Source organism: Alnus glutinosa, chromosome 5 (assembly GCF_958979055.1).
Source record: "Alnus glutinosa chromosome 5, dhAlnGlut1.1, whole genome shotgun sequence".
Classification (NCBI taxonomy): Eukaryota; Viridiplantae; Streptophyta; class Magnoliopsida; order Fagales; family Betulaceae; genus Alnus; species Alnus glutinosa.
This window is the reverse complement of record NC_084890.1, coordinates 27,564,123-27,623,993: the sequence shown is the minus strand read 5'-3', so window position 1 is coordinate 27,623,993 and position 59,871 is coordinate 27,564,123. Positions and strand designations below refer to the sequence as shown.

Sequence of the window (59,871 nt, the reverse complement as noted above, 5' to 3'; positions counted from 1 at the left end):
AAAAAAAACAAAACAAAATATATATATATTTGCACAGATTTCTATATATTTATTATTTTCAAATCGTCTTACACAAACATCTAGGTAGATATGCAATAGATATTTTATTTTCAAGAAAAAGTTAATCTCATTTTAATTAGATATTTTATGTGTTGAGTCTTACTTATTAACAAAAAATTAAAAAAAAAAAAACTAAAATATTAATTAAATAATTAAATTTATCATTTCTTATTAATATACATTCAAAACAATATTACATAAATATGCATAATTACAAACTTCATAACATTCTCATACAAAGCATTACATAATCATCAATCTATTAATCCATATGCAGAAAACACCCAATTCCCTAATCTCCCATATCACATCAAAGATATACCTGTACGTCATATGAAAAAGAAAATCCTTCACATAGTTGGATACACAGTCCCTACTCTGCTTTTTGATGCATGCACTCCATTAGTATTATCTTTTTACGTGGAAAATATACTTTAGCTCCTTAAATTATTACTATACTTTTATTTACGTTTTTAAATTTTAAAAAGTGACATTCGGCCCATACCACTACTGCAGGTCAAAAATACCCTTAAACTTTTTTAAAAAATGCCATTGAAAAATAATTAAACAAAAAAGGAAAAAAAACTAAAAATACCGAAAATGGGTGGCCCTTTCCATATTAGCCTCCCTTAATTTTTTTTTTTTTTTTTTAAAAAAAAGTTATAAAAAAAAAATGAAATTTGACCTAGTTAAGGGGCCTCGATGTTACTTTTTAAAATTTAAAGGCGTAAATGAAAATATGGTGATAGTTCAAGGGGTTAAAGAATATTTTTTTCCTCTTTTTATGAAATTGCTTTCTACTAGCATAAAGTGCAGACATCAAAAAACAAAGGGCAAATGAGCAACCTGAAAGAAAATAAATGGAGAAAAAAGGTAATAAAGAATCCCATATCAGTCAAACAAATTCCCAAGTGCATTGAGCTTCCCACATGGCTGAGGGAACAACACCTTTTGGATGGGCCTTTCAGGAATCTCTTGATTAGAAAGTACTGTGATAGGTAAATTGCCTAAAGTCACACCTTGCTTTTGCATATACTCCCATTTGTCTTGCAAGAGGTATAAGAAAGCAATGAAAGAGACCTCAGCTGTGAAAAGTATAGTCCAAAGGGTTGCACTTCTTGATGTTTTCTTGATGTAGGCATTTAAGCCTGTGTAGATGTTTATGATCCCACCAAGGGAAATCACTGTCCCAAGCATCCAATGCACAAAGTACCACAAGCTCCTTTCTTTCCTTTCCCTGCAAAAGAAGGGGAATATTGTAGTTTTACATAAATAAAACAGTGTCAACAAAATGCTTTTGTGGTTGAGAATCAACTATTGTTTTTGCTTTTTTGGCTTTGTTGTGTTGTACTGTGGGTATAATCTCCATGTATCTCAGTGTCTTTTTCTTGAAGTTGAGGCTTTTTCTATCAAAGTTCATCTTCTCATCAACGGCTTCTCAGTGTTTCTCCTCTTTCAGCGGCTGTCTGTTGGTGGCCAGTGCAGAAGACCTTAAGCAGGCCAACTTTTCGGCCTGCTTCAAGGCTCATTTCTTGGCTTTTAGCCCAAAATAAAAAAGCCTTGGCCATTTTTTTTTGGGTCATTTCCTAGTTCTTATTTGTACATATTTCAAGCACTTTATTTCTATTTGGGTCTGTTATAGGGGAGTCTACTTCCTCTTGGTTTTTGTTTCCCTGTAACCCGTTTCCCATATTGATTAAAAAAATATAAAAATTGAGAAGCAACTAGTTCAAGTACTGTGAGAAATTTGAATGGATTACCTTTTAGGCCTGAAAAATCCGACCAAGGCTTGCACCCATATGGCACCATAAAGTGCTAGACCTAGTCTTTGGTGGCTGTTATTGAATGCATTATCAAATTTTTTGATCGACATGATAGCTCCAGCTGTGACAAGAAGCACTGAAAACATCTGTCAGATGGAGAACTGGTTAGAATTTATCATGTAGTGGAAGAACTTGAAAGGTTTTCCCCTTCTTTAATTCATCTGAATCTTCAAAAACTAGTGCCTTTTTCATAATTCATAGCCCCATGAAAGATGCCTAAATCATAGTGATGCAGTAGATATGGTGGAATCCTATATTTGACAGTAGCAGTTTGCTTAATTATAGTTCTTACAGAAATGATGATAACTTTTGCAAACTGAATAATAGAGAAAATAAGTAAATTAAGAGAAGAAATACATAATCACTCACTCTCTTTCTGATATTCAAGTTATGATAATTAAATTTGATTAAACCAGTTTAACTTAACTGTTTTCAAACTGTGGGCTACAAAAAGGATAGTCTTTTAAAAAAATTGTGAGCACATCATTAAAGTTAAAGTAACTTATGATGATGTTGTAAACAAAGATCAAAGCTTGAATGATTACTTATTGTTATCTCTGAATTGACATTCTTTGTTCATGTTAAACAAATAAGAGGATATACATTGATATATATATATATATATACACACACACATAATGGTTCACATACACTACATTTCTTTCATTTCAATTTTTCGATCATGAACATTTATGAATAGTATGCAGAAGAAGAAGAAAAAGCTTTAAGCTTATATACCTGCAAAATAGCATGGAGATAGAAAAAGACTTTGACCCGCATGGATCCAGCTTCTTCTCTGCTAGACATTCTGATAATAAGTATCCCAATAGGCATTAAGAACCCCAGTGAAGCCCATAGCAGAACCCCATGAACTGTAACATCAGATATCATCTGAGGACTAAGCTGCAGAAGGTGACTAAATTAACAGTTAATCCTGATGCTTTCTAGATACTAAAAGCTGATTATCATAAAACTAATACATAAATAGCATGAAAAACTTGGCTTGCTGTTGGTTAATGGAATCTTTCTCAAGACTTTCCAGGAGATTAAGAGGAAGAAGAAGAAAAGGAACTTGAAGAAAAACTGATTTACCTTCTGAAAGCTGTGGTGTCTAATGCTGGATTGATTGGATTCTTCATGGAATGAACAGCCGACTAATGGTAGCAGAACAACATAGTATGCAGGGATGGCCAAAGGTGCTAGCTTGTGAAAAAATTTCATGATTCTTCAATCTCCAAGCCAAACAAGAATATAATCTTAATATTCTCTCTCTCTCTCTCTCTCTCTCTCTCTCTCTCTCTCTCTCTTTCTCTCCCTCCCCTTCTCTCTCCTTATCTAAGCTTCACCTTTTCTTCATTCTTTATGAAAGGTAGATGCTTTATGATATAGTTTATTTCAGAGGAAATGAGAGCTTATAAATGGAGTTAACACAAAGCTAGTTGTGTTAGCTCTTCCAGAAACTGCAATTTTTTTACTCTACAAATGTGGTACCTGGTATGATTAGTAAACAGAAAGTAGATAATACCATGCAGTTTAGCTGTGAGCCTGTGACTTTTATAAGCATCGACAATATATGGTGGGTGGTGTGAATGAGAAGATCGACTGGAATTTATAAATTTAACCTATAAACAAAAAACAAAAATATAATGAGAGGGTATGAAAAATTTCAACGATGTGGGGTTAACATGGAGAAGCTTTTGTCTACATAAAGGACAAGGTGGGATTGAAAACAGAAAAGGGTCAAAATTCTAATGGATGAGGACTTGAGAGAGGAGACTCCCACGACATATTTTAAAATATTTTCTTCGTAATTTTATTGTCAAAGGGAAGAAATAATTGTTCCATCCTGAGACCATTGTCTTCCATTTCGCTAAAAGGTGGTTCGACTATTTCCTCAATTATTATTTTAAAAAAATTAAAAATTAAAATTTTTTATATATTTTTTATTTTATTATGGTTAATATGTGTCATAATATGATTGGCGTTGACGTAACATTAGACAGTTTCTATTGGACGGAAGTTGGGTGCGCACTAGGACTTTTTTTTTTTGTGCTTAATTACCACAATGAGTTGTTAACCAATTTTTATACCCCAATAAGCTAATTGTAAATGAGTACAATTACATCATTTACATGGACTAATTTTGAATTTTTCTTAAAAAAAAAAGTTTGAGAAAACTTTACTTAATCCTTATCAACTTCCGTTACATTTGTAATTACTCCTTTAAACTTAAAAAAGTCTCAATTAATTGTATCAATATTTCAATTGTTTTCAGTTTCACCTCTCCTTGAGTCCGTTATGATTTTCCGTTAAATCTTAACGAATGGGTGTCAAAATTATCAAAATACTAATTTTTTTTTTAGGGAAAAAAATTGCAAGAATTTAGGCGTTGGTTAGGATTTAACGGAATTTACAAAAACACTTACACCTGAATCTTTGAAATTTTTTTAATTATTATTTAAAAAAAAAAAACTGGGGTATTTTGGAAGGAGGTCTGAATTTTATTTTTTATTTTTTTTTAAAAAAAAAAAAAAAAGAAAGATGAATACACAAAATTTAAATTTTTTAAAGTTTAGGAAAGTAATTATAAAAGCGGCAACAACTAAAGAGAGTTAAGTAAAATTTCATAATTATTATCTTCCTCTGAGAGTATAAGCCTGACTTTTGGCTCAGCTGCTATCTGTGAACAAGGGTGGTTTATAAATATATATATATATATATATATATATATATATATATATATATATATGAGTGAGCCCCTGTATGGATTAAGTTTTGTTATCCTTTTAGCTGCCATGGAATTTTTCAATTCCTTGAACAATAACCACCGACACCCATGAACCCTGGCCTAACATAATGATCAGTTCCATGACTAATTAACCTCCATGGCCTAACATGATGAGATCTGTGACTAATTCATCTTTTGTTTCGGCTAATGATATGACCAAATTCCTGCATGTGGATGCATTGAAGCACCCCATGACAAATATTGGGCACAAATGCTCTAATTTCTTCAGCCACGTGTTAATTCACCTCAGTTTTTTCAGCCTAAACTGATGTTCAGAAAGAGAGAGAGAGAGAGAGAGAGAGAGAGAGTTAATTCATACTACTAAGTAATTTTTTCTAAAAAAAAAAATTGGGTCATTACAGTTTTTATTATTAGTTTTTATAAATTCATATAATAGTTTAATTTGTATATATGCATGTCACATGGTGTCACATAGATGAAAAAAAAAAAACCAATAAAATTGAACAGATACATTTAATTGTTCCATAACTTAGTAAGTGACACGTAGATTATCACGTTAGTTTATAAAAAAATTATAGTAAAAGCTATAATACTTATGACAACACTCTTAAAGCCGATTTGAAATTACACTGAGAAATATAGATTTTAAAGTCAGAAATAGCTTTTTCTAAAAAGTTTAATTTTTTAAGCTTTTTCTTAAAAGTATGTTTTGGCCATTTTTAGAGCAAGTTAAAAAAGTATTTTTTAAAGCTTCTTAACACAATTCCAAAGAGACTCTGAGCATATATATATATATATATATATATATTTTGAAGTGTTGAAAATTATTTTTTTGAATCTTTCATTGGAAAATAAAGAAAATAAAGAGGTATAATAGTTGTTATATAATAATAGATGGTTCAATATCTCCCAAATGTGGGTAGCCGAGGGGATCATCCCATCATTGTGCCCACCTACTGAATTTTATGCTTGAGGATCCTAGAATTTGCTTCATTATTTTACTGCTTAAAGAAATTAAAGTTATAATCATATCCAAAGGCCCCAACCAGGATTTAGTTAATCAGGGGTTAATTTTTTTTTTTTTTGTTAATTCCTCTACTATAACAATATGTTGGTCATGATAATTTATTTCCCTTCTTGGAGCAAAAAAGAAAAGAAAAGGACTAATCCTCCTCAAATTACTCAAATACATTCCTTGAAAAGAAACTCCCATATGATTAATCTCAAATAAAGGCCAACTGCCCCCAATCATTAGGAAGTGCCAAATAAATAAAAAAATAAAAAAAATAATTGCAGATGATATGATTTTTACCCATCACCAAATTACTTGGTGATATTGTTTGTTGTGGTTAAGTTGTAATATGGGGCAAAACTAGGATTTCAGATATAGAGTGAAGCTTTAAAAAAAAAAATAAGGGGGTAAAAAGTTGATTTTAAAATAATTTTGAGAAACATTTTGGGGTTGTGATAATAAAAATAACTTCTTTTATTTTTTTTTCGAGTAAATAATAAAAAGAACTTGAAACCGAATAGAGACCCCTTCTCTTGATTTTGAATTTGTGCATAGTTTGAGAAGGATGTATAGGCAAGAGGACATTGAGAATCCCGATTCCCTCTCTGTTCCAATTCCTTTCGAATAATAATTGGATTTAACTTATCTTTAAAACAATAAACCCCATTATTTGTTTGCTTATATATTCACCCATTTAAGTATGGAGAGGTATCGGTTAAATTGGTGACGGTACGGATATTTTTGCCTATGAAACCAAAAAGGTCGGTTAATTAACCAACTTCACACCAACAAGAATAAATTTCAACTATTTTGGTTTATTCGGTAAATTCAGTTAATTGTAGAATTTTTATGGGCCAACATAGGTTATTTATTGGCCTAAATGGTTTTTTTTTTTTGCTAAACAAGTGTTTATTGGACATTTTTGGGACTAGACAAGTTAAGTCGGTTCAATTAATTGAGGAAATGAAAAAAATTTACTACCTACTGAATCGATGTCGAAATACTTTTTTTTTTTTTACTACCGACCGTCAAAAGTCGGGAGGCTGTTCGGTGGTGGTCGATAGGTGGCAATTGAATATTCAGTCCACCCCTACGTGGATAAGGAAACATCGAGGGTTTGTCAAAATTGACACTTATGAATATATTGAAGTGGGAAAAAAAGAGACTCAAATGATTAAAAAGGTTAAGATTCTCAACCCATATCTTGGTTTTAAAATTAGGTCGATCCAAAATTGAAAAGGAGGTTATACCTTGATGTGGAGGTCAGAAAAGCTCAATGCTAAAACATCTTTTTGAAAATAATGCAGTAGGAGGGATCCACTTGCATGGCCATCATGGGCATAGTAATGATTACCATGCCATCATGTTGAAGGAGCAATTTCTAAAGCCAACAAGAGATATCATCGGCCGGTAGCCGGTCGATGTCAGCTTTGTTTGGTTCATCACTCAAATGTTACAAAATTTATCTCTAGATGCATGCCTGTGTATTGCGTGAGTACATAGTTACCCAACTGTGAAATTTAAAGCTAACTTTGTTTTTGAAAGTTACCATTAAATTGAAATTTAACGGTAATTTATTTAAAATTTAATGACTTTTAAAATCACCTTTAAACTAGATATGAAATCAAGGGGGTTAGGAAAATTAAACCCTAGTTTTGAATTTTCCTATTAGATAGATAAAGAGATAGAGAAATAGATAAATGTTATATAGTAGACAAGTATTCACATTCTATCCGTCGAAGTTGATGTTGGGCTCCATAGCATGTGATGGAAGAAAACAATTTTTTTTTTTTGACCAAACCACATCGGTTTTGATAGATAGAATGGAGTAATGCTAGAAATCTATTATGTATCACTCTTGTATTCCTTTAAAAATGATATGACTTTTAAAATCTCCATTGGACTTGTGATTGATCACTATTGAATTTTGATCAAATGATGATTTTAAAAGTCATTTCATTTTTTGAGGGATACAAAAGTGACATATGAGAGACTTCTAAAATTACTCTTAGAATGTGGATACTTGTCCAAGTATTTAACATTTCTCAAATATCTTAGGCCTCGTTTGGTTTGCGGAATAGACCTTTGGAATGGAATGGCCATTCTTATGAAGTAGTCATTCTTATGTTTGGTAGGGATTTATTTCTTAGAATATTTATTCTCATTGGAATACCTATTCCCTTACGAAGAGGAATACATATTCCTCTAGAAAATTAGAGGAATAGATATTCCAATGGGAATAGATTAGAAAAAACCACTATTATTTTTTATTTTCTTTTAATTTTTTTTTTCAAAAAAAAAAAAAAAAAAAAAGAAGAAGAAGAAGGGAAAAACGAAACCCTCGGCCACCCCTGAATGGGCTTCGGGGGTGGTTGCGGCCACCCTTGGCTGTTTCGTGGGTGGCCATATTTGTATCTTAAATAGTTAACCAAAATATACTTTATCTATTTTAGCTAATGACTTTTAAAGTACACCCTATATTCGATTATAAATTCTTTTTGTGTACCATTTAAATAATATTTATTTATCTTTTTTTATTCTTTTTTTATTTCTTTTTGAAGGATCGTATTTTTTCGACCGTCATTTTTTCAACGGTTATTTTCTTTTTCATATGGTCATATTTTTCAAAATGTGTGTTCTTCTTTGGAGAGAAATAAATGAAAAAAGAGGAAGGAGAAAAATCATATAGAAAGGGAGGGAGAGAGAAAAACTAAAAAAAAAAAAATTATGCGCCCGTAAATAATGTCAACCCACGCGTAAAGTGACACTGTTCACTAATGCATAAAAAATGCATTTTGCATTTTGTTTGCATAATCCAATGGAGTCGATTTTTGGTAGTTCGGTAAGTCATTTTAATTAAAAAGATAAAATAGCTAACCCATTGTCAAGAATTTGAGAATTTTATTTGTAAACCTTGAAGATAAAACCACTGTGTTAATTTGAATTTAGCATGTGTAATTCTCTTTCTTGAGAAAGGCTAGAAACTATAAGAACTCATACCTTTGTTGTTACAAGGATAAAGACTATATTTGAAATACTACACTGATGTGGTTTTTGGCTGATCTCTTTACAATTGAATTCAAACTAAGATCATGGCTTTGAATGTTTGAATTAAGAGGTGAGTTATTTTGTGCTTCAACAGAAACCATACTACTATCCCACAACTATTTTATTATGTTGATGTGGCAGGATTTAATAACCCTTAAATTTTTTTTTTTTTTTTTTTTTAATAGGAACTTATCAAAATGCTACTAAATCCTGTCATTTCAACAGGGTGGGATAGTGACGTCGTTTCTGGCACTTTCTTTTATGAGTAATGTTACTCTCTACATTCATTTATCCATTATTTTCACACTAGATGTAGCTTATTTTAAGTAACGTTCATCTTTCTTTTTTTTCTTTTTTGAGTGGCCGACCTACTTAAAACGTGCCATGTCAATTGTTATAAGACAAATGTGAGTAATAGCATTACTCTTCTTTTATCCTTTACATTTCCATTTTTTAGGCCCATGAAGAACATATATGAGTCATGACAACGAGCAATGCTATAAGGAAGACTCATGTTCTCTTTGAGTCCTCCCAAAATGGATGTGGCTTTAAAATCATAATTGGATCAAAATTCAATAATAATCTATCATACATGATTTTAAAAGCACATCAATTTTTGAATGACTCAAAGAGCACATGAGTCATCCTTATAGTATTATTCCATAACAACATGCTTGCTCGAAGATGAAAGCACTCATTTTATTGGATGTTCTCATTCAGGGCTAAAATTCCAAAGAAATCTTAGAAATATTTTTTCGAAACAACGAAAGCTACATGTCATCTCCAATGCTAAGGGCTCATTTGGTACATAAAATGATTATTCAATTAGGAAAATTAGTAGTATTATTGAAAGTAAAAGATGGGAATGAAATAGATATTCTTGTTTAATTTCTTAGTTTGGTGACAATACATATGCTTTTATTAGAATTGTAACAAAATTACTAAAATACGCAAAATATACATGAAGAATAAAATAATACTAATAAATTTTTATTAATTTTTTTAGAAAGAAAACAGAAAACCTAAACAAAATTCTTTAGTTGCAAATCACCATGGCAGAACCACAGAGTGGTCTTCACCCACATTCGAAAGAACTGGTTGAGGAAGGATGGAACATAACAAGAGAGGGTAGGACTGTAAACAAGCTAAGTTTGAGCGAGTAGTGTTTGTGCAAACTTGACTCATTTAAATTTATCACGATTCCGAGCTGAGCTCGAACTTATGTATCATGAGCCCGAGCCGAGTTCGAGCTCCTGACGAGTTTTAAAAATTAAGCTCCGCTCGACCAATTTTGTTGTAAGTTATATAGTTTATTTAACATACAAAAAAGAGGAGTGGGCTCATTTAAAAATTAATATTACATTATAGAACATATAAACAATATATATTTTTATTGTATATTAAATAAACTATATAACTTACAAAAAAAAAAATGATGTAATGATTATTAAATATCTAATGATAATACTTATAACATATAATAAAGTGATTACATGTCATATGTCACAATGTTATATTATTATATGATTATATAGTCCTATAATCTTATTATATTACATGAATAATATGATCAAGTATATGGATTGTCATTATATCATATGAAAAATGCTACATGTACTCAAATTTTTATAAATGGAGCCTTACTAACTAATGTAGAACTTATTCATTGGAAATGATTAAAACAATTAATAAAAAGAAATGTTAAGTACCAATGAATAAACTCCGCATCACCCTAATAAGACTCCATTTGTAAAAGTTTAAGTATATGTAGCATTTTTCATATCATATGACTAACAATTAAGTATTGATATTATTCTATTTTACTATTTTATATACAGATAACTAATTAATATATACTAACCAATGACCATTTATTTGTTACTTAATTTATGCTTACATATAATATATATTGTTTGTTAATATACTATATTATAAAAATAAGTTTTATATATATATATATATATATATAAACGAGTCGATCCTTATACAAGCAGGCTTATGGGCTTTAATCGAGTCAAACCGAATTTATACAAATTTGCATCGTTTAATAATCAAGCCTAATTTCGTGTTCACAAGTAGCTTATTTAATAATCAATTCAAGTCCGAGTCGAATTTATTCGAGTCGATTTCGAATAAACTCACGAGTAGCTTAACTAGTCCCTTAAGAGAGGGTGAGTTCTCTTCTGGTTCTTGCTCTTCACTTACCTCAGATTTGGATTGAGGAATGAAAGATGCTGCTTCATCTTTCTCATCCGTAGATATTGAACCCAGTAACCAAAAAAACCAAAAAGAAAGAACATAGAGGAGGAGACAAAAACTTAAATAAAAAAGGATTTCCACCATTTTGCATGGCATGAAAAATAACACGGGAAAGAGAGACTCATTTTATGGTTTTGTGATTTCCAGTTTTATTTAATGCATATTTAGGTTTACATACAACCAAATAATAATAATAATAATAATAATAATAAGTTTCTCAAAATTTAATTTTCAAATTATGTATTATGAATAGCAATTTCATATTATGTGCCATCACGTTGGAATAATAAAAGACATTATTTGAAAATCACTTTTAAGGATAAAAAATTAAAAAGTAAAACATTTCCATGAACACTAAACAGCATTCTCATAAAGACATGGCAGTCTTCTCGTCCAAACCAATCAATTGCACGCGAAAACATTGACATCGAATAGGTAGTAAACAAAAACATAATGAACCAAAACCAAGAATACTGAGTGTTCAGCTCAACTATCATATCTCAACAAAATTATAAAGAAAAACATAAGAAATTCAAAACCTTGAATATAAACTCCAACTCTTAAACAATCACTGACAGGAAGGTCAAATAAAATGATTCAAAAATAGACCAGTCTTAAGACTTCAGAGTTCATTCCTCAAACGGCAAAGTTACATGAACAAGTTGGGTCTCGTTGCTTTGTAAGTGGTCTTCAGCTTCCTGGTTGGTGGCCTAACCTTCTTGAACACCAACGGGAACTTGATTTTGGAGTTATGGAACTGTTTGGTGCTCTCTCTCTTGCAAAGCTTTGCGGGGATGGTGGCAGTCTTGATAATTTGGATGCAAGGAAACCTGACTCTGTGTCGAGATGCCATCTCATTGTACATCTGCTCCACACCCCCATTTAAAGTGGTGTCACGGTACTCCTTGTACATGTTGTGGTAACCAGTTCGGCTTTGATACCTCAACCAAATACCATAGTTCTTGATCTTGGTTGGGTTCTTCTCGAAAATCTACAAAATCCCAGTAATATAGAGAATTACCGTTAGAAAGTAAAGGATTGACAAAAATCTGCAATACAAGAAATTATAAACTTCAACTGACAAATAGATATTTGCGGACTTCTGATTAGGTTGCTTTTTCATATATAATTTCGAAACATCAAGAAATGTTCATGCATACACTCCAAATAATTATAATTTGTAATGCAAAAGAGATAGGAGTAACAATAAAGACTTAAGAAATTATCACCTGAATAAACAAATAACAAGGCAAGTGTTAAATCCAGATTAAAATATGTAAACAACCAAGCAATTTCAAGCTTGAGAATCTTGTTAATGCAGTGACATACCACACAAACAAACTACCTACTCTTGATTCAACAAACTTACGGAACTAGAATCCCTGGTTGGAGATTTAAGTGTAAGGATGTGGAAATTATATGAAAAACAATATATCAAACACAAAGAAGCTGCTATATGGACCTAAGCTCGAGGACTACAAATACTACACAGCATAAAGATCACAAAAATACTGGCAAAGCCTAAAATTTCATGAGAACTAAAACTTACGGGAATTGTCCATCTACGAAAGTAACAGAAAATACAAAGTTGCTTTTTAACTTAAAATTCTAATCACAGATGCACGAGGCACATAGTAGTCAAGTTGAAAGCATAGGCTTCAGAGTGGTAGTTTCACAGACTAGTCTTATTACATTACATTCAAATAGTACACTGAAAGCTCAATTGATGGTGCTAGAATGACAGTGGAACAGGGTACGAAGACAACCTACAAAGCTGCAGTACCAGGCTAAAATTATTTGAAAGGTTTTTCACAAGATATTAGAAAACATATCGTGTAAGTAGTTAATGGTGGACTATAAATTTTTGCTGCTTTTTCATCAAATTAAACTATTATTTTCTTCCACAATCCATTAAAAAAATTCAAGCATACAAGTCTTATGGTTGTAGCCACTGCCAGTTCTAATATGTAGGAATACAATAAATTCAAAGAACTGTTATAATTGTCATTGAAAGAATTACAGCTAGTTTACAATGCACTAATTTTTAATTCAATAGCCCAGACCTCAATGTAATAGCAAACGGAAAAAATAAACCTCAAATACCAACATTAACAAACAACAGATAGCAACGACCCCCGCCACCAGAGGAAACCTCTAACATTAGTAAAGATTAACCCAGAAAATAATGTATTCTCATTCACAGAGAATTTTCATCATAACAAGAACCAAACAAACATTAAGAACACTGTTCCTTCATTAAAATGAAGGAAGCAAGGTCTATACAAGCTACAATTACCTACAAATTATCCGACAAACCATCTTAGACAAAATCGAAAATATACTAAGAGAAATGAGACACTATACCTCGTTAATAGCCAGCACTTGACCATTACTCTTCTTAACCTTCTTCAGCTTCCTCAGAAAATACCTAATCCACACCAACCACACAAAATTAAATCAAATAACCACAAACCCAGATCTCAGTTCCTCCAAAAAAACCCAAAGATCTCAGCCTAATCCCTCACCAAAACTTGGACTTGGCGCGAACCTCGTTCGTAGCCCAGAGTTTCATCCGATAAATCTTCGGGTGCTCATCAGATTCAGTTGGCAGAGCCCTCCCAACGACTTGGTACTGGTGAAACTGCACCTCCAAACCAAAACACCATTAGCAAAAGCCCAAACCCTAATCATCTCTCATGTTTCGAAGAAAATGATAAAAATTACAAATTAGGGGGAGAGGTTCTCAGTTTCGTTTCTTGGATTTTCCCATAAACCAAAATGCAAACATAATATAAACACTAAAATTAGAGACTAAGAGTAGAGATTTCAGTTGATCTGAGAGATGGATCGTAGACTTACCCTGAAAGAAACCATCTCCGAAGCTCGGCCTCTCTTCCTCTCTCTCTCTCGCTCTGCGTCTCTCTCTGTAAGAGAAGCGGAGGGTAGGGTTTTCTTTTGCTTATATAGGAGCTCTGAGGTCAAAACCCTAATATGTAGAGAACTGTTAAAACAACACGTGGGTAGCAGAGGACACGCGTGGGCTTTTTCTTTGGGCCATGCAGGGGACCGGGCCCATTGATATTAAAAAAAATCATTGATATTAAAAAAAAAATACAAAGAGAGGGAAAATCAACATAATATTTAAAGAGAAATGCTTGAGGTACTTGGTACGTGTCTCAACGACACGATACGTGAATTTTAAATTTATATTTTTTATCACTTCGTAATAGTATGAATCAATTGTATTATAATAAGGGTTATCGAACCACAGAGATTATGGGTTGTTTTGCGTAACGAGATATCTAAAGGAACGTATTTAACTTAACTTAAGAGTAAAAATAAAGGAAAGGTTGTAGAATTGAAGCTACAACAATAAGGTGAAGAAATGAAAGCGGAAAATGAAAACAAACTTAAAAGAAACTTAAGGTATTAATCTTGTCCAATCCTCAACCAATGAAATGCTTAAAGTCTATATGGATCTTCCTAATATGCATGATATGAACGCGTAATGGGCGTCAACCATTACAACGATCTCGACACGAAAACACTTTTGTTAAGACGTAATCATAAAGCACCTAGTTTTACATTAAACAACTCCACGTAAAGATTTAAACTACAATTAAAAAACGTTTACTCTACCAAAGGTGTGGAGTGATTAATGCTCCCTAGCTTACTACTCTATAACACATCCTAATAAGCATACACAATATATGAAAACCCTAACTAGGTTACAATGATAAGGTATCTAGTTTCACACCGATCGCATCACGTAAAAGTTACACTATAATTGAAAAACGGTTTAAACTACCAAAGGTGTGAAATGACCGATACTCCCTAGTATACCCTATAAAGTAACTCTAATAGGTAAACATAAATCATGTCAAACTAGAACCATTGTAAAAGACATCGTTCTTGTTTCCAAGAACGTTGATTTTACTCAAGAAATCTAAGAAAACTCATAGACAAGTTTAACTCTTTTTCATGAATAATTAGATTGGAATCTTGAAAACAAAACCTTTTAGCATGGGTTTTGAGATCCTCTAGCCTTACACAATCATCAAACATATCAAGAAAAACTTAAGAACATTAAGAACACTTCATGGTTTTTGGAGAGGATTTAGATCAAACCCTAAGAACTAGGTTAGCTAGACATGAAGTAAACTAATTTAAGCATGAAATTAAAGGAAAACAGTAAAAGAATAAGCTAAAATTGAACTAAACAGTAGATTAAAACTTAAGAAATTCGGATTACAAGCAAAGAAAATAAACCTAAGCTAAAACATGAAGAACAAAGGAAGAAAAAGCAAAGGAAATAATCTCTCTGGATTTCGGTCCAGAGAGTATCAAAGTAAACTAAAACACAAGAAATTAAAGTTGATACACATGAGCAAATCAAAAATCCCCAAAAGATGCATGTTTTAACCTAAAACCCTAATCTCATATATATAGAGATTTAATTTACAAGGGACTCATCAAGGATCAATTCTAGCCCCACAAACAGAGTTGGTCGCCGTCCATTTCTGTCCATTAAACTCAACTTTTGATTTGGATTGCACAAAGATTTGAAAATATCTTGACCTTCTAGAAGATGCAAAGTCAATCGATCGATCGATCGCATCTGGATCGATCGAAGTTGAGTCGACTAAAAGTCGATAGATCGAATTATTGACTGTACAAATAATCGATCGATCGAAATGCCTTGGATGATTTTTTCATCTTCTCAGGATCAGCCTCGAACTCTGGAAATGACCAAAATGTCATTGATGTATTTCCAGGTCTAATTCAAGTGTTTTGAATTAGATTTCCACGAAGACCTGAAAATAAGACAAAACACAAAACTACAACAAAACATTATATATACAACACGAACTAGGTCTAACAAATGCGAATTAAGGGGTCTTAAATCGAATAATTCAAGACTTATCAGTACTTAAACTTTTACAAATAAAACTTTACAAACTGATGTGGCATATGTTTAAAGACGAAAATGCCCTTTTAGCAAAAACCTTATTTCAAGACCACCTATCCGTCAAAGGATGTCTCGCCGGACTTCTCGTCGTCTGTCCGGACGTGAAAGGGCCGGATCTACATCGCCATTCCAAGACCACCAGAACTCCGTGGCCGGACGTCTGCTGTCTGTCTGGGATCCAGCGGCTAGTGGCGTTATCTAGCCACGAACGACCAGATCTAGTCGTTTGTGATTTCTCCAATCACGGCCAGGATATGTTCCCCCCGACCAGAAAGTCCGGATCCCGGCCATCTGTACGGGATCTGGCCCTTCCCCGGCCAGAACGGTCGGATCCCTGCCGTCTGGCCGGGATCCGGCTCTTCCCCGACTAGAAGCTTGATCGGGGTCGAAGTCGAGTTCGAGATTGTCTGGGGTGCTGGGGTTCCGGTGGTCGGGGTCGGAATCGTGGTCGGTTGGCGTGCTGAGTTTCCGGCGATACGATGGTTCCAGCGAGTTGGGTTCAATAGGAGATAAAATGGTATTTTTGTTTATGTACTAAAATTTGTTTTAACGTATTTTAATGTTAAGCTGATATGGAGCCTCTCATGAGCCTCCATGTCACTTTGTAAACTTTTTTTTGTAAAAGTTTAAGTACTCATAGCATTCTTCATATTTAAAAGAGTAATGCTAGAAGGAAAATTCAAAGAAAAACTTCAATTACTACTAATATTTCATCAATTTTGTAATCATACTCTTAAACTATAAAAAGTTTTAATTTAATGTATCCATCTTTCAATTTTTTTTTAATTTCATCGCTCCCTTATAATTTTTCATTAAATCCTAACGGATAAGTGTTAAAATTCCTAAAATACGAGGAGGAGGTAGCCCTTGGCAGGTTGTACCCGCCTTTTAGGAAAACAATTTGCAAGGATTTAGGCATTAGTCAGGATTTAACAGAATTTACAAAAATACCCATACTTGAATCTTTGATTTTTTTTATTTATTTTTTTTAAAAAAAAATTGTATTTTCAAAATTTTGACATGATTTAACAAAAAATTCTAATGGACGGTTGAAATTGAAAAAAAAAATTGAAATATGGATATACTAAATGATGAAAGATCATGGGTAGTAATTGAAATTTTTCCAAGATTCAATGATCCATGTCTTCCATGTGTCCTCACAAAATTGATGTGATTTTTAAAATTACAATTGAATTTATAATATACCACTATTGCATTTTGATCCAATAATAATTTTAAAAGTCATGTCAATTTTGAGATGACACAGAGAGACATGAATTTTCTTTCTAACATTACTCTATTTTAAAAATCTGAATGATAAGAAGCACAGCAGGAAAGGTAGTTTAGGGTAGGGTTGGCAATTTTGACACGACTCGACAACTTGACACGAAATTAGTGGGTTTGAGTTTACTTTAAACAAGTTTGGGTCATAAACGAGCGACCCGTCTATCTCGGTCTGTCGGGTCGGGTCGCGGCCCGCTAGACACGATTGACTCCATTATTTTTTTTTTTTTATTAAAAAAGAAAAAGAAAAGAAAGGGGAATGGGAAATGGGGATTCAACCTTTTCGGGAATGATCTATTGATTTGTTTACTGTTTAGAACTTTTAGCCAAAAAAAAAAAAAAACACACAAAACCGGAAAAACTAAAAAGTGAAAGCTCAAAACCCTAAGTCAGTAAGTCCTAACTTCTTTCTTTTTTGGTTTTTCCTTCAGCCTCGCCAGTCGCCGCGCCGCCGCCCTTCTCTTCCTCTTTAGCTCTGCGCCGCCGCCCCTTCTTCTTCCTCCCGCGAGGCCCAATCGGAAACTGGACCCGCTCGACGCTCGGCCGACTGCCTGATTGCCGACATCTCTGCTCTCCGACTCTCCGCTCGGCCAACTGCTGACATCTTTTGATTCTCTGCTCTCCGACTCTCCCCGTCTCTCTGCTGCTCTTTCTCTCTCTCACTTCTGCCGATGCTGCATCGGGTACCGTCGGATCCGCCAGTATGTTAATAGACTAAAAGTTTATTTCCATTTTTTATTTTTTTATAGCATCATGTGTTTACAAATAAAAATAAAAAATAAAAACCTCTTGCCAGAAGGGCATGAAAACATGTTTACAAATATGTAATACACACAATTAACTTAAATCTAAATGGAGAAAATAAAAAATATGTCTGGTCCAACTAGCACAAATAGGGTCAAAGATCAAACTGACCTATTATTTGAAACCCCCACCCAAAATAATAATAATAATAATAATAATAATAATAAAAATTTAAAAAAAAGAAAAGAAAAGAAGAAGAAGCACTTTAAACGGGTTGTATCGACCCGATTCGACACATTATGTTAAACGGGTTTCACGGGTCGTGTCGAGTGACTCGTGAAATTATCGTGTTTGAGTCGTGTCTGGAGCCCCGACCCGTTAACATAAACGGATCGTGTTTTGGTCTAGGTTAAACGAGTCGTTGGTCTTAACGGGTCGTGTCGGGTACCCGTTTTGCCAACCACTTTGGGGGGACAAAAAATGGTTTTCAGAAACTTTAAAATGTTATTTTTCTCTATTCTTAAATTTTCAACTTATTCATTATCAAAAGACAGAAACAACCCAAAAAAGATGAGTTCTTTAAACTCAAGATTATTTATAAAAACAAATTCTATCTTTTATTATTTGAGTTTCATACCCTTTTTTTTTTTTTTTTACTACACGATTTTCACTCATGTACATACATAAGAATTATCATATATATATATATATATATATATATATATTTGTTTTTGGGGGGAATTATCATATATATTGGATGTTATTCACATGTTTGTTGAAACCATAAAGAGTGTATATATATATATATATTCTATTTACAAAGGTATTTGGGTTAAGTATTACTTCTACAAAAATGTGAATAAGCTTTTTTTTTAATAGTATTCATATTTTCTATCTTCTTGTCGATGCATTTTCCTGAATGGGAGTTGGTCTAGAAATCAAATCACTATCGATCTAAGATCTACAACCCGGGTTCTTACATTGTCTTTTCTTTTCTCTTTTTTTTTTTTTTGGTGGGGGGGGGGGGGGGGGGGGGGGGGGGGGGTGGGGACAACCTATATAGAGAATAATTTTATTTTTATTTAAAAAAAAAGGAAAAAAAAAAGCCAAAAGAAACAATTACTGATAGGAAGGTCACTACTAAAATGATTCAAAAATAGAGCACAGTCTAACAATTCAGAGTTCATTCCTCAAACGGCAAAGTTACATGAACAAATTGGGTCTCGTTGCTTTGTAAGTGGTCTTCAGCTTCCTGGTTGGTGGCCTAACCTTCTTGAACACCAACGGGAACTTGATTTTGGAGTTGTGGAACTGCTTCGTGCTCTCCCTCTTGCAAAGCTTTGCGGGGATGGTGGCAGTCTTGATAATTTGGATGCAAGGAAACCTGACTCTGTGTCGAGATGCCATCTCATTGTACATCTGCTCCACACCCCCATTTAAAGTGGTGTCACGGTACTCCTTGTACATGTTGTGGTAACCAGTCCGGCTTTGATACCTCAACCAAATACCATAGTTCTTGATCTTGGTAGGGTTCTTCTCGAAAATCTACAAAATCCCGGAAATACAGAGAATTACCATTAGAAAGGAAAGGATTGTTAAAAATCTGCAACAGAGTCAACTTCAACCGACAAATAGATATTTGCAGAGTTCTGATTATGTTTTTTTTCATATATAATTTCAAAACATCAATAAAGCAATCGTGTTACTGCAGTAACATGCCACAGAAACAAACTACCTACGTACTCTTGGTTCAACAAACTTGCGTAACTAGAATCCCTGGTTGGAGATTGAAGTTTATGGTTGTGGAAATTATATGAAAAACCATATATCAAACACAAAGAAGCTGCTATATGGACCTAAGCTAGAGGACTACGAATACTACACAGCATAAAGATCATCACAAATACTGGCAAAGCCTAAAAATTCATGAGAACTAAAACTTACGGTAATTGTCCATCTAGGAAAGTAACAGAAAATAGATAGTTGCCTTTTAAATTGTAATTCTAATCACAGATGCACGAGGCTCCTAGTAGTCAAGTTGAAAAAGCATAGGATTCAGAGTGGTAGTTTCACTGACTACTCTTATTACATTAAATTCACATAGTCAGCTGGAAGCTCGATGGTGCTAGAATGAATGTGGAACAGTTTACGAAGACAACCTACAAAGCTGCAGTACCAGGCTAATATCATTTGAAAGGGTTTCTCACAAGAAATTGGTAAATTATCAGACAACAGAAGAATATCGTGTTAGTTAATGATGGATTATAATTTTTGCTTTTTCATCAAACTATCATTTTCTTCCACAATCCATAAAAAATAAAAATAAAGCATACAAGTCTTATGGTTTTAGCCACTGCCACACAGTCCTAACATGTTGGAATACAATGAATTCAAAGAACTGTTATAATTGTCGGTGAATGATTCTACAGCTAGTTTACAATGTACTAATTTTAATTCAGTAGCCCAGCCCTCAATGTAATAGCAGAAGAAAAAAATAAACCCCAAATACCAACATTAACAAACAACAGATAGCAACTACCCCCGCCACCAGAGGAAACCTCCAACATTAGTAAAGATTAACCCAGAAAATAATGTATTCTCATTCACATAGAATTTTCATCATAACAAGAACCAAACAAACATTAAGAACACTGTTCCTTCATTAAAACGAAGGAAGCAAGGCCTATACAAACTACAATTACCTACAAATTATCCCCTACAAACCATCTTAGACAAAATCGAAAATACACTAAGAGAAATGAGATACCTCGTTTATAGCAAGGACTTGTCCATTACTCTTCTTAACCTTCTTCAGCTTCCTCAGAAAATACCTAATCAACACCAACCAAACAACATTAAATCAAATAACCACAAACCCGGATCTCAGTTCCTCCAAAAAAAAAAAACCAAAGATCTCAACCAAATCACTCACCAAAACTTGGACTTGGCCCGAACCTCGTTCGTAGCCCAGAGTTTCATCCGATAAATCTTCGGGTGCTCATCAGATTCAGTTGGCAGAGCCCTCCCAACGACTTGGTACTGGTGAAACTGCACCCCCAAACCAAAACACCATTAGCAAAAGCTCAAACCCTAATTCTCTCTTATGTTTCAGAGAAAATGATAAAAATTACAAATTAAGGGAAGAGGTTCTCAGTTTCGTTTCTTGGATTTTCCCATAAACCAAAATGCAAACATAATGTAAACACTAAAATTAGAGACTAAGAGTAGAGATTTCGGTGGATCTGAGAGATGTATCGTAGACTTACCCTGAAAGAAACCATCTCCGAAGCTCTGCCTCCCTCTCTCTCTCTCTCTCTCGCTCTGAGTCTCTCTCGCTAAGAGAAGCGGAGGGTAGGGTTTTCTTTTGCTTACACGCGTGGGCGTTTTCTTTGGGCTAGGCAGAGGACCGGGCCCATTGATATTAAAAATAATAATAATAATAATAAATAAATAAATAAATTGAGAGAGAGAAAGAATGACATATAATATTTTAAAGGAAAATTTGCACATTTGATACCTGTGGTTGGCCTAAATTATAATTTGCTTTCTAAAGTTAAATTTAGTTAAAAATTTTGACAAATTTCATAAGGTGTCACTTTAATACAAATAAGATGACAGAACATGTCACTCTTAATAAAAAATATAAATATATAAAACTTTAAAAAAATATTTTTTTTAAAATAAAATAAAATAGGAGCTAGCCACCCCAAAAGAGATCTAAGGGTGGCCTGCGGGCACCCCCGGTCCATGGGGCTGGGCCGGCTGGCTGTGAGCCACCCCCTGCCATTCCTTTCATTTTCTCAATTTATTTTAAAATATAATTTTTTAATTTTTATATATTTATATTTTTTTTTATTAAGAGTAACACGTGTCGCCACCTTATTGGTGCTAATGAAGCGCCTAACAGAATCTGACAATTTTTAACAAAATTTGACTCCCAGGTTCAACTTATAAATTAGGCTAACTATAGAGATATCTGAATTCATTTTGATACATGGAATAATTAGTCATTTAGGCCAACCACATGAACAAATTGTCCAATTTTCTCATATTTTAAAGAGTAATGCTAGAAAGAAGATTTAAGGAAAAACTTCATTTACCATTCCTAATCTTTCATCACTTTTAAATCATACTCTTAAACTTTAACTATGTCAATTAATGTTTTCATCTTTCAAATTTCAATTCAAACCTCTGTTATAATTTTTCGTTAAATTTTAATGAATGAATGCCAAAATTCATAAAATAATCATTTTTTTATGAAAAAAAAAAAAAAAAATTGCAAGGATTTAGGCATTTCTCAGGATTTAAGGAATTTGCCAAAATATACATGCCTGAATTTTTGAAAATTTTTGTTTAAAAAAAAAAAAAAAAAAGGGTTTTGAGAATGTTGACAGGATTTAACAAAAAATTCTAACAGAGGGTTGAAATTGAAAGATAGATACACTAAATTGATATTTTTTAAAGTTTAAGAGTATGATTACAAAATTGATGAAAGATCATAAATGGTAAGTGAAGTTTTTCCAAAATTCAATGATCCATTTCTTTTTTGTGTCTTTGATGTGATTTTTTAAATTATCATTGGATTTGTGATGGACCACTATTAAATTTTGATCCAATAATAATTTTAAAAAGTCACAACAATTTTAAGAGGACATAAAAAAACACAAATCTTCCGTTTATCATTACTATATTTTAAAAATCTGAATGATAAGCGCAGCAGGAAAGGTCGTTTAGGGAAAAATAAAATCGTTTTTATTTCTCTATTTTCAAATCCATATTCATTATAGAAACGACCTAATAAAATGAGTTTTTAAAACCCTATTATTTATCATATATATTAGATGTTATTAGAATGGGTAATTCTAAATGTCATACCCATATCACTCTTGTATCTCTTTAATAATGATTTAGCTTTTAAAATCATCATTTGATCAAAATTCAATAATAATCAATCACAAGTGCAATGACAATTTACAGCATTTGCTCTCATTTACATGAAACTTTAAACATTTGGCAATCTACTAAATAGGCATTCACCAGCAATTCAGAAGAATGCCTGGAATACGTACATAAATACGTACATAGAGTAAGCTCCAGGCAAATTTACATACACAAGCAATTACTCTTTTACATACAGGTATTGTATACATTCGATTTTGCAGTCGATCTTAATCTCACCAGGCGTGGGGCAAGGTATGTGTGCCCCTTGTTAGGCCAAGCAGAACAGCAATCCCAGCTAGAAAAGACTGCACGTGTAAAAAAATATTCTGTGAGTTATGTCCAAATTCAGGGAATAGTGAATTCTCCCTAGATACATCTATTCTATACTTAGTAGCACCCAAAATTTGTATCCATTTTTCATGATACTGTGAATGGATCAGATACATCATGGCAGTATGTGAGTAGGGTTCAGAAAGTCGTAAGACAGTTTGGTTCATATCAGGTGTGGGCGTGCTAATCGGGGCTAAAACTCCCAAAACTAGAAATTCTAAAAGAGGAATAACACTCGATATTATTAGAAATGCACAGAAAATATCATATTCGTAAAATGCAAACATAGATGGACCCCTGTGCATGTGGAAAATAAACTGGATTAATGGATTCGCTGTTTACTGGTCTCGCTCGATGCCACCCAACAGTACAATAGTGATGCAAAAATTCTGCAATAGTTGTTTCAGCATTTGGAAATGCAAATGCTAGAAGAACTTTCTCAATTCCTAATACAGTTTTCACCACCAGGACTAAAGATAGTATGTATTGTTAATCATTAAGATTTGAAGGGGGGATACCTTAAAAAATTCTGGGTAAAGGTGAGACTTATATTCTCACTTCTCAACATATAAACTGGTGAAGAAACTAAGAGTACAACCGGATTTAGAATTTAATACTTGTACCCACTGATTGTGCACTTCATGCCAAACTTACAGAAGGTGTGGATTGTGATACGCATGGTGAGAGAACTCAACAGCTATGTCTACTCGTAACCAAAACATAGTAAATTTGTAGAACCTACATGGTATTTTGCAAGCAGCATCATGGCAGCAACTGACAACATTTATCAAAATGTAAGGTTGTACCTAACTTTAAATGCACCAATATATGTATTTAGACCTTTTAGCGATTGCAGTTATAAATTTTTGGGTCACCAGATAGATGAAATGTACACAACCAAAACATGGGGGCATATTAACAAAATTACATCATTTGATGGTTAGCACAGATCATGCACATTGTAAACAGAAATTCATTTTTCAAGTAATGAAACACCATTAGAAAGAATTAAATATCTTCACTGCGTGGCATCATTTAGAAATAAGTTGTTAAATCATCACTTAATCCCTAATAAAAAATAGTGAATTTAATTAATACATTAACTCTCTCTCTCTCTCTCTCTCTCTCTCATGAGGATTCAAATTTCCACTCGATAAGTGTTGGCTTCGAATTTCCCCTTGATAAGTGAGGCCAACACATGGATATTTAATTGAAAAGGGTAGAGAGAGAGAGAGAGAGAGAGAGAGAGAGAGAGAGAGAGAGAGAAGGGGGAGGGGGTAAATTGTAGAGTTAGCTTGGGTCTCAGAACCTTTGCTTTGACACCATGTTAAATTATTATTTATCTCAAAAGTTTAAGCTAATAGGAAATAATGAATTTAATCATTTAATTAATACATTAACAAAAGCCTTGAAAACATGTGTTTGTGGAGGGAGAGTGTGTGTAGGAAGCAGTTCCATGGAGCTCATTGATGATTGGAAATATGATGCCTTGACAGAACCAAAGAATCGCTAGGTTGAAATTTCTAGCTTAAAGAAGGCAGATGGACATTGTTGCAAATAGTTGCAAGCACATGTATGGAACAGGACCATCAAGGGCTCAAAGGAATGGCACAGTAAGACACTTATCCTGGGAATGAAATCTCTCCACCTTAAAAACTGCCGCAATGCAAGTAGGTCAGCCAATGCACACATTCCATTAAATAAACATATTGCAACTGCTGAAGACGTGACTAATGAGTTCATAACAAACCCACACTAGCACTCAATGAATCATTACCATGCAGGTAACGGTCACTAAGAATGATATAATTTTCTGAAAAAGTCATAGATAACAGGACGTTTTCCACATTCAGATCATAGGCAAGTCCCATTCATCACCCAAACTGTATAGCTTACAAACAACCCACTGAATCTTTCGTACTTATTTTAGTCTCTCTTCCTCTACTCAAACTAAAACTTTTTTTAACCCTAACTGAATGATTTTCTTGCTTCTCGTTTCTCGACAAACAATTTACAATATTTTCAAGATAAATTCCAGACTCTAAATATTTCCAAATCAAAGTCCGAGGCGTCCATCTGCACTTCAAAAGGCTTCACAGAAGCAAGAATTCCCTTACTTACTTACATGTACCATAGTCAAGCCATAAGTATACAGGAGCCACTGCTTTCAAATTAAGGACATTAAGCTTTCATTAAAAACCCTAAATCTCCATTTAATAAGCCAACCTTAACGAGGTCAGGAAGCTTATGTATTATTCCTGGCATGATGAGTAGATAATGAACCAGCAACTATTTTTGTCCACTGCCACACTACAGCACTAATCACAAGTTCAGAAAATACACAAATTTCCCATTTGAAGATATATGGCTGATCTCAAAAGATATATAACACCAGCAGAAGTATTTGCAGAAGTCCATATCATTACATGGAATCATGAAATATGAAAGCAAAAAAAGTAATTAGAGAACATTCTAATGCAAGAGAAAAATGAGATACAGGACAACAAATATACTTACAGCTATTGTGCATGCAACATATCCAGGTTTTTCTCTGTAATCCACTCGTACAAAAAGTAGGACAAAAGTTCCAACATACCAGGGAATGCCACCAAGACAGAAACCAATTATAAACCTTGCAAACAAAGTGAAGTAGTAATCATCAATTATAACCAATCAACAAAAAAATCATCAAATTACACTATAAGTTCACACATTGAGAAATAGAATAATATATAAGGACTGTGGCAGATGTAGGAAGCTTCTTCTTTTTTCTTCACAACTATAACCCTAATTAGATACATTTTTAAGGGTCACATAGGTATTCAATTTGCCCATTTTATTTATTTTTTCCTAGGTGACCAAATATATTATACTAGTACAACTTCATGGTTTTTGGAATTTGGCAATTTATTATAGCAAATTTGACATCCTCTTATCTCATGCAACGGAAAGTACCATGCAGCGAAGGCAAGCATCTGCCTTAACTAAAGACAGTTTGGAAGGTGACCACAACTGAGACCACAATGAGCGCGGGAGAGCAATTGAGCCACATGCAACACTTCCAAGAAGTCAAATAAACACTACAGTATAATTTATAGGGTAGGTAATATTGTCTGTAAAAGAAAGCTCAAAAGGCAATTGAAACAAAGTAGAAAATTGCGTGGGACACCTATGAAGTCACAAAATCTATGATTTCTAAAGTTGTTCCATGACCAAGTCATTTGAGTATTTTATGATTCATCATTTGTATATGGCATCTACTATCAAAATGCTATGCTCACTAAAATGCACACCCCTAATTCTTCTTCGAACAACCATTCAACTCATTACCAAATAGCAGCTGCCAACTGGAAACTGCAAAGACACTTTTATTTTTTTCAAATCTACAACTGATATTGTTGCCCCTAAATTATAAACAAAGGAAAATGATTCGCCCCTAAAACATAAATAAAGGGAAATGATGGCATCAAGAAATATCCATGAAAGAACTTACAGGATCCAGCCCATACCCATACCACAGCAAGGAAGGCGGGGTTCTCTTACGGGTCTTCCCTCAACAACTGCATAACCTTGAATGACATTAAAAAGAATATCATGACAATGGAATATTAAATCAAAAACTATAAATTTTTTCCCTCTTACTGGCCCATCTCCATTAAATTTCCATATAGCATTTATGTGTAGCAGTCAATACAATATCAACAAGAACTTCAGTCACATAATTATCAACATTTATAATTGTTGCTGGCATGCAAGTTAATGCCGAGGTTAAAAAGTTAAAATATAGGTATGCAGTATGTATTCAGAAAAATACATAGAAAGATAGATGAATATAATATATACATCATTTCCTCAAAAGCGTAGAAAATGAAAAAACTTATTCATACAGCCATGGAAAAATGGTCTATTTGCTGATTTTTTGGTGTCATTCTCAATATGGTACTTAGAGCCTCTTGATTTGGGGAACCCAAATGCAAAATGTTAGAATGTCGTTTTGTACCGAGTCTCGGATTAAAATCACTATCTAATTTAAGTCGATGGATTAAGAGTCTTAGGATTTCATATTCAATGGCATAACATAATTTTCAGCCAAAAAAAAGAAGAAGACCTGCAGAGAATTTATTTTCAGAACCTTTAAGGAAACATAATAAGCTGAATTTAGGGTTTTCAAAAAGGTTTGCAAGAGCATTTTTCTTGCTTGGTAATAACTTAGACATCCAGTGGGATTTGTCTGCGCAACATCACCCACAACTTCATACCTATGGGCATGGAAGTGTCATTTGGCCCGAAGAGGAATGTAGTAGTTTGTCACATCTTTAGGAATTTTTTTTTTCTTTTCATTTGTATATTTGGCGATTACCAAATTAGGAGTCTTAGTCCCGTTAGACTAGGGAAAAGTCAACAAGTCTTGAAATATGCCCTTTCGTACTCAAAGAAAGTGGACTCTGATTAATGGAATTCTGAGTGTTTTGCAGAAAGTCGTTGCATAGATTCCATTTGTCTTCTTCTTCTTCTTCTTCATCGTCTTCTCCTTCTTTCTCTATTTATTCTTGTCTCCTAATTCTCTTTGCGCACAAAAATAGTCCTCTCTCTGTTTTGCTACATAACAGAAGATGTTCTTCAGAACAACCCCACAATTCCATTTGATAATGATTACCGCACAGTATAAACCACACTGCCCAGCATTATGTGCCAGCAAAACTTCCAGCTAATCAAACCGTCAGCCACCACGATCTCCTTATATTGGGACATTCCACCAAAAAGTACCGCACTTTAAGATCAACACATCTCATTTCACTTCTCCAAAATTAAAGTTTACAAGGAAATTAAGGACTATCTATCCATTGTCTGCACCCACACCTTATCCCATCTGAAATAATTTTGTCTCACTAACTGTTTGTCCATTTAATAACTTATCAAAAAAATTAATAACTCATCATCAAACTCCATTATTTCCCTTGTAACAGCTATAACACATATCAGGAAACTATCGTAGAAACCTCTTTAGTAATTGAAACAGATTTCGCACACAACTTGTCGGACCCAGACAGAAAAATCCTCACTCTAAATCAAAACATAGCTAATTCTAATTTCACAAAAAGCTTCTGGTGGTTATCATCTAAATGCTCCAAACGGAAGCTTCTCATTGAAATTTATTGCCTTGGAGGCACTACTATCAAGAGTGGTCATAATTTGAGCAACTTCATATCCGAGTTAAGCATAATGCAAAAAGATGTGATGTTGGATTCCTTGTTTTCCTCGTCTCGCTCGATTCCCAATTTTGTTTTGTCAATAATTCAAACGTATTTCAACTTCATTTTCTCAGTTCACAAACACATCCTCAAAAACAGCAGTTTGATTCACAAGGCATAGAAACCTTGGGCAACATCGGATCGATAATCCAGCTAAGACATCATTGCACCTCTATACACAGTTAGATACCATTTAAATTTGAACCTCAACCAAACTGCTCATGGGAATAATAAAATGCAATTCAAGCCATCAAATTTAAAAAATAAAAATAAAATGATCCAATAATAGCCCAATCACAACCAAACTACACCGTTTAGTTGCTCAATCAAGCAAAAATATTTTTCCGATCAAACATATTTATATCTATGCGAGCAATAATTCAAAAAAAAAAATCATGTGCGCGTCATTTGGATGTACCTTGAACGGTTTGGTATCCATAATGATGGTACGGGGAATCGGCGTTGGATCCTGGGGGAGGAACCGGCTGGGGGAAACCGACGACCGGATGAGGCGGTGGGTGCTGGGGAGGAGGGTAGTAGTTCGCGACGCCTTGGAACGTTCCGTAGTGCAACTGGCTCTGCTGATCGCCGGTGAGCCCTCTGCCCTTCCCGTCTTGGCTCATTTTTGTTTCGAATCGGAGGGAATTTTGGGTTAGGGTTTGGTCTCGACCTTTTCGCTCTCGTTCACTTCCGCGGTAACAAAATTTTCGCCGTAAAAAAGTTATGGGGTTGTGTACGTTCTGCGTCGAATGTTGTCTGGCTTGTTTTCTCTCGATGTTATACGGCTGGAACAATTTGACCCGAGACCGGAAACCCGACTTGCAATTCTGGTTGTTTGTTGGATTTTGATTGGGTTTAGTTTTTTTTAACCAATCTTAAAATAAAATTTAATTTTGAAATGGTTTTTATTTTATATGTAATTTTTTAAAATCATATAAAATGGTGCTTGTCAATTAGATTTGAATTCAAAAATATCAAATTAATATTAAATTTCATATTTTGCAAATTTTGATAAATACAATAAAATTAAAATTGATTGAATTATTTACAATTGAGCTGGTTGGTGAAATACTTCTAATAGTTGTGTGAAAAATGTAATTGTATTGTTGATTAAAATGAAATGAAGAAGGTTTCGCGGGTGATGGTCTTCCACGCAGGGACGGATCCGACTCATCCGAGGGAGGTTGGCGGGGCCATGGGCCCATGGCCCTTCCCAGCCACCTCTTTCTACGAGAAAAAATAATAATAATTGTTTTTAAAAAATTTAGTAAATTAGTATATTTAAGGATATTGTTTTCAACTTTATTTATTTTTCTTTAAAAACTCAAAAACAAAAAATCAATGCAGTCTAACCCTCATGGTGTTAAGTTCCTTCTTAAGGGACCTATGCACAAGTAGCACACGTGACTAAATAGAAGATCATTTCTTTCTACCTCTACAAAAAGAAAAGCCACCCAAGATCCATAGTCATAGGACCCTAAAACACTAACATAAACATTGAAAAAAAAAACTACTATAAAAGATAAGAACTTCTAAAAAGACATTGCTTATAAAATGAGTACTACGCATACCACCCCCGCCCGATCAGTGATGGCTTGCAAGCTACATCAGAGGTGGCCAGCGCCACCTCTAAGGTGGTTTACGCGCCATTCCTGACCCATGGAGTGGCCGCACACTAATGGAATCCGTAAAAAAAAAAAAAAAAAAAAGTGACACATGTCAGCATTTTATTGGTGCTAGCGTTGCACACTAATGGAATCCGTAAAATGTTTATTCAGAATTTGAGTATAGGAAGTAAATTGATATTTTGGCCTATCCTGAAAACCTTTGAACTACAAGAATTTTTCATTTATTCATTCTTTTAAAATCAGATTTTTACCCTCTCCATTTTTATTTTTATTTTTATTTTAAATTTCATTCCCCCCACGTCTAAAATCCTAATTCAGCCCTAACATTTTTCTTGTTTATAATAGATTACAACAGATGGCACCTTTTAAAAAGACTTTTTTTAAAATATATATATATATATTTGAAAACGATTGCCTCAATGATTCTCTAAAACTTTTATCCAAAAGAGCTATCTAGTTAAATCGTAAAAGAGTTTATCTTATGAATTAATTGCATAATTACACAAAGTCTAATTACTCTTCATTGTCAAATTTAATTAGAATTATGAATTTATGAATTGAGATTTTCTAAAATTCTTAAGAATTGCAAGGGCATGCAATTACCATCGAATAACTCAAAATGAGTCACATCATTAGAAATAAAAAAAGATGAAAACGCACAAAGTTAAGACTATGGGATAGTTGATCACTACTCCCAAACTTTGCTTTTGGGAGTAGTTTGACTATCACTTTATTTTGAGAGGGTGGTCGGCTACTTTTAAAGGGTTGACTGAATCACCTCAAAAGCATGTTTTTTGAGATAACCTAATCGCCTCTAAAACATGCTTTTGGAGGGTAATCGACCACCCATAAAATATGTAATTACCCTCCATAAGGTATGTTTAGAGTAGCCGGACCACCCTGAAAAGATGTTTTAAGAATAATAGATCATTTTGAAATGGTCAAATCACTTTACCTTAAGGGCATCGTTTACCACCCCAAAATCAACATTTTTTTTTCTTCTATGTTTCTCTTTCTTCATGTTTTCTGACATAGCTTGTTCTCAACCATTCATTACAAATAAATAGTTGAAATTGAAAGAATTGCAGGGATCTCAATTATGAAATTATATACAAGTTTTTAATGTAACAAATGAAGATGTTAGGACGTACGGCTCATAATTGGAGAGGGTATTAAATATCCATTTACTCATTTCTTACCTTTTTAAATAATTTTTTTAGTTGTCCATATCCAATTGTACACAATTATTTGGACAGGACCTATCCACCCATTAGGTAATATATATGAATATACTATCATATATATATAACTTTGTATGTAATTTCTATTTCTATTTCTATTTCTTTTTTCTCTCTTTTTTTTATTTTAGGTAAAATGACATACGTGAAATGTATGTGACAGGCACAGTTTTCTTTATTGGCATAATTATACTTCAAAATTTAAAGCAAAATTTGTTACAGGAATGAAAATGGATAAAATGAAAGTGGGATGCTAGTAATTAATTTAACTTTCAGGGCCTATTGAGAATAAAAATCTTGAACTTGTGTAACGACCCACCCTCAATGACACAATATTGTACACTTTTGGCTCCCTAAACTAGACTTCCCAGGAGGTCACCCATCCTGAAATTGCTCTCGCAGAAGCACGCTTAACTACGGAGTTCTGATAGGTTCATAACCATCACGGCTTTAAAACGCGTTGTTTCATAAAAGGTGCATTATACATATAAGCACATCCTCATTCTCAGGCGATGTGGGACGTCACAATCACCCCCTCTTTGGACCCAGCGTCCCCGCTGGCGTCCCTCATTGGGCTTGTGCACGCTCCCACCATCTCAAGCTGGGCAATGGCTCTGATACCAAACTGTAACGACCTACCTCCAATGACACAATATTGTTCGCTTTTAGCTCCCCAAACCAGACTTCCCAAGAGCATCAAACTACCATTTTTACTGCTTTGCCCCCTTCCGTTAAGGAATCCCGTTAACTTGGATGGAATATGCCATTTTTTACCGTTAAGTTTGATTTAAAGACCAAAATGCCCATACAGTAATTAATAAAAAAATATTAAAATTAATATACTAAAAAAAAGAAAAAAAAAAAAAAAAAAAAAAAAAGAAGAAGAAGAAGACTGAAGGAAAAGGTATGGCGGCAGCCACCCCGGCCACCCGGCCACCTCAGGGGGTGGCTACCACCACCCCCTTTTCCTTCAGTTTTTTTTTTTTTTTTTTTAAAAATTTTTTTTTAAATGAGGATATTTAGGTAATTTTCGAAATTGAGTTAGTGTATTTAAGTTTTTGCATGAATTAGACTGACGGAAGGGGGCAAAATATATAAAGATGGTAGTTTGATGCTCTTTTTTGGTTGAGGTGGTAGTTCGTGGGGGCAAAATGACATAGGCCGGTAGTTCATGGGGGGAAAATGTAATTATCCCAAATAAATAAATAAACCAAGAAAGAGTGATTAGGTATTGAAGACCCTATAACGAGAGCACAAAACTATATAAGCCATAACAAAAACACAAACGCTTTGTTCTCTCTCTTCGTTTATTTTACCTGGTTTTCTTCTTGATTCAACTAGATGAGAGAGGAGGGAAGGACCGCATCTCTTCCATCCTCTCCTCTCTTATTTCCTTTATGTTTTTGATTGCTTTTGTTGCTATTTGGCTAAAGTTTTTTTTAGTCCTCATCATCTTTGTTGAGGTTTTATTCGTCGTCTTGTACGACTTATCCCATCGGAATTGTAACTCCAGTGTTTTGGCTTCTCCACCGCGCCGTTCACGTTCGCCGCCGTCCTCCTTGCGTTGGTGGCCAATTTCGTAGTTCTTAGATTTGGTTTTTTAAAAGTTAGATCTACGTTCCTCCGATGGTTTCTACCTCCCACATGCCTATCCACTGCACTCACCGGCGTCTCAACTAGCTACCCGACTCCACCAGCCGCTTCCTCTTCCGCCGTCCACGTGCTAGGTTGCAACTCTCACGCGCTGGCAAGTGGGATGCTGGTGCCGGGTCTCTGGTCTTTCTCTGCAATGCCAGTCGTCAGAGTTGCTATTTTTTGGGCTTTTTTGCTTCTTCTTCTTCTTTTTTGTTTTCCTTTTTCTTCTTCTTTTTTTTTTTTTTTTCTTTCCATTTTTTTTAATGTTACTTGGGTTATTGTTTCCCTTTAGGAAAGACTCTTGTATTTGAATTTGTATTGGTACCTCTATTTTCTACAGTCTTATTTTTGGACTTTAATAGTGCTTTTACTTTTTTAACCATCTTCTAGTAGTTGTTGTTTCCTAGTGGGGGTACAAATAGGCTTGCCATAATCAGTTATCCTTTCACTTTTAAGGGTGCGTTTGTGATTGCGATTTCGTAGACAATAAGTGCGATTTTAAACCAAATCGCAGAATATAAATCATTCAGGAACTGCGTTTTTAAAAATTACGATTTGAAAACGTAAAAAATCTGCTTTTTAAATCGCAGGTAAGATGGTGCTTTTTTGAAAACGCAGAATTTTAAAGGCGAATTTGCGATTTTAAAGGCTAAACAGCGATTTTACCAAACGCTTGATTGCGTTTTTAAAAATCACTTTTTTCAAATTGCACTTTTTTAAATAGTTATTTTAAATCGCAAACCCAAACGGACCCTAAAACCGCCTTGTGCGGCCAATTGAGAGGACCGGGTCACTTATTTGTCTCATTTCCTACACTTTATAATTATTTCAGCACTGTTTTAGTTTGGATTGGGTCTACTTTTGAAGAGCCCACCTATTTTTCATTCATATGATCGTCCACTTTTTTTCTTTTCTTTTTTTGGATTAGAAGTGGGAAGGATCCCTTGTAATCATTTTTCTTAAAAAAAAGAAAAAAAAAAAAAAAAAAAAGCACAAAACTATATCAGATTGTTTAACCGTTTAAGTGTTACAGGAGAAAGATAAAAAAAAAACTAAAATATATATATAAGTGTTAAAGGAGAAAGATAAAGAAAACTACAATATATATAATTTTTTTTTTTTTTTTTGTACAGCACTAAACCACATCAGTTTGGACCAAGATCCCCTCAAATTTAAAAAAAATTTGAGATTCTCAAATGTTTTAATTCTAGCCCTCCATTAGATCCAAATGATGAAAATTTGCCACAATTTTAAAATTTCAAATTCAAATTTTAAACCCATTCAACCAAACATACCAAACATACCCCTGATCCAAAACAAAAGATTCAAAAGAAGATAAAAGAAAGTTTTCTCAAGCGCTAGAAAATGGGTCTCTAGCCAAACCAAAGACTTTAACCAGCACTTGGGCTTTTCCCGTCGGAGAATTAGTCGCCAAACCACATCAGCCAACATCACACCCAGGTGGAAGCCGACCTCGAGCTGCCCGCACATGCACGAGCCCCGAGCATCTTCCTCTCCCGGGACCCCTGGGCTGCGTCGTCCAGGATAGGTCCAGACCACATCCATCGAATCCGGTAGGGTTTTCGCGAACAGCGGCGAGGGGATCTCATTGAGATCGAAGCCGAAGCCTGTTGGGCTCGGAATTTGATTCTGAGCCCCACAGGCTTCGACTTCGGGTTGTCTCTGAGTTCTTCGCTTGAGTCGGTGAGTTCCATTATCTGAGTCTCCGCTCCAAGTTTTTTAGGATTTTGAATGTCATGTGCATCCCCGTTTGAAGTTTGAACAAATCCAATACAACAGAATTTGATTTGCTGCAGTCAATTTTTTAATTTGTGTTTTTTTTTTTTCCTAATGAAACCTGCGCTGTGCTTTGGAAGACAGGTTATACTTTGGAAGACTGCTTTGTAGTTTTTTGTTATTGAGTGTGATGCAGAAGCCGAGAATTATGGAGGTCAAGATAAAATGCCTTATGAAATTGAATTGAAAATACAAATATAATGAAATATCTGGAAGATAATACAATGTAGATGATGTACTTGAATTTGTAACTTCTAGTTTGTATTTTGAACTCTTTACTTTGTTTCTATAGTTTACTGTTTACAATTATTTTGTTTTTTTGATATCATAATTTGTAGCAGTAGAACTCTTGCAAGTGTAATTATATATACTGAATGAAAAGCTTTGATATCGATTGAACCAGCATTTTAAACTTAGATTCATACTTTGATGTTTATGTTGAGGAATGGTTGGAATGGTACTTGGCTACTTGGTTCTTGGAGAAATGTATGGAATGGTTGAATGATTGATGGAATGGTTGAATGTTTAGGTTCTATTAGTTGCTTTGTTCCTTTTTTCTGTTCTAGCTTTTTTGTTTTGTTTTGGGCGGTTTGAAGAGGTTTGTGTTTTGTTTTGAAGCAGGGGATGTTGTTGTTGGGTTTTCAGTACAGATTTTGGTTGTATTATTTTCAGGTTGCTACTAGACTGTATTATTCTTTGTTTTGGTATAATATAAATTCATTCATTAAAAAGAAGAAGAAGAAAAAACACTAATGTGAGACTGACTATTTATATTGGACAGATGAAAAGCTGTTTGAGTTGTTCATTTTGTTCTACATATCAACAGTGAACTTATATTAACAATAGGCACAACCATATCTGCAAACCATCATAACATATTAGAAAAATAGCTCAAAAAATATGAATAAACTAAGCTTGAAAATCTGAAATACCAAATTTCCTTCATAAATCCATAGTATCAATAACTTCACCAAAATTCTATACATAATCCACCAAACATTTTTAAGACACAGACAAAGAAGTTCTTCCTACAACATTTTTATACAAAAGTAACATAATTCCAACACAAAAATGTTATTCACAGAACACCAACCCACCAAAACAACAAAAAATTACTATTCTTGACCACCGTTTAAACTCACGCCACCACACCAACCTGATTAATTTTTTAAAGTGACGATAGATAAATCAATATCCTGTACATATTTCAAAATCAAAGTTAATTTTTAAAATTAACTCAATAAGAATATGCTAAATAAAAAATTCTCTCCAATCGTAAGTTTGTTACTTACCAAAAAAATTTATGAAGTGCACATTTGTATTTGTGCTATTAGCAAGGGATGTTGGTGTAAGATTTAACTCATTAGTTCCCTAAAAAAAAAGAAAACATTATCATTTAATAATGCTCCTATGAGATGCATTATTGTTTTCAAAGCATGAATAAAATGTATATTTTTACCTGACTAATATAGGCATTATTTGATACTTGAAAAGATAAGGGCAATGAACTTTTATCAAATGGTCTCTACATAATTATCACAAAAATCACATAAAAATGGTAAAAATTGTCTATAAATAATCACATAAAAACATTTTAATTTGTTGGAAGAGTAAAAATGGTGAAGTGTACCGGTATAAATGCATTGAGGCTAATTTTGAATTTATGTGGAAACGATTTTTCAAATGTTGTCCTTGGTACTGAATAAGGCATTTGATCAATTCGCTATATTATAAAAAAAAAAAAAAAAAAAAAAAAAAAAAAAAAAAAAAAAAAAAAACAAACAAACAAAAAAATCTCATTAACAAAAGCCACAAATAGAGAATGGATTTGGACATATCATAATTTGTAAAATAATTTTAGGCTATTTCTTCTTCTTTATTTATTTATTTTATTTTTATTTTCTTCTAAGTAGGCTATTTCATTATAAACTCAAATAGTGCTTACTTGATAAGAATGACTTTCTACGTGCAAGTTAGAGTTGCCATCCCGAATGTTAAGAGAGCAATTAAGTTCCTGTGAATAAGAAGAAAATGTAATTAATCGAATAGACAAATACGAATTTATAAAGCTAGAATGTTACCTGAGATGAATCTTTTCCAATATTACTCTTTACTGTAATTTTTTTTATTCTTCTTTGGTTGCTTCTCAACCCAACCTTTAAATTGTTTTTTACCCTTTCGACCTTTCTTCTTCTTAATCCCTTTGACCGTTTCAAATAATTTCTTAATGGATAATGTGTGACTTGCATTTTCATTGCCATTTGACAATGACAATTGAGCTCCATTATCAAGAGTGACACTTGAACCCTTTTTAATATCTTGAACTTGCTTTCACATTTCTTTTACCAACTTCTCTACAAAAGCATATGCATCTTCATTGTCAGCTAATTCGATGGCTAATTCCACTAGCATTGGACATAATCTTCTATATCGTTGTGCAATATTTAAATTCACATCATCTTCCACATTCTTCGTCATAGTATTTAAGATGTATTCACTCTTCGCTTCTCTTGTCCCCCTCTTCAAAATGCATGTACTAGAAATTATCTTTATATCAAGCCAGTCAAAAAATTTCAAAGCATGACAACACAAAATTTCAAATGTTTCGAACTTCTTACAACTACATGAAATTATCTGATTAGCAAGGTCGTAAACTACTTTATACTCTCTACTTTCATAAAAAATCTCAACAATATATTCATGAACTAACTGACTATCATTACGATGTTTTATGATTGCAGCTGATGCATAGTCATACTCATCATGGAATTTTTTAAATATCACAGAAGTATATGTTTGTGCTACCTGCTTCAACAAAGGGGAATTCTTCAATCCTAATGTAGACAATTTTTCTTGAGCATTAAATTCAGCCTCCAATTTCTTATGTCGTTTTTGCTCTACAACCCGTTCAAAATGTTGAAAAACTTCAACCATATTCAAATCTGATTTCAAGTAAACTTTCAAGTCAGCATTCAAGCTTTCACTGAGTTGAGTACTTCTCACTCCCAAAGTAAAGGCATTCTTCGTGTGGCACCTGGCCCATTTTGTCTTTAATTTATATATACTGTCCAACCAACTAACTGAGCCGACGTTATAGTTCTGAATCATTTTCTCCCAAGCATTTTCAAATTCAACCGAATCATCATACTCAAACATACATGATTCAAAGTCTCGTAGAAAATGAGAACCATCTTTCATAAAATTCCCTATATGCTTGATGTGCCAAGTACATAATCCATGCCAGGTTTCTGGCATCACCTCACCTAATGCCTTTGCAATTGCAGCATCTTGATCTGTAAAAATCGATCGAAGCTTTTTACCCGCATGTGCATCTAAGAAACTTTCAAAAAGCCATTTAAATGACTCTACTGTTTCATCATATTGAAGTGCAGCCCAAGAATCACAACCCCTCTATGGTGATTAAAACCAGTAAAGACAGCTAGGAGTCTCAATTCTTTATTAGTGCCGAATGTAGTATCAAAGGTCATCATGTCACCAAAATAGACATAATCAACAATCATTCTTGCATCAGCCCAAAAAATGTTGGTAATTTTTTTTCATTATCTAATTGGATTGCACAATAAAATGCTAGATTTTTATTAATTTGTTATTGAAGGTACTTCAATAAGCTTGCTACTTCACTATACATCAAGTTCATTTGCTGTCTTGTTCGAAGATAGTTTTTTTTATCAAGCTCAGTATATCCAAGATTTTCCTTACCACCAACCTCTTTAATCATCAGGCATTAGCGCATGGGTTGCCTTATGAGAGATTCCAAAAGCATACGCCAAATCAATTTCAGATGCTTGAACTTCTGACATTTTACGATGCGACCTTATCATATAAATGGTTTATTCAAGATGCAGAAAATGATTATGTTCGGCTACAAAATCATAAACCTTATACTTTCCAATCTCTCGTACTAATGAAACATGCAACTGTACAGCACAATAAGTTCTTACTTCGTCTCGATGACAAGAGTAAAAATGATTTCGCTTGTCTACTCTTCGAACACCTTCCTTAGAACAAGTAAATCCCCTTGATGTTATTTTCCATCTGACTTACTTTTATTTAAAAAACCTTTCCTCACACCAAAACCCATTTGCTTTCCATAATTTTCCCAATGCTTTCATGCATCTTTTATAGTATTAAATTACATACCAACGTGAGGTGTCCAATCTATTTGGGTATTCAGATTGGGAGAGGAATCACCCAAGATGCCATCCATCTTCTTTTTCTTTTTCTTTTTCTTTTTTGTTCTTTTCATTTAAAGAAAAAAATCAAAATCAAAATCAAAATCAAAATATGCCAAATAAAAATCAGCTCCTATTTATTATTTCTTAACATATATATTTCCCGTATACTTCAAGTTTCTTGTTTTGTAAGTACATTAAAGATATAGATTTTTTTTTTTTTTTTACCACGCAGAAATTACTTAGTCAGTGCAACAAATTTAGTACATTATCCGAAAACAATCAATTCTAATGTTCTTGCAAGTCTTACTGCAGGCATTCAATTGCTATAAAATTTGAAATCTAACTCTGAGGACACTAAAGAGAATACTGCTCCAGGGATTAACTAAAAAAGGACTAGACCAACAAAAGAACAAGAAGTTCACAATGAAGAAGAAGGCATAGTCTAATAGTGAGTTGTTATTGGGTCCACTACAAGAGGACAAAAGTACTCATATATATCATGGTGCCAAAGTGTATCATATATATCATTGTGACAAAGTGATATACTGGCGGATAAGGATTCATAGTGAATACCAAAAACAAAAAGACGAAAGAAGTCATCTCTGTGAAACAAAAAATATATAAGAGAAAAAGACATGAGATTAGGAGAGTACTTATAGAGAAATTTTCTTTGCTTGAGGTTTGCTTGAGGAATAACTAAATAACCGAAGAAGATGCTTCTACAAATTCTGAGGTTTGGGTTCTTTGAATAATCGAAGCAGATTTTTTTTTATCACCTTCACGTGCTTGAAGAAGAAGTGGTTTCCGCAACAAAAGCTAATCTTTTCTCAGGTATGCTTCAAGAAGACCAAACGACTGAAGCTAGGAAGGACAATCTTTCTTTCTTTTTCCTTCTTTTTTTTTTTTTTTTTTTGGTTTTGAAGGAAAACAATTTTTTCTTAGGAAGCTGCAAAACTGTGGCAAATTTTCATCATTTGGATCTAATGGAGGGTCATGATTACAACATTTGAGAATCTCAAATTCTTTTAGAATTTGAGTGGATCTCATTCCCATCTATCTTGTTCCATCACAAATCCCCAAAAAAGACAGGTTTTTGAGAATAAATGTTTGGCCAACAAGTGGGAACTCATGAAAAAGATCCCTACTAACCAAAAAACCCAATCCAACCCTGAGATTTTCCATAGACCCATACCACATGTGCTTTCCAACTCTCCATCAATGTCAACACGTTACAAAGTGCAAAGAAAAATAGAAAAAAAAAAAAAAAAAGTGTATGATGGTCGGTTTCTATCAATAGGATAGTTATTTGGTCCTATTCCTATCCATTTTGTTTAGTGTTGACTTCCTTACCTCAACTGAAAAGATACTAAGATTTTATCCCGGACAGTTAGTAGGTTTTTGTTCATATACATATTGTGATATAAATCTTTGAAAATATAATTGGAAAATAAATTAAAGACAAAGTAGAATAAACACAAAAATTTTACGTAGTTCGGTTTATGATCTATATTTACAAGATAAAGCCTTAAAAGTTACGTTTTGTTCTTATTCACTTGATAATTTTACAATGAGAAATGATGGGTTTACAACTTCTGTATAACTATTGTACAACTCCAACAATTTTTTTTTAAAAAAAAATAAAAAAATAAAAAATCAACATTTAGATATGTATGGCCTACATGTATGAAAACCGATCCAATAACTAATTTGAAGAAAAAAAAAATTGTTAGAGTTGTACAGAATACACGAGACTCCTATTTATAAAAAAAATTGAGAATCTAATTACAATCAAATATGATTAATTTCATTATCATCAAATCTCATTATAAGAGATTATTATCTATAGCAATAAATTTTTAAAATCAAATCATTTAATATATTCTAATACAAATGATTGAGATTTATAGAATCCCAACACTTTACTCTCAGTCTATCGCATTTAATTGGATCGAAATGTCATGAAACAGAACCGATAAAGCCATAGGGAAGTAATTCATGCACAAGCTATTTTGCATAATTATCTTATAGCCAAGACATATGGGTGGAACCCAAGTATGTGAGTCCCACCCAATATGTTATGGGAGTGTGGGATAGTTGTGCAAAAATTGTAATTTTATCATTTCTCAAAACCGTATGTACACGTGGACCAATCAAAGCACACCATGCTGTATCATTTTTGTCTCCCTTGTCCTTTTCATCAGTGTTTTTTTTTTTTTTTGAACGAGACCTTTTCATCATGTTTTATTGAAACTGATTGTCAATCATTTCCCCCATGTTATAACATGGATAAAATGACCACAACCTAACTGTCAATTAGCTAGCCAAAATTATCCTCAATTAATGGAAAATAAATTAAATAATCATCTTAGGAAAGTAGGGGTAATTATTAAATACTAATATGCTTATTGATCTTTCCCGCCAGAAATTCAGATGGACATCGGATGTATTTGTCTATTCAAATTACTAGCAATTTAAATAGATAATAAAAAATTCTTATATCATTCAATTCACCCGCCAAGATCAGTGGACAGACAACTTAAAACATGTTTAAATTGATGAGCTCTATAAAGAATGCTCTTACAATTAACTGCCTGAATTACGACAACTTATTATTGAAAATCTAGATCCCACACATTCTACTCCTTAGCCTTTAAAGGTATATCCAATGATGAGATCTCATCCAAAAGACTACCAAACAAAGAACAGTAATTAAAAAAAAAGATAGTTATATTGTTGTCCACGTGTGAAACAAAGAAAGAGATAATACCATGCATTGTCACATATAATGTTAGGAGATAAAATGCTAGACACGTTAGCATTGTTGTGCAATTGTTGTGTAAGAGTCGTTGTGCAAATAACATATCTCTAATGCTAGTTCTATCATAAGAAAACAATTTCAATAATTAAAGAAATAAGTTCAAATAAATAAATAAATCGCTAATGATAATAATTTGAGAAAATTGCACTATTGATCTCTATGGTTGACCTAAATTACAAATCGCTTCCTCGAGTTAAATTCCATTAAAAAATTTAACAAATTCTGTTAAGTCACGTCAGTGCTAATAAGATAGCGACACGTGTCGATCATAATAAAAAAAATATAAATCTATTAAAAATATAAAAAAATACAACTTAAAAAATTATTAAAAAAAATAATAATAATAAAAAAGAGTAACTGCCCTATAGTTTAAGGTAGTTGGGGGTGGCCCAAAAGACATGTAGGGATGGCGTGCGGCCACCTTGAGGGGTCGGTAATGGCCAAACCCTCCCTATTTTGGTGGGTGAACCGTGCTTATTATTAGTAGTGACTATTATAACTTACCTTCCGGCTCAAAGCGAGACAAAACTGTCCTTTTTTGTCCTTTTTTTTTTTTTTTTTTTTTTTTTTCTGAATTACGTAAAGACAAAACTCATGCAGCCAATGAAATGGATCAAAGCATTATTGGGAATATATTAGCTATAGCTGGTTAGCCGTGTCCCAATGCGTTTGACAACAAATATTCGGATTCCTTGACCCATGGGCCATGTTAAAAATGGAGCACCCCGACAAATCAAACTCCATTGTTATGCTACAAAAGACAGACTTCACGTTTCGTATAATCTTGTCCAAGACAGTTCAACTGCACTGCCCCATGGGCCATGCAACAGACGAGTCTACGCTGGTAGGACACGTGGCACGCATGCATCCACTCTCTCTCTTTTTTTTTTTTTTCCCCCCATATTTATTGCACACCAAAACACCTGCGACCAACAATTAATACCTGAGGGATCAGATTTTATTTTTATTTAATAGTCATAATATATTTATTAGGAAAAAAATGTAAAATTAGATAACGTAGGTGGTTTAAATTACAAATTAAGAGTGTACAAACGGAGCGGTTATAACCGTTTATAAACCCCTAACTGCATAGGCGGATGCGGTTAACGGTTATAGGATTTGAAAAAAGCGGTTAATAACCGTTAACTGCCTAGGTGGATGCGGTTAACGGTTATAAGATTTGAGAAAAACAGTTAATAACCGCTAACCGCTTATATATATATATAAAATAAAATAAAATAAAAAACCTGGAACAAGGGGCGTCGTTTTGGGCATTGCAATGCCCAAAACGATGCCGTTTTGCTATACATATATAAGCATATTTTAGGGTTAGGGTTAATCATTTCAACATTTCTCCTCACCTCTCTCATTTCCGTCGTTCACCCACGACGCCCAGCGCCAGAGCCTCTGCCTCTCGTCTCCCTCCACTCTTCCAGCGCCGTTGAGACCTCTCCGGCCTCGGACCATCTTGTCTCTGCCACTGCTAGCTAGTAGCTACACTATTAGCTTCTCCCGAATCTCCACTATTTCTCAGTTTTTTTAATGTCATGTACTCTTGGTCTTCTTCCCTGTTTGCTTCTGTCATTAAGCTTGTAGGATCTAAACTGATTCCCATTTTCTTTTTTTTTTGCCAAATAAATGATTTTTTTTTTCTCCTTCCAGTGGTCTTTAGATTTTCGTCTCCCATTCCTCAGTATGAGAATAGTGAAAGTCTGTGTTTTTTTCCCTGTTTTGTCCTTATTTTGTGATATTACGAAGTTTTGATCTTCATTGTTTTGATGACTTCCGTATGCGTTTCTTTTGACGATTTGTTATTGTCTGTGAATGTGAAATTATTAAATGGAACTCTGGAGACCCATATGCTAGAAGTTTAAAAAAATTTCCATTTTATCAGTTTCTGGATGTATGTGTCAAGAACTGTAGAATATGTGAAATTGATATGATTAAACTGCATTAAAATTGGCACAATAGTGGCCAAAATTGGCCCAAAATAGGCAAAAATCAGCCCAAAAAATGGTCCAAACCCGGTTCAAAACCGGCCCATAGCCCAACTAAAAAGTGGTTATATAACCGCAGGTTATTCGGTCAATAACCGCTATCCGGCGGTTATAAAAATAACCGCATCCGCCTAAGTGGTTAGCGGAGGCGGTTGGTAAATTTCAATAACCGCCTAGGTGGTTAGCGGTTTTAGCCAATAACCGTTTGTACATCCCTATACAAATCACTCTCTATCGTATCAAAGTGAATTCAGAAATTCATAGGATAGCTAAAAAAATAATTTAGTCCATATAGTCAAATTCTAGGGGTGGCTATTTGGGCCACCCCCACTTCTAGGGTGACCGCCAACCAACCGGCATAGCTACCCTTTTCATTTTTTTCTTTTTTAAAAAATAATTTATTTTTTATTAACAGTAACACATGTCATTATTTTATTGGCGATGACGTGAAAATTAACGGAATTTGTTAAATTTTTTAACAGAATTTGACTCCAGGACTAAATTGTATTTTTGGCATAACTCAGAGACCTTTGAATTCACTTTAATACCACAGAAAACGATCTGTAATTTAGACCTACCGCATGGACTAATATTATATTTTTTCCTATTTATTATGTAAAAAATATAAATAGTATTAAATTTGTCTGAGGATGAATTAGTTAATACAGATTTCGAAACTTCTATAAAAAAAAAAAAAAAAAAAAAAAAAAAAAAAAAAAAAAAAAAAAAAAACCTTATTTTTCTCCCTTTTGCTTGAATTCTATGTTTTATTTCATTAAATTATGCAACATGCTGAATTGCTGGTATGTGGTGCGACTGGTTAAGTGATAAGGGCAAATGGCCAAAGATTTCAGTCGAATAAAATACAAGTTTCTAAACCTTTTTTAATGAGTTAAATATATTATTATTATTAGGGTCTAATCCAACTATAATATAATTAGGAGAGATTGGGACTTTGGACTTAAAGCCCGGATTGGATTTCTTTTTATCAGTTTTTTATTCTCAAAAAATAAGTATTTAAAAGTTTGTTTGGATAATTACAGTTGAAAAAAATGTTATAATAATAATAATAATAAATAAATAAATGGTCTAATCCAGCAAAGCAAACGGCGACTGTGTTGGGTAAGTAAAAGTGATTTCATCTAAAACGTACCCTGCCATGAAAGTGTGTTTGTTTCGAATATTATTCTGAATAATATTTTATTTTTTTAAAAAAATAAATTATATTTTATTCAAATTTTTTTAATTTTTTTCTCACAAAGTCAAACTTCGTAATTGGCACAGTAAATTCGAATAATATTCAGATTCAACACCCAAACGAATCATAATCAGTGATTCACACCCTCAACCTCAACTGCAAAAGTCAACACCCCAAATTTTTTTTTTTTTTGTCATTGATTGATTATTTGATTACGTGTGGCTTAAAGCCTCAAAACCCATCACATTCACTCCCTTTCCAATTAATTATATCAACTACACTTGTAGAAGGATAAAATAACAACCTCAAATTAGTAGACTAGTTTTTTTTTTTTTTTTTTTTTTTTTTTTTTTTTTTTTTTTAGGAAAGATCATATCTGATCATAATAATATAGAATCAAAAAGGATTACATAAGCTCTTCATGAACTAGAGGCTGTAAGAAAGGTGGGCACACCTCCTTCCAAACCACTTCATGATGAATCTCCAAAGCATGCTTAGCTAAACAATGAGCCACTAAATTGGCTTCCCTCCTTGTAAAGTTCACCAACCATTCTGTGTGCTGCATTAACTTTTCCAGCATACCACCCACCAAATTTTCACAAGACCTCCAGCATTCTTCATGAGAATTAATAGCATTTACCACATTTAGGGAGTTCCCCTCGAAAATAGCTTTGTGCAGACCAAGATCCTCACGGAACATAAATGCATGCCAAGCTATTCTACTAAATTAGGAATTAGTAGACTAGTTGTTCAAAGCAAGTTATATATATATATTCAAGGGTTCGATTTATCTTCAAATTAAAATCTTATATAAACACCTTTTAAAAATTTGGCTTTGTTTGTTTCTTTTTTTGATTTTTTTTTCTCTCAAAAAAAAAAAAACATTAACAAACAAATAAAACACAAAACATTTTTTAAAACACAAAAATAGTTTTTACTTGTAAATCACAACAGAATATTTTTTTAAACTAAAAATAAATAAATAAAAACTCCCAAAACTCATTAATAACATATTTTAAACACTTTTCCCATTTTTTTTAAATAATTATTTGTTTATATAGCTAAAGAGTCGTGTTAGTTGGAATTCAAGTTGACTTTAAATACTACTAGTGTTTAAAATTTAGTAAACTTCGGCAAATTATTTATTCTACTATTTACCTTTTTAAAATATTATTATTCAATCATTTTTTTTTAATTTTTTTTTTTCACACTTTCACTCATCTCCCGACAAAGATCTTTTTCAATTCAAATGAATGGTAAAATTATCGTAGTTAAATGGGATAGTTTGACTTCTACCCCCGTTTAATTTAATGTCAAAAGTGTATTGACAGCACCCAAATCGCTTTTAAGGATTCGACATGCAGACAACTTTATCGTGCACCGACAACTGGCATGCTTGCACGGGCAGCCTATCTTAATTCCATTTACACGGGCCCAACCAAATAAATAAGAATTTAAAAAATAATTAGGAGCTAAGCAAATAATTGTGAGCTATAAAAAAGAGAGAAATTTACAATTTTTTATTTATTTTTTAATTCCCCACACCAACCCAATTATCCACCAATCACGGATCAACACAATTTTCCAAAGAATCCTAACCGTCCATCGGCTATGTACGCACCCAACTCGTAAAAAAATACAACACAAAAACACAGGAAATCCCTGGACCAATCCACCCTCGAGCAACGTGGCAAACAACGATAATACCATGATTACCATCCCCTTCCCACCCAAAAACCCCATTTGACTTCCCAAAAACCGCATAGAAAGTCAAAAGAAAATAATGTACGAAGGGGCATTTTAGATCTTTTGATCAGTCCAGTGAGAGGATCGGGTACCGTGCGCACCGTTTCGAGAGAAAAACCATGCAATCGTCTTTGGGGCAAATGGTGGGGACGTAGACGATCTCGTCGCAGCCGTCGCTTCGGTGGCGTTTGAAGTCCAGTAACGTGGCGAACATCGCCATGAAGAGGACGAGGTGGTTCAAGGCGTACCTCTGGCCCACGCACAGGTGGGCCCCGGCCCCGAATGCCAGGAAGTTCCGCTTGCAAAGCCGGTCCTCCTGCCGCTCTTCCGAGAACCTGTCCGGATCGAACCGGTCCGGCTCGGTGAAACCCTGGAACGACGACTCGTACACCGAAGGGAACACGATCGTACCCTTCGGGATCGTGTACGTCTCCGTGAACGGGAAGTCCTCCGCAGCTATATGAGGCACCATGGTAGCCGGAGCTCGGTATCTCACGACCTCACGCGCCACAGCCTGCGTGTACTTCATCCGCCCGAGCTGCTCGGCGGTAATCAGAGAATCCGACTCCGGCGACCATATCGACTCGACCTCCTCGCGAACCTTCGCCAGCACTTCCGGATGCGAGTCGAGGAGCGTGACGGCCCAGAGCAGCGACGAGGTCGACGCGTCCTGAGCCGCGAAGAGGAAATCGAAGAGGTAGCTTCCGATCTCGAGGTCGTTGGTGTACGCAGGCGCCGGAGAACCAGCGGCGACAGCATCCGCAAGCTCCCTCACCGTCTCCTGCATCCAGAAATCGATCAGGCACGAGGGTTGCCGCCCCTTCTCCATCCTCGCTTTGCTCTGTTCCGCGCACACCGCTAGCGTCTTGACCAGGCGGTCAACGCCGAGCCTTGCGTTTCGAAAGGCCGTACCTGGCAGGTCGATGGGCAGCTTCATGAGGCCGACGTTGAAGAAATTGTAATCGAGATTAAACCTCTGGCGGCCCTCGCGGCCCAAGTAGGGCCCAACAAAGACGGTCTGCGAAGTTTCCAGATTCATGTCACGTGCGAGAAATCTGAGCGGGATCGGCTCATGCTTTCTCTGGGAGGCGAGGCGCTCCCAATGCATGAGGTGGCGGAGGATAATGATCTGCTGGAGCGAGGTGTAGGTGGAGAGCGCTCTGGGCGTGAAGTTGGGAGCCAGCCGACGGCGGAGGTCCTTGTGGTCCTGGCCCATCATGTAAATGAGGTTGTGGTCGCCGAAGAGCTTTTTGCCGAATGGGTGGCCCACCAGGTGGAAGGCGTCGGGGCGCACATTGGCGAAGACCTTGTGGGAGAGCTCGGTGTCGCGGATGAAAAGAATGAACCTGCCGACTATGTAGTTGGCGGAGAAGCCGCGCCCGGAAGAGGTGGCGAGCGCGGACTGGAGGTCCCAGAACTTGGTGGGGTGACGGACCAATGGGAGTGCGTTGCCGAGGAACGGGAAGACGAAGGCCGGGCCGGGAACACCTTTTTTCTTGTTCAAGTAAGAGATCTGTTCCAGGAAGAGGAGGAGCACCAGAAAGGAAAAGAGGTAAGGGGCAAGCGGGGCGAGAGAGATTAAGATGGAGTTCATGTTTTGTTCGAAAGGAAAAGAAAAAGAAAAGGAGAGGGAAATTAATGCCGAAATGGGCGTGTATTTTGGGTGTATATAAATATGTGTATATATTATATATATATATATATAGAGGTCGGGTCAAAAAAGGACGGTAAAGTGGTACGGCGACGGCGAGGGTCAATGGTGTGAAATGGTACAGCTTATGAGGACTAATACCGGCTGTGAGAGAGACAGAGGAATTAGGACGGCGGAGAGGGGTGGGACAGAGATCCAGCTAGGGAAGGGGAGGAATGACGTGGATCGGAGGATTAAGTATGATGGCTTAGGACAAGCAGTCGAGCATTATTTATAGGCAGATTTATTCTTCTTTTTTTTTTTCTTTTTCTTTTCTTGTGTATTTTACTATTTTTTACAAATCTATGTTTTTATTTTTAATGTTTCTCATTCCAAAATGCATGAATTATTAATCACGTTTCACGAAAGCTAAGTTATTAACAACTGTCCTCTTCTTGCTCGGTTATTAAAATGAGGCAGAAGAACAAATACTTTTTGTATCTTAAAGTTTTCCTTTTTTTTTTTTATTTTTTTTTTTTTATTTTTTTTTATTTTACAAATGCAAAAGATGTTGGTTTTATTCTGGGTCCAGTTGTTTTTATTATATGTTCTAATAGATTTGCGTACATCATGTAATCTGCATGTTATGTCATTTTTTGCTGTTGATTAGTGAATGGATTATATGATTATGACAGCCCTCTAGACAGTTGAATATATATTTCTTTTTAAAAAAAATAAATGATAAAGATTAATTATTTTATGATGTAATTAAAAGAGTTTCTAATAAACTGACGTGAGCACTTATGTAGTACTGATGGTGCAATTTTGTGAAGGCAAGGAGAAGAAGGACAAGGTATTGTCCAGTTTGTAAAGTTGATCTTTGGACGTGAATGAAGTCAATGAATGTAACGCAGACTCTTTCTTCTTCTTCTTTAATTAAAAGGGCGTGAAGGGTCGACTAGTCTAATTACGCGCCTTGGGCATGACGATCGGGTCGGGTTTTTACATGCTGTGAAATGTTTGGTTTGAACTATAATTACTGTCTTGGAAGACGAGTTCGTCACTACAACTCCACCGAAATGCAAGTTCGTAAAACCCTTTCTTAATAGTATTTGGTTCGGACTACTACTACAAGCGGGTTCAAACCCGTAACCACTAAGAAGAAAGGAGGGGGAATTAAACCTTATCCCTTACTAATGTAACGTAGACTTAATATAAAAACTATGTGACTTATATATAGAAACCATGTTATTTGATGAAATTTGCATTTCTTTTATCCTCTGATTAATTGTATAGAACTCCATCAACAAGTATGATTATTGTAGAAGATTAGAGTGGATTGCTTTGTTTGAGTTCAAGGCATATATCTTTTTTTTTTTTTAAATACTAGTTATTTTAAAAAATATAAAATATTATTCACTTACAAAACACAAAAGTTAAACAGTAAAATTGACGTAATACATGAGTGTACGTTCAAAAATCATATCCCACAAGTCAAGGACTCATTACGTGGTATATATGTAAATATATATTTGACTTCTATGGGACGAGGGAGATATCTCAGTCTTGCCATCCATACCACATGTTTTTTTTATTCAATGGGCCAACTGAAATTATATAGAACAGCTGGCCTATGCATTAGGATCATTACTGTTTTTCAGAGCCCCTTTTTTCTTTTTTTCTTTTTTTCTTTTTTTTTTTTCTTTTTTTTTTTTTTTTTTTTAAAAAAAAGGTATATAAGAAACAGATTATAACAAGAAATAAAAAAATACAATAAGGGCTAGACAACCCAAAAATAATTCTAAGAATGAAATTACACGGGGGCAATGTTTTCGAAGACGCGGACTCTTTAACTCGAGGCACAGATGCCACAAAACTGGGGTCACTATTGAAGGTGATTTGAAAAATGTATTGAATCACAAGGACTCAAACACCATAATAAGGGTAAACATGGGGAGAGGGAAACAACAAATAAATCCAAAAAAACAATAACACAAATACAAAAACAACAGCAGTAGATCGGTTTGAATGGGAGCCATCCCTAGAGGCACGTGAGAATCATGCGCCACCCAAGGACGGCCTCTCAACAACGGGAAATGGCGAAGTCATCTAGGACCACCGAGGGTTGAAGCAAAAAAAGGCGAAGAAAACAGGCAGTAGCTCCACACGTTGGTTGAGTCGAAGAGCAATCTGGCGTGGGAAGCACGCGCCAACATCCAGGCGGCGACGGAGGTAGAGACGATCACCAACGAGCTCCAAAGATGCCGAAAAACCCATTATTTTCAATAGTTCAGCTCTAAAAGAAAATTATTATTCAATAAATCCTCATCTCCTCCTCCTCGTTGTATTGTGTTATGGTAAATTTTCTTCTTCTTCTTCTTCATTGTATTGTGTTAGGATTTATTATGATAAATCCTCTTTCTCTTCTTCCGCCTACTTCTCATCTTATTCTTCTTATTCATTGTATTTTATTATGATAAATCTTCTTCCACCTCCCCATCTTCTTCTTCTTAATCAGTGTATTGTGTTATGATCAATTCTCCTCCTCCTCCGCCTCAAGAGAAAACAGATATCGAGTCTCGTTTATAATAATATTATTTTTATTTTTATATAAAGGCAATGGGGCTAGTTTGGCAAACCCCCTAAATTTTTAATTTATTTTTTTCTAAAAAGTATCAACTTCAAAACATTATAACTTTTTTCACTTTTTCTTATAATATATATATATATATATATATATACACGATTCATTTTTTCTCTCTCATCTCCTCAGTTTTTAAAAATTACCATTGAATTTATGGTATTCATGTAAATCCTTCATATGGGCCCACAAATCTAACGGTAATTTTCAAAAGCGAGAGTATAAAAGAAGAATGTGAAGATGATGTATAGAACATCTCAAAAAAAAAAAAAAAAAAAAATCTTAACGTTTTTATACATTATATTGATTGTTAAAAGAATTCCGATTTTGTCGTCATTTTTGATGTCCAACTGTCCACGTAAACTTTTGTACAAACTTCTGTCAACTCATAGAAAGACAATTTACTGTCCAGTGAATCTCAATTAGGGATGTAAATGAAGCAAAACTACCCTTGAACTTGTTTGGGCTCGGCTCGATAAAGCTCAACTCGTGCGCAACTCAGTTATTAAATGAGTTATTATTCGTGGATACAAAAATATATTCGATTATTAAATGATACACACCCATATAAAACTTAGCTCGCTCGTTTATATGATACTAAATCTTAAAATTTAGGTAATATACTGATAGGACATAGTATATTTTCATTATATAATCTAAATTATGTAATAAACATATGATTCATTATTTAGAGAAATTCTAAAAATACATGTAGGTCATATAATGTCACATAATTCATAGTAATTTAAACTACAAAGATTAGGAACTAGTGATAACTAGATCATTTTATCATAAAATATCGGTATTTCTTTTTTTCAGCCAAATTGAACTTAATTTTTAGTTTTTAAAACTCATCATATGAGCTAGAGCTCGACTTGAGTTTGTGATAAATGAGCTCGAAAGCGGCTCGAGCTCGTAATAAACTTAGATTGGCCAAGCTTGAATATACACTATTCGTCCAAGCTTAGCTCGTTTACATATATTCTCTCAATTGCTCGTTAATCTTAAAAACTGCAGGGAACATACGAGCCGCCTGACCAGTGGGGCTGTGATGAGATTTTACAGGATGATGACAGCAGCAAAAGGCAATGGCACTTCTGGTGACATAATGACGTGTAGATATAGTGTCAACAATGGCGGGGAAAGACCCAATAAAACTATGGTGTCAGGAACAAACCGAAGGAAGTGGTAAAGAGAAAATTTCGGCCACCAAAATCAAGTTGGCTTTGATAATATATGAATCCACAATAATAGAAACACGAAAAAATTCCAACTTTTCAACCAAATATTACACAAAAATTAGCATATGAGCAGGACAATGCAACATCATCAATTTTAAATAGTGTAATCTGTCGAGCCAGCAAGCATAATTATAAGGTTATATAAAAATTGTTTCCAAATGCGCTGAAAATAAATCTTTGGCGAATCCCATAGAGACCGGAACTACAAATTAGTTTCAAAATTGGCTAATTTCCAAGGTCCGGCAATTCAATTGGAAAACACAACTATTGCATTGCAAGAACAAAAACAGCTCTGACTGGATAAGAATAGCAAAAGCTCACAGCCGTCTACCTCTTCTACCACCTTTCCTACGAGTGCTATCACTGGGAATTGGAGTGACATCCTCTGAAACACAAGTTAAATTCGAAATTAACACACGGAAAAACAAGCTACAAGACATAGTTTCAAAACAAAGTAAACCTCAAACTGCAATGCATAAAAGACATGTACTCGTAATATTACATATCTTGAATTAACTCCTTAAACAGTATCCTAAGTTAAAATCGTTTAACAAACGCTATTTTCCCAGCCATGCTGTTGGATAACGGAAATGATTACCAATTTGAAATTGTGAAAATTGCCTACTAGGGAATAAGAGCCTTACCTATACGTCCAATTTTCATTCCAGAACGAGCAAGTGCTCGGAGAGCAGACTGTGCCCCAGGACCAGGTGTTTTTGTCTTGTTCCCACCGGTGGCACGGAGCTTGATGTGCAGAGCAGTGAGTAGTGATAGGCAGGGGCCATCTTGCCGGCCCCTGCCCGGCCCTTTCCTACGTGGAAAGGGCCATTTTACTTTTAGAGTTTTTAACCCTTTTTTTTTTTTTTTTTTTTCCAAAAAAAAAAAATAAAAAATAAAAAATTCAAATTTTCGAATACAACAAAACCAGTTCAGCCGATCCATTTTTCTCATTTTTGTCTTCCCCCCAAATTTTCCCTCCCTCTCTCCATCTACCCCAAAATCTTCCCACCGTCGACCACCGTTCGGAGCTTCGTCGTCCTTCCGGTTCCGGCGACCAATTTCGCACGAGCCCGCCACCTTTCCTAGCTCCATCATTCTTCCGGTTCCGACGAGGTGTTTCGCACAAGCCCGCCACCGTTCCGAGCTCCATCATTCTTCCGGTTCCGACGAGGTGTTTCGCACGAGCCAGCCACCGTTCCGAGCTCCGTCATTCTTCCAGTTCCGACGAGGTCCCCCACCGTCTACTTCGATCTCCATCTCCATCTCCGACCACTAGGCACTGCCAGGCGCCATCACCGTCGTTCTCCATCTTCGGCCAAAGCCCACCCACCGGCCGTCTTCCATCTCCGACCGTTTTCCAGCTCCGGCTTCCCCCCAAATCCGTCTCCTTCAAGTGTAGGTCTCAGTCAGGTATTAAAGCAAACACCTTTCCTTCATTTTTTTTTTTTTTTTTTTTTTTTTTTTTTGCAGTTATGCTTGTGCTTGTCTTCAATAGCATTTGAAGCCACATACTCTTCCCTTATGGAAGGAATTCATTACTAGAAATTGGAGCCATCAGAAATAGGATAAATGTTGCAATGATGTCAGTTCATGAATTCCTGAAACCTATCCGTCCATGCTTAAGCAGAGTTAACTTGGAATAAAATTTTGAAAGGCAATGTTAAATAATCAAAGATTAATGCTTGTTTCACATCCTTTGTCTCCTTTCATCAGAAGCATATTTGGAAAACCATAGCCCCATTGGAAATCAAGACCTTTCCCTTCCAATGTCATGGTACAGACCATTCTTTAGACATATGTTGGAAATTCCAGAACCCTTTTCAAATCATGGAATTATCCTGTGTTGATTTTTGTTGAATGCGCAATTTAGAAACGTGTTATAAGAACACAATAGTGATGAAAATCAAGCAAGTAAAAAGAAAGTACCTTTTTCCTTTTACAAGTAAAAGTGGCATTAATTGTTCAAGGTTCATGTCCAGAAGGTATATAACCCAACCTATTCTGGTCTGTCTCAGCGTGGAATAAATGTATGCTTAATGCTTTGAGGTTCTATAAAGAAGCTAATAGAAAGGCTTATTCTTTGGGTTTGTGAAGTTTTGATATTGTTCTTATGCTTAGGCTAAAATGCCTTCTTACATGTTTGTGTTATGTGAATTGTGAAATACCTTTCCTTCATTTTCTTCCTGTCTCGTGTACTGAGTAATTAGGCTTAGTAAAATGCTCAATTATTATTCTGTGATGTTGAAAGTAGTGTCTTTGTTGGCAGCTCTGGCTTTAGCTTACAACACAAATCTTTTTGGTGCTCTAACGCATTATAGCAGTGGTCAAGCTGCTGTATACTATGGAGGTTTGACTCTTTTATGCATATCACGCATAATATTTATTGATTCATTTTTTGTCCGTTCTAGATGACAATTAGTCTTGCTCCAATTATTCTTCAGATCTTACTTATGAAAAAAAAAAATAAAAAAAATTTATTCTTCTGATCTATAGTTTCTGTTTCTCATTTCTTCCATTTCTTTTGGAAGGTTCTACTTTTTGTCATTTGGTTGATAGTGATGGAAAAGAGAATATTTTGTTTTTAATATTATTGTGGCCGTTAAGAATAAATTACTTTCAAGATGTCAATATCCTTGTAAATGAATGAAGTCTACGTACATATAGACTTGAAATTGTGAAGAAAAAAGGTTTTTGATAGATTATGTATTGTTGGCACATGCAAGTTGCAGTTCATCCATATATGGAAGATAAAGAGAGTCCATTGAGTTGCGGGGAAGTTTTGTTTCTTCCCATGTCAATTGAGTTGGTTTGGTGCTCAAAGGGTCCATCCCAAGCAAGTAGTTCGATGGGGTAAATCATTTCAGACGTCTTTGAAATGGAAGCCACAGTCTCTTCTTAGTTGCCTACCACATCCACTCAATTTCTTAACAGTAATTTCCTAATTTTAGGTCTCTAAAACTTACAAAACTCAGTTAAAGAGACCAGCCAAAATCACCCAACAACTAACCAAAAGACCGAAGAAACTGTAGGAACAATTCAGTTTAAGACCAAAAGACAACAATTAAGTTTAACATACATTTAGGAAATTCGTACAAACAGAAAAAAGTCTCATACAACTGAATTGTTTCCATAATTTCATTTTAACATTAAGTTAATATGTCTAGGTTCACTATAACTACAACAATAAAATGCTAAAAGCAAAATGACAACTAATAACAAAACACGAAACATTTTCCCATTATGTTGCGCTAATTGTTCCTTACATTTTTTTTTCAATCAATTCCTCAAATTTCTCTTCCATTTCATTCAAATGTTGCACCAATTGTTCCTTGCATTTTTTTTTTCAATTAATTCCTCAACTTTGTCATTGTCAGCCTGTCTTCTCTCCTCCATCTCTTTCAAATGTTGCGCTAATCTCTTCTCGTATCTAGACATCTCTTTATCAGCCCATTCAAAAAAATCACAATCACCGACTCTCTACATGAAAAAAAAAAAAAAAAAAAAAAAAGGTTAGCAAAAATGTCATAAACTACTAACGACAAAATATAACACAAAAATTATGTGGTTCATACCAAAATTAACACAAAAATGCTAATTTCAAAATATAACAAAAATTAAACACTCAACAGAACCTAAATATTTTTTACCCCAACTACTTAGGGACGAGCAGTGACTAAATTTACATAAATTGAAGTTAATGTCCACAAATTCCACATTGCAGTAAACCAAACAAGCTCAAATTCCACCAAAATTCATCCATCACCGATGCGTTGTTTGAGGTAGACTACAATTTTATTAGCAATGATAATTATTTGAATTCATAGACTTGCATACGAATATGCCAAAAACAGTAAATTAAACAAAGAAAGTGAAAAAGCAAGCAACTTTCAGATGGCAACACAAAAATGTTAGCAACCTTGACGCAAAGCCAACTTTGGCTTTATGCTTTGGCTGTTCGAAACATCAGTGCTGAAGTGTGCCTTGATCTTTGAATAGCACTGGAACTGATGTAATCACTAAAAACTTTTTTTCTTTTGAGGGCATTAAGCGTATTATCCTCAAGCTGTAAAAATTATGGGCAGACATTCTTTCAAGCACTCGGAGTCGATAAATTAAGGACAGGAGTAAAAATTGATGAAAATGCTGCCTATAAATTCATATTACCAAGAAAAGACATTCATATTTATGGATAAACATTCTTTCAAGCATTAGACTATTTTGCAAAACGCCCATAACAAGCACTTGCTGACTGTTATGAGATTGCATATACATCGTCCCATGTTCCCATAAACACTAAAGGATGACTTCCATCTACTTCTTTTTCATATTTCATCATATTAAACCACATCATGCTCAATTTACTCAAAAAACTTCAGTACAGGTATATAACAGTGACACACACCTATATGCAGTAAATATGAACTATAATGAACAGTCATCATTTTTCCTAAGCCTAATCAAACTCAGATGGATTTTGGAAAGCAACATAGAAGATACATTTTAGTAACCCAGCCCAGAAAAAATTGAACCCGAAAGGGAGCAGGTTTCGCACAAAACATTACTGGATAGCATTTTGGGCCAACAAATAGATAATTTAAGAAACGAGGCAATCAAAATAGAGAATGAGATAACTAAAGTTGGAGATGCAATGTCTTTGATGATGATAAATATGCAAAATTCAAAACATGTAGATTGCATCACTTCAGTACACTATATAAATTTTCCAACAATACGAATGCTAGCTCCTTAAATTGAGAATCAGAATTGGATAAAAATGGGAGCTTTCAGTGCTATATATATAGCCATGGGAATCAATTACGTATTTCAGTTTTTGGCAACTTTGTTGGCAGGGAGGAGAAGCAAGAAATGTGGATTGCAAAAACAGTGACGGGGTCATTACCATGCCAAGATATAATTAAAAAAGCATGGAAGCAGAAACCAAATTCTTACATCATTTTCAAGGAACTGCTCAAGGGCTGCAATAATCAAGATATAATCAAAGAATACAAACTGCAGAAATTCTGCAGAAAAGAAAAGAGTAACAACTACAAGCCAAAAACAACTAATAGGTTGAAACAAAGAAAAGGCCTAAACAAACACCAAGCAGAGCCAACAATCTACCACAGCAAAACCAATTAACGAAAAATACAGATCTGAGTTTCAAACCCAACTATATTGAGAATAATGGAACTGAGATTCTAGATCCAAAAACAAGCGGAAAAACGAGATCTTTGCTACCAGAGGAGAGGAAAAATCGAAAAAAAAAAAAATATAGAGAAAACCTTACCTCTTTTGATGGCTAGGCTCGTCGGATCTGTACGGTGGGAAGAGATGGAGATGGATTGTCGTGGAGGGAACTGAGATTCTAGATCTAAAAAAAAGTGGAAAAACAAGATCTTTACAACCAGAGGACAGGGAAAATCGAAAAAAAAAAATAGAGAAAACCTTACCTCTTTTGATGGTTGGGCTCGTCAGATCTATTCGGTGGGAAGAGATGGAGATGGGTCGTCGTGGAGGGAGACAGAGATGGGTATGGGTCGTCGGAGATGGCGCCTGGCAGTACCTAGTGGTGGGTCGTGCGTGATGATCGACGGTGGCGAAGCTGGGTCACGGTAGCTGAAAAAAAACAAAAAGGCTGGTTTGCCGGAACTAGAAGACGGCCGGAGATGGAAAAGGGCCGGAACTGGAAGACTGCCGGTGGTTGGGTATGGGTCGTCAGATGGTGGGGGACCTCGTCGGCGGTCGCTCTGTCGGAGATGGAGAACGACGGTGGCGGGTCGTGCGTGGTGGTCGACGGTGGCGGGTAGTGTTGTGGTGGTCGACGGTAGGAAGATTTTGGGGTAGATGGAGAGAGGGAGGGAAAATTTGGGGGGAAGACAAAAATGAGAAAAATGGATCGGCTGAACTGGTTTTGTTGTATTCGAAAATTTGAATTCTTTTTTTTTTTTTTTTTTTTTGGAAAAAAAAAAAAAAAAGGTTAAAAACTCTATGGCCCTTTCCACGTAGGAAAGGGCCGGGCAGGGGCCGGCAAGATGGCCCCTGCCTATCACTACTCGCAGAGAGTGAGCAGTAATGCCAAGTTCCTGCTTTTTAAGCATTGAAACATAGAAAAGTGACTTTGCAGTCGAAGATAACCATATTGTTTCATAATGATGAATGATAATGACTACAAAAGCCAAGTCCCATCTCAAAAAAACAAAAAAAAAAGTTGAATGACCCATACAGCAAAAAAAATATTTGGATTTCAAATCAACCTGAAAATGGAACATGTTAAACAAAATAAATAAATAAACCTGTCTAAAAGAAACATCAACAGCATTGTGCGCTCAGTTCCCGAAACTAAAGAAATCTAATCAAAATTAGTTTCAAATTATAAGATCTGAGAGGATATATAAAGAACAGACATAGACCTTGCATCTCTGAGCAACATCCTGCGCTGCAAGCATGGCAGCATATGGTGAAGACTCATCTCTGTCAGCTTTCACCTTCATCCCACCTGTATATATTAAGATTACTTTAACAAACCTACGAAGCAGTTGTTCATTCTGCAATATGTAAACAATCATACATATTCCGGCATCTTAGATTCTATTACAGGAATGAAGGTTCCCAGATTTCTTAAACACATAAGGAGAAATAGTCGCACTATGCTAACGTTGTAGGTCTATTACACCCTACCATGTCAGCATGGTGGGATAAACGTGAGATAAATGTGTGATATATAGCATTACTAATAAAAAAAATCCATGCTGCCCCACCTACCAACCAATAGGCAGGCACACAGAAATTCTTAGGGAGAATAAATACATTTAACAGATCCTATAGTATTACTATAAGATGCAGGGTCTATGCTATTTGAACACAACTAATGGCTTCTACACAAAAACAACAAAACAGAAAATGATACCCAATATTTAGCATCAAGAAAGATTTTCTTTACCCGTAATTCGAACAAGCGTTTCACCACCCGAGATATCGGTCACATGCTGCAGATCAAACAAAATGTACACTTTCGGTCACACTCCTACGAATTTTAATTTTAAGAACACCGAACAAACATGTTATACTTACAAAAAATGTGTCATTAAATGATGCAAAAATGTGGGCGACGCCAAAAACTTGTTCTCCTTCTCTTACAGCAGGTCCAAGGGTCACATTTTCTTCCTTTGGCTCCCTAGTCTTCCTCCTCGACTAGCACCCATGAACATAAAAAACATATGACAGTAGGCAAAGTCAGAAACCATGCAATCTTGAAAGTCTTGACAATAACTCTCTTTTTATAAGTAATAAGAAGGATTTAATAGGTAAAATGTACAGCACAATCTATCTTGCACCGCTCAAACTATTGCAGTCAAGAGCTGGTACTGTGCCCTAATTCAATGTATGCGCAGCTGTGTTAACTTAATGCTTGGCAATACTTGAGCCAACCAACTCGGCCAGCTGCAGGACCATAACTCTTACAAATGTAAATCAAATTAACGCATGTTCCATCCACTTAAGTTACACTTGACATCTAAAAATTGCAACAGCTGACCAGCTTGAGCCTATTCAAAACTTCAATAAATGAGACAAGGCATGGCTGATGAACAAGAGCAGCAAGAAAAGTTTCAATCCAACTAGACAATCTTCAATAAA

The 59,871-nt window shown here is 34.7% G+C and overlaps 5 protein-coding genes and 2 long non-coding RNA genes across 10 annotated transcripts; all 7 read right to left on the bottom strand.

Moving 5' to 3' along the window:
• Window positions 1-921: 921 nt before the first annotated feature.
• On the bottom strand, window positions 922-3,449 carry LOC133868720 (cytochrome b561 domain-containing protein At4g18260). 2 transcript variants are annotated; one of them, XM_062305701.1, is made up of 4 exons: window positions 2,976-3,449; window positions 2,622-2,799; window positions 1,821-1,969; window positions 922-1,297 (listed from the first exon to the last, which is right to left on the bottom strand). In XM_062305701.1, the coding sequence occupies exons 1-4, from the start codon at window positions 3,020-3,022 to the stop codon at window positions 952-954; spliced, it is 720 nt and encodes a 239-aa protein (XP_062161685.1). In that variant the 5' UTR covers window positions 3,023-3,449; the 3' UTR covers window positions 922-951. The 2 variants fall into 2 exon arrangements, with proteins under 2 accessions (XP_062161685.1, XP_062161684.1); XM_062305700.1 differs by having other exon boundaries at window positions 2,622-2,786; window positions 2,976-3,443.
• A 7,956-nt stretch (window positions 3,450-11,405) lies between these two features.
• LOC133869297 (large ribosomal subunit protein eL20) lies at window positions 11,406-13,947 on the bottom strand. The gene is made up of 4 exons (XM_062306251.1): window positions 13,811-13,947; window positions 13,477-13,592; window positions 13,316-13,379; window positions 11,406-11,942 (listed from the first exon to the last, which is right to left on the bottom strand). Exons 1-4 carry the CDS (start codon window positions 13,823-13,825, stop codon window positions 11,601-11,603), a joined length of 537 nt encoding a protein of 178 aa, XP_062162235.1. The 5' UTR covers window positions 13,826-13,947; the 3' UTR covers window positions 11,406-11,600.
• Window positions 13,948-19,071: 5,124 nt separating this feature from the next.
• Window positions 19,072-29,233, bottom strand: LOC133868346 (large ribosomal subunit protein eL20). 3 transcript variants are annotated; one of them, XM_062305216.1, is made up of 6 exons: window positions 28,890-29,230; window positions 26,713-26,788; window positions 25,737-25,851; window positions 20,881-20,996; window positions 20,716-20,779; window positions 19,072-19,493 (listed from the first exon to the last, which is right to left on the bottom strand). In XM_062305216.1, the coding sequence occupies exons 1-6, from the start codon at window positions 29,092-29,094 to the stop codon at window positions 19,152-19,154; spliced, it is 918 nt and encodes a 305-aa protein (XP_062161200.1). In that variant the 5' UTR covers window positions 29,095-29,230; the 3' UTR covers window positions 19,072-19,151. The 3 variants fall into 3 exon arrangements, with proteins under 3 accessions (XP_062161200.1, XP_062161198.1, XP_062161199.1); XM_062305214.1 differs by lacking the exons at window positions 25,737-25,851; window positions 26,713-26,788; window positions 28,890-29,230 and adding an exon at window positions 21,215-21,341; XM_062305215.1 differs by lacking the exons at window positions 19,072-19,493; window positions 20,716-20,779; window positions 20,881-20,996 and adding an exon at window positions 22,861-23,194 and having other exon boundaries at window positions 28,890-29,233.
• Window positions 29,234-35,957: 6,724 nt separating this feature from the next.
• LOC133869198 (protein FAR-RED IMPAIRED RESPONSE 1-like) lies at window positions 35,958-43,250 on the bottom strand. The gene is made up of 6 exons (XM_062306158.1): window positions 43,145-43,250; window positions 37,116-38,101; window positions 36,715-36,783; window positions 36,229-36,294; window positions 36,062-36,140; window positions 35,958-35,965 (listed from the first exon to the last, which is right to left on the bottom strand). Exons 1-6 carry the CDS (start codon window positions 43,248-43,250, stop codon window positions 35,958-35,960), a joined length of 1,314 nt encoding a protein of 437 aa, XP_062162142.1.
• Window positions 43,251-46,470: 3,220 nt separating this feature from the next.
• LOC133867636 (cytochrome P450 710A1-like) lies at window positions 46,471-48,600 on the bottom strand. The gene has a single exon (XM_062304389.1). It carries the CDS (start codon window positions 48,316-48,318, stop codon window positions 46,792-46,794), a length of 1,527 nt encoding a protein of 508 aa, XP_062160373.1. The 5' UTR covers window positions 48,319-48,600; the 3' UTR covers window positions 46,471-46,791.
• Window positions 48,601-52,384: 3,784 nt separating this feature from the next.
• On the bottom strand, window positions 52,385-53,001 carry LOC133869295 (uncharacterized). Its single transcript, XR_009900411.1, has 2 exons — window positions 52,881-53,001; window positions 52,385-52,621 (listed from the first exon to the last, which is right to left on the bottom strand). It is a non-coding gene; the product is annotated as an uncharacterized LOC133869295 (long non-coding RNA).
• Window positions 53,002-55,347: 2,346 nt separating this feature from the next.
• Window positions 55,348-58,128, bottom strand: LOC133869484 (uncharacterized). The gene is made up of 3 exons (XR_009900457.1): window positions 57,687-58,128; window positions 57,524-57,607; window positions 55,348-55,713 (listed from the first exon to the last, which is right to left on the bottom strand). It is a non-coding gene; the product is annotated as an uncharacterized LOC133869484 (long non-coding RNA).
• Between the last annotated feature and the right edge of the window lie 1,743 nt (window positions 58,129-59,871).

What these genes read in the sequence shown, in the direction of transcription:
- LOC133868720 (XM_062305700.1), bottom strand. Translation starts at nt 3,104, where the DNA reads ATGAAATTTTTTCACAAGCTAGCACCTTTGGCCATCCCTGCATACTAT. An exon ending in ATCTCCATGCTATTTTGCAG is followed by an intron (nt 1,970 to 2,621) that starts GTATATAAGCTT and finishes TCCATCTGACAG; the next exon opens with ATGTTTTCAGTGCTTCTTGT. An exon ending in GGATTTTTCAGGCCTAAAAG is followed by an intron (nt 1,298 to 1,820) that starts GTAATCCATTCA and finishes CTTCTTTTGCAG; the next exon opens with GGAAAGGAAAGAAAGGAGCT.
- LOC133867636 (XM_062304389.1), bottom strand. Translation starts at nt 48,318, where the DNA reads ATGAACTCCATCTTAATCTCTCTCGCCCCGCTTGCCCCTTACCTCTTT.
- LOC133869297 (XM_062306251.1), bottom strand. An exon ending in CGCGCCAAGTCCAAGTTTTG is followed by an intron (nt 13,380 to 13,476) that starts GTGAGGGATTAG and finishes GGTGTGGATTAG; the next exon opens with GTATTTTCTGAGGAAGCTGA. An exon ending in AAGTGCTGGCTATTAACGAG is followed by an intron (nt 11,943 to 13,315) that starts GTATAGTGTCTC and finishes GGGATTTTGTAG; the next exon opens with ATTTTCGAGAAGAACCCAAC.
- LOC133869198 (XM_062306158.1), bottom strand. Translation starts at nt 43,250, where the DNA reads ATGGTCCGAGGCCGGAGAGGTCTCAACGGCGCTGGAAGAGTGGAGGGA. An exon ending in ATGCTTTTGTAGAGAAGTTG is followed by an intron (nt 36,784 to 37,115) that starts GTAAAAGAAATG and finishes TCTTATTCACAG; the next exon opens with GAACTTAATTGCTCTCTTAA. An exon ending in ATAATGCCTATATTAGTCAG is followed by an intron (nt 36,141 to 36,228) that starts GTAAAAATATAC and finishes CTTTTTTTTTAG; the next exon opens with GGAACTAATGAGTTAAATCT.
- LOC133868346 (XM_062305216.1), bottom strand. Translation starts at nt 29,094, where the DNA reads ATGAGCCAAGACGGGAAGGGCAGAGGGCTCACCGGCGATCAGCAGAGC. An exon ending in ATGTTGCATGCACAATAGCT is followed by an intron (nt 20,997 to 25,736) that starts GTAAGTATATTT and finishes TTGGGGGTGCAG; the next exon opens with TTTCACCAGTACCAAGTCGT. An exon ending in CGGGCCAAGTCCAAGTTTTG is followed by an intron (nt 20,780 to 20,880) that starts GTGAGTGATTTG and finishes GGTGTTGATTAG; the next exon opens with GTATTTTCTGAGGAAGCTGA.